This window comes from Pinus tabuliformis, chromosome 7, assembly GCF_031772625.1.
Source record: "Pinus tabuliformis cultivar Carrire ecotype Pingquan chromosome 7, CPIR1, whole genome shotgun sequence".
NCBI lineage: Eukaryota > Viridiplantae > Streptophyta > Pinopsida > Pinales > Pinaceae > Pinus > Pinus tabuliformis.
Window position 1 is genome coordinate 1,650,446,708 of NC_142293.1, and position 72,089 is coordinate 1,650,518,796.

The 72,089-nt window shown below is 35.9% G+C and overlaps 3 protein-coding genes and 2 pseudogenes across 3 annotated transcripts; 2 read left to right on the plus strand and 3 right to left on the minus strand.

Annotated features, from left to right (window-relative positions):
• Positions 1-3,128: 3,128 nt before the first annotated feature.
• On the plus strand, positions 3,129-4,364 carry LOC149254738 (uncharacterized; annotated as a pseudogene).
• A 20,719-nt stretch (positions 4,365-25,083) lies between these two features.
• LOC149254739 (uncharacterized) lies at positions 25,084-25,773 on the minus strand. The gene is made up of 3 exons (XM_089454830.1): positions 25,679-25,773; positions 25,271-25,457; positions 25,084-25,179 (listed from the first exon to the last, which is right to left on the minus strand). Exons 1-3 carry the CDS (start codon positions 25,771-25,773, stop codon positions 25,084-25,086), a joined length of 378 nt encoding a protein of 125 aa, XP_089310956.1.
• Positions 25,774-26,184: 411 nt separating this feature from the next.
• Positions 26,185-26,611, plus strand: LOC149254740 (uncharacterized). The gene has a single exon (XM_089457075.1). The coding sequence runs from the start codon at positions 26,322-26,324 to the stop codon at positions 26,553-26,555; it is 234 nt and encodes a 77-aa protein (XP_089313201.1). The 5' UTR covers positions 26,185-26,321; the 3' UTR covers positions 26,556-26,611.
• A 3,112-nt stretch (positions 26,612-29,723) lies between these two features.
• Positions 29,724-30,393, minus strand: LOC149254741 (uncharacterized). The gene has a single exon (XM_089457076.1). The coding sequence runs from the start codon at positions 30,180-30,182 to the stop codon at positions 29,949-29,951; it is 234 nt and encodes a 77-aa protein (XP_089313202.1). The 5' UTR covers positions 30,183-30,393; the 3' UTR covers positions 29,724-29,948.
• A 2,153-nt stretch (positions 30,394-32,546) lies between these two features.
• LOC149254742 (auxin transporter-like protein 4) lies at positions 32,547-37,761 on the minus strand (annotated as a pseudogene).
• Positions 37,762-72,089: the final 34,328 nt, after the last annotated feature.

Below are 72,089 nucleotides of genomic sequence, written 5' to 3' on the forward strand. Positions count from 1 at the left end.
TGGATTTTCTCCCGTGTTCTCCGCGGTTGATCACCTGGAGCTGCATACGAACCCACATCAATTCAATGTTTTGCGTGGAGTAAAAGGTTTATGGTTGACCGCCGTAGGTAAAAGAATTTAATGATTGGTACAAGATTTTGGTGAGGCTCTTTTAATATGAGCATGGGCATGTTATAATATATGTTTTTATATATATTTATATACGGCATGTATTAAATAGGAAATCGTATGTAATAAGTTTAATGTTTTTTGTTTTGACTTTTAAAAAAAAATGTTATGTATTGCACACGGGAGGAACAAAAAAAATTATTCTTCACAGCAGTGAAAAAGAATGACGGAGCAGTAAAAGAAAATCACACAGCAGTGTGTAAAATGAGAAGAACCAGGTGATGTAATTTTTGGAATAGCAAAAACCATGTGTGGTTTTGCACAGCAGTGCAGAAAGGAAATGGTGGAGCGATTTTTGTAACTCTGTGTAAATTTCTTTTCACAGCAGTAAACTTATGTAAATCTTTTTATTACAGCAGTAAGTTGTTTTTCACACCAGTGAATATAAAAAGGGATTTTACAGTGGTAAATCTTTGCATCAGGTTTTAATGAATAGAATGCTTTAATGGTGGTGAAATACTCTGTCTCTCAGTGAAATTTCTTTTAAGTCTTCTGTGTGCACAAAAGATCTTGGAGCAAAAGAAACAGAGCATTGTCTCTGTGTGTTTGTTTATTTGGTTTTTGGTATTTTCCCCATCAAAAATACCCAACAAGGTTTACTAGGAAAATTTGAAGATGGTTTTCCATATAGACTTCAGTAATGATGATTTGAAAACAATAGTAGCGAGTAAAGAGGAGTGTAGGAAAGGAATGCATGGTGAGATGACGAATTTGTGGAAAAATGAGTCGCTATGGTTCAATAATGGAAAGCTCATGGATTGCGTTCGACCTACCTTTGCTATGTTCGGTACTAGGTTCAAAGTTGCAGGCGATAACAGAAAATTTGCATGTGGAAAGTCTTAAATACTTTTCTTATTGCATTTTTGTAAGTCACCGAGTTTTTTTTATGACAATCAATACTAAATTTGATGATCCATATCTTTGTTTACAGATTGGTATATAGCTGCAACATTCAATACCATACACTCTGTAGCAAAATGGAGTAGGCAAACGAAAGAATATATCCCTAAAAGAGATGACCACTTACATGTTGCATGCAAGGTCTCTTCCTTCAAAGCTATGGGATGAGGCACATAACTGTGCTAACTACATTCCTCACAAATCTTTCAGGGATTAGACTCCCTTTGATGCATGGAGTAGCAACAAGTCAGAAGTCACTCACTTCTAAATATTTGGATCACATGCATGGCCCACATACCTCAAAACAGAAAAAAATAGTGGATCCTCAAAGCATCATATGCATCTTAATGGGATATCCCAAAGGTGTGAAGGGTTTTAGATTGAGTGGATCCTCAAAGCATCATATGCATCTTAATGGGATATCCCAATGGTGTGAAGGGTTTTAGATTGATTGATCTCTCAAGGGTGAAAACATAAAATTGGGTTACATTTTTCTGAGAAACGCCTCTCAAAATTTAAAATTTGCAGTTTTTTGGCTAAACAATTTTTTATTTTCAACTGAAATATTTTACTAATGTTCCGCCGAACTTTTTGTCGTTTAGACTAACACCTCCCATTAAACGGAATTTTTGCCAGAATTGAAAAAATCGGTAAGAAAATAGTTCGACCAAACCAATAATTCGGTGGAATAACTGATTTAGCTGAAAAAACGTTTTATATATACAACGTTCACCCGAATTATTTATTCAGCCGAAAAAACGTTTTATATATACAATGCGTCAGATCATGCCGCGGAGTTATCAATACTGTTGATTTGTCATGCGCTGTGAGGTATATTGATTTTTAATTCTGTTGTCCAACGCTATGAGGCCTGTTGATATAAGCTGAAGCCCTGTTGATTTAAACTGAAGCCCTGTTGAGAGTTGTGAGCTTGGTTTGAGCTGAAGCCTCGCTGAGGTAAATTGGTTCTAGTTTTTTGTAATTTAAATTTTATATTTACAGGTTTTATTGAAATTTTTAATGACATTTTTAGTTTTTTTTCATCTCGGCTCAAGAGGAATTGGTTGGTTGTACTCATCGCTAGCAACTTTCCCAACCTCCTCGTCCAGCCTCCTCATCTGAACCAAGTAAGCCTCTCATACCAGTTTAGACTATTCTTTGTTTAACGTATAACCAGTTTAGACTGTTCTCTGTTTAATGTGGAAACAATTTAGATTGTTTTCTATTTTTTGAAAAGCATTCAACCTCCCTCGGGAATTTCATTGAGTTTTTTTATTATTCTTGGCCCAGTGTCTCTAGCCCAAATGACGTCTCTGCCATTATTTTCATTATTTCTGATTATGTTTAGGCAGATAGGCTTTCCTATTCATCAACAATCGTATCGTCTAGCCCAAATGACGTCTCTGCCATTATTTTCATTATTTCTGATTATGTTTAGGCCGATAGGCCTTCCTATTCATCAACAATCGTCAACACTTTTACCCTGCTCCGTTGGATCAGGTGAGACACTTTCAATCATTGTTTTTTAGGCCGTTAGGCTTTCCTATTCATCAACAATCGTCAACACTTCTACCCTGCTCCGTTGGATCAGGTGAGACACTTTCAATCGTTGATTTGAAGTGTGACTGCTTTTTCCAAATATAGGTTGATTTGAAGTGTGACTGCTTTTTCCAAATATAGGTTGATTTGAAGTGTGACTGTTTTTTCCAAATATCGGTTGAGTTGTCTTTTTTTCACCTTGAGTTCTAATGTGCCCTCCGTGGCATGGCAAGATATTTTTACTGCTTTTTCCCATTCTTTTATGTCACTCTTGACCTGAGAGTTAATCGTTTCTTTGGTTTACCAGTGGTTGTTGATGTTCTTCTTCCATGGCTTTTAGCAATCACTGATTAGTATTAAGCATTCTAAAACACAGAAATGTTAGTTTGTTACTGGTTATGTTCTTTTGATCTAATTCCATGAATTTGTCGACATAACAAATGTGATTGCGGTGGATATTTGTGGAGGATAGAAGTTTTGTATTTCTTTGCCAATTGAACCAGACATAATGTCCGGGGTTGATGGAGAAATTAAAGATTTTTACTCAGGTTAAATCGGACTATACTTCTTCAGAACTTATGGCTGATTACAAGAAGCTCGCAATGGTGTCCTTCATAACTCTGTCAATGGCTTTTTGGCCCTTTTTGCATCTAATGTCTTCTTTCTTTTGTAGAATTTGTCTCAGGATTGAATATCTCTGTCTGCTGTGATTATCAACAAGATTTCTCATTGTAAAACAGCTCGGATTTGACAGAGATCTTTGATTTTGTGCTTCTTTATTTTGGAGGATTCATGAATATGCCGAGTATAAGCCATGGATATAACTAATTCCATGGATTGATTGATTAGAACTAATTCTAAGGCTCTTTTAGTAGTTATTAGAAGATTTAGATTGATTGATTTAAGTTATTACTATTGAATTTCTGATTGGGAAATCGTCTAAGACTAGTCATGTTGCAGAGATGGCACCCGGACAGGTGGTCTGCCTCAGGGAATGCAAAGGTAGCAGAGAAGTCTAAGAAGAAGTTTCAAGCGATCCAGGGGGCTTATTCAGGTTCAGTAACTCTTCATATCTTTGCATGGCTCAATTAAACAGGGAATAATGATATCGTTGTAGAAAAAGTTTGCTACCCAGGGCTAATCGGGATGGAATGGATTGGATTCTCAGTTTTGTCAGATGAAAACAAGAGGTTCCTGTACGATGTAGGAGTTTATGAAGACGATGATGATGATGCGAGTAGTGATCCCACTCATTTGTATCACAGCTTCGAGTATTGTTGTTATTATTGTTCAAAGACAAATAAATGGCGCCTCTGACAATTCATTGGAAAAAGAATATATGTACAGGAAATGGGAGAATTTTTGGATGAAATGGCAGTAATGATGAATGAGAATAAGGGGTAGGTGAGTCATAAGAGCACTCAGGATCTTAAACTTATCAATGGCTGAATCCTAACAGTAGACTTGCTATCCTAGAAAAGATCTGTTTGTGTGCTTATTGTGTTAATCTTTTCCCTTTTCAAGTGAGTGGATCAGAGAGCTTTGAGCAGTTACAAGATCTGTTCATGGAGATGTTTGAGAGCGATCTCAATAGCTTTCATACACCTGCGAAGCCTTCCAGCAATAAGAGGAATCGATCCGATTTCCACAGGGGCGGATCCGTGAGAAAAGAGGAGATTGCAGAGCCGAGCTTCATGAGTTCGAGTCCCTTCCAGACACAATCTTTTAGCGAGTCCCTTCCAGACACAATCTTTTAGCGGGGGTGTAAGTTTGCATGTCTGTTCTATTTTATTTCTTTGAGGCGAAGATCCGCTCATAGTTAAGATCCGTTTGAAGTGGTGGTGGGATGGGTTAGCAGCTAACTTAGACTTAGTCTTTAAGATTAAGAACGAAAAGTCTTATCTTAATTAAAGATTAGGAATGAAAAACGATATTAAGTTGAGTTTTGGTTATTAATGTTTTCAATTAATTAATATTTATTTATATTATTTTATTTCTGAAATATGTATTTATGGGAAACTCCCTTTACATTTCAGTATGTTTATATTGATGAATTGGTATTGCGTTGAACTTGAATCACACTTCTTCCATCAATGAATTTAAATGATAATTAATATTTCATTAATTAATTTGTAATATTTTATAATTAATTGGTATATAATATATTGATTGTTTATATTTAGTTATGAGAAAAAATTTCGGCCCAAATCACAGTATGATATATTTGTGAACGTTTTTTGAACAAGAAAGTGTGGTTCATCGTAAAGACAAGTTGAAGAATCACACCATGACGATGAACCACACTTGGTCTCAGAGTTAATCGTCAACACTTTTTTACCCTGCTTCGTTGGATCAGGTGAGACACTTTCAGCGATTGATTTGAAGTGTCACTGTAATTGCACAATGATCCAGTGCAAGAGAACAAGGTTTTTCACAAACCAATTAACTCTTCTAGAAAAATTCAACAATTCCAATTTAATAATCCTATCGGCCTCTCTTTGTACCCTTTGGAACAATTGCTAGTTATATTAACTATTTTACTAAATGGATATTACTAAGATATTTTTGGTGCATGGAACTTACTAAGGCTAATAATAGTCTATCCTTATGCTTGTCGTCATTATCCTAGCCTATGAGATACTACATTATCGACCCCTTTTTTCAATATCATTTGGAGGATGGTTGTGAATTATTATAGACTATCCAAACTGGGAACATTAGTGAATGTTAGTGTTTTTGTTGGCATTTCAATTTTCTGTAATTCCTTGTTCATATTGATTTTGTTTGCAGTATCCTTATTATGGATCTATGTGACTATGGTTGATTCATCGTCAACCAATTCACTAAACAATTTAATTATGTGAATTCAAATTTTGACCAATCCACCATACAATTAGGTTACAATTAGGTTTTGTGAATGCAATTTTTGTGTATTGAGGGATCGTTCTTGACTAATGGTTTGTTGACTTTTGCCATGTTAAGTACAAATTGTTTACTAGTTGCGGTACTAGTTTGAAAAAGTCCACATCTAAAAAGGTGAGGACTTCATTGCTTCAAGATGCGGCCCTTAATGTCTTGTGAATTGAAGTATATTCTTCCAATCTGAAAATATATTTTTGAAAGTACAGGTGAAAAACCAATTAACAATATCAAAAGAAATTCTCACTCAGTAGTCCATCTGTTTGACCACGAGAATTTCTTGGAATAATATGTTTATTTCCGAGTTAATCTGTTTGACCACGAGAATTTCTTGGAATAATATGTTTATTTCCGAGTTCTACACACAATCTGAATGCCTTGATTTTTATTCTATTTTTATATTAAAAACACATTTTAAATAATAAAAAATACAAATTAACCAAAATTGATTTAACCCAATTCCAATGAAAAACTCTAAAAGGTAGAATAATTAAACGTTGTCAATAATCCAAAATTGTTGTCAAAGATTCTGAATAACCAAAAAATGATCATAATGCATAGAATGTTCGTATGTAGACCCATTACATTGTTCAACAATGGTATCTAGTACATGTCTTTCCATGACCAACCTGATGGAAAAATTGTTTATTGTACTATATTCATTATATGTATCGTTCATCCATAACATGCCACTAATTAAGTGGTGATTGTCCACATTTAGTATGAGATAATATGTACCATACATGTCTATATGTACCATAATTGTATTTTTTTAATGAAATTAGACACCTGAAAAGCTAGGTGTGAACTCATTTCAAGAAGCCCCATTCCAAGAAAAATATGTTGAACAAAAAATTCAAAAACTTATAATGGATAGACTATGAGTAATTGTGTTGATGTGTATTAAGAGTCTTAGTAATAAATTTCCACCTAGTTTGAAAATCATTAAACCACCCTCGATTGAGGCACCACCCGAATTTGGGTTGGTAACCGTAGAAGGTAAACCCAGTAAAGACTTGCATAGACCACTGTAAAGTGCCATGTTAAGCGAGAGGAAGAGAGAACTTGACCAAAAGTGGTACCTGGTTATTAGTCTCAAGAATCGAACGCGTAATTGATCTCACTAATTGAAACTGAAACTGATAAATTTCTTGCATATCTAAATCAAGTATTTAAACCCTGTTTAAATTAATTTTTTACAAAATTGTGATTAAAAATTTGCTGCACTTATTGTTGGGTGCATAATATTGAAGCTAATTAGAGTTTTGGCATTGCTTTGTCATTTATTTTTGGTGTTTTAATTTTAATGTTATTGGTTTGACTTGTTCTACATTGATTTATCTCGTAGAACAACCTTGATGCTTATTGGTAACATATTTTCTTTGCTTTTGTTGTTATATGTTCATTTATGTTTCCTTTTTAGGTATGTGTAATTCACTTCAAGCTTCCCTATTTGCTTGGCACATGGGTCTTATTAGCTTTCTAAGATGAGGCAGAATACTCTTAATTGAAGGTTCTCGTTCTTGCTCTTTTCAAGTAGTAGTTTATTTTTGAGATATATCTTTTTCATTTCTAGTTTTTTGGGTGCATGAGATTGAAGCTACTATAATAGAGGTCACTAGATGAGGGAGAGTATAACTCCAAAATGGAAGTTTTTAGAAAGTCTTGAGTGTTCCACAACCCTTTGTGAATCTACTCTCTGTTTATCAAATATCACACTCAGGCACAATAAAATTAAGAGTAGGATTCACGCCTAATTCTATAACCATATATGACATACATGAAAACTCCAAGATTGTTGTTGGTGAGGAAAATCATCAGTCTTGTTTGTATATGTTTAGTAAGTTTATTGCTAAATATTATTCTTTCTACTACTAAAACATGTTGTTGATGATAGTAGACTCCGGCACGAGGGGTTTGGTCATTTAAACTTCAAATACATGAAACAACTCTGCAAGCAAGGAATGGTCACTATCTTACCCAACATACAATTTTCAAAAGGAGTTTTTCAAGGATGTGTTCTTGGAAAACATCCTAAAGAGAAGTTGTCATAAGGAAAGGCTTGGAGGGCCTCCTCTCCCTTGGAGCTCATCCATAGTGATCTCATGGGACCCTTATCTAATCCATGTATTAGCAAGGCAAGGTGTGTGCTTACATTCATTGATGATTTCCCACGATACACTCGTGTATTTTCTCAAGAAGAAGTCTGAAGTTTTTTAGCATCTCATAGACTTCAAAGCTTTTGTACAAACTCAATTTGGGAGGAAGATGAAGATACTCCACACATAAAATGGGGGGAATATGTGATTTGAAATGTTCAACATCTTTTTTTAGAGGTTGGTATACAACTACAACATTCAATATCATACAGTTTGTAGCAGAACGAAGTAGCCAAGTGAAAGAATAGATCCCTAAAAGCAATGACCACTTGCATGTTGCATGCAAGGTATCTTCCTTCCAAGCTATGGTATGAGGTCCATAACTATGCTAACTACATTCAAAATGGATATCCTCACAAGTATTTCAATGATTAGACTCCCTTTGATGCATGGAACAACAACAAGCCAGAAGGCACCCACTTCTAAATATTTGGATCACACACATGGACCTACATACCCTCTAAAAAGAGGAAATCAATAGATCCTCAAAGCATAATGTGCATCTTAGTGGGATATCCTAATGGTTTGAAGGGTTATAGATTGATTGATCCCTCAACTAATAGGACTTTTATTTAGTGAAGAGTCAAATTTGAGGAAAGTTTGTTGCATGCGCCATTGGAAACACTTGTAGGGATCTTTATTCCTCTCACTCCACCATAAATCAATGATGATGGGTCCAACCATTCATATCAGATTTCAAAATCTGGTTCTAAAGAACATAAGCATAATTCGCATTCAAGCCCAATTTGGCTTCCAACAATGACTCATTAGCCCTTGTGAGAAATCAAAGAATAAGGAGCTTAATAAATATATATGCATAAGAACACCGAGCTACACACAATAATCTTTTAGGGGAACTAGCAGATCTGAGGACCACAAGGTCCTATTTTGAGGAGCTTCCTCTTACTTACTGATCTTAGTTTTATATGTTTATGACCTCCTAATCACAGGAAGTCTGGCTTCAACAATTGCTATGGTCAAAGACATCATACATGATAGGTTATCTATGATAGACTTAGGTCTACTACATTATTTTCATAGTCCCGAGATCAATCAGGATGCTTCCGACTTCAAGTTATCTCATACTAAGTATGTTAGGGATTTCTTTGTTAGATTTTGGATGATCGACTGCAAGTCAAAAATAACACCATTTTTTCTAGGGTACATCTTGAGGATGGTGGCAATACACTATTGGTGGACAACACCTTGTATTGATATCTTATGGGGAGCCTTTTGTATCTTACCCACACTCAATTGGAACTCTCATATGTAGTCGAGGTAGTTTCTAGGTACATGCCAGAGCCACATAAGTTACACTAAAAAGTTTCCAAGTGCATCCTAAGATATTTTCAGGGAAGCACTAGTTATGGGATCCACTATGCAACAAGATGTGTATTGGATCTCATGGGCTTCAAAAATTCTGATTGGGCTGGTAACAACATTGATTGTAATTCCACTTTTAGGTACAAACCTAATTTGGTTTCTGATCCCATCTATGGTCAAGTAAAAGGGAATCAACAATTTCTTTAACATAAGAAAAGGCTCAGTACTAAGGATTAATCAACATCTCTATTAAAAAAAATTGGCCTTCGAACTTTCTCATTGTGTTTGGCATCTAGTTCCATCATTTGACTATTATTTGGTGTGATAATAAGAGTACTCTAAAGTTTTGCAGAGACCCATTGCAATGACAATGGACCGTGACACATCGAGATCCACATGCATTTGATCAGAGAGTTGGTTCATCACCATATCAACAATTTACGACATTGCCCATTTGCTGACCAAACTGCAGACATTTTCACCAAGACATTTACTCAGTAGAAGTTTCACTATTTGTGTGATCACCTTGGAGTGAAAGACACAGTTACTTAGTACCTGCCTTGTATTTCTTCTTCTTTGGTACATCATACATTGAGGGGGGGGGGGGGGGGCAAGGGGTTCCCCATGAGGTTTTCCCTCTTTCCTATTGTTTTAGTTGTTCCATGTTACTTAGATTCATTGTAAAATGGGCACCTAACATGGATTCTTACCATGACCCATTCATTGTGTTCTCCCTAGTAGTGCTTCAGGCGGGGACATTGGAGATGTTTCCTTAAACATTGATGTTTCCTCAGTTGCATGGACACTTCCATAAACATGGATATTTCTGCACATCTCTTTAGACTCACTACTATGGCTCATTAGTTCAACCATATAAAGTATATTATGTAACTTTTTACTCATTCTAATTAATTTTTTCTTTATCTCTAGCTTGTCTCTATTCTCTTTTTTCCCTTGCAAGCTTTGTGTCTTTTTTTGTTAGTTAGGTTCACTGTGAAACTTTTACACTATAAAGGTTTGATTTGAAGATGTTTTTCCATATACACTTTAGCAATGGTGATTTTGAAAACAATAGCAGTGAGTAAAGGGGTGTGTATGGAAGGAATGCCTGGAGAGATGATGACCTTAATGCAAAAAACAACTCGCTATGGAAAAAGAGAGAAATCTCAAGAATGGAAAGCTCGTGGATTGCATTCAACCTACTTTTCCTATGCTTGGTACTAGGTACAAAGCTGCAGGTGATAATGGAAAATTTGTATGTGAAAAGTCTTGAATGCTTTTCTTATTTCATTTATGTAAGTCATTGAGTTTTTCTATGACAATCAATACCAAATTTGATGATCCATAAGTTTGTTTGACATCATTGTTTTGAGGTTGGTATATAGCTACAAAATTCAATACCATACTCTTTGTAGCAAAATGAAATAGCGGAGCTAGAGAATAGATCCCTAAAAGAGATGACCACTTGCATGTTGCATGTAAGGTCTCTTCCTTCCAAGCTTTGGGATGAGGCACATAACTGTGCTAACTACATTCAAAATGGATATCCTCACAGATGTTTCAAGGATTAGACTCCCATTTATGCATGGAGTAATGACAAGCCAGAAGTCACCCACTTCTAAATATTTGGATCACGTGCATGGGCCCACATACCCTCTAAAAGGAGGAAAGCATTAGATACTGAAACCATCACATGCATCTTAGTGGGATATCCCAATGGTGTGGAGGGTTATAGATTGATTGATCCCTTAATTGAAAAACTCTTTATTAAGTGAAGGGTCCAATTTGAGGAAATTTAATTGCATGCGCCATTGGAACCACTTGTAGATATCTCTATTCCTCTCCCTCCACCAAAAATCAATGGTGATGGGTCTAGCCATTCATATCAGATTTCAAAATATGATTCTAAAGAACATGAGCGTAATCCACATTCAAGCCCAGTTGGGCTTCCAACAATGACTCATTATCCCTTGTAAGAAATCAAAAAATAAGGATCTTAAGAAAGATATATGCACAAGACCACCCAGATACACGCAATGATATTTTAGGGGATCTAGCGGATCCAAGGAGGACAAGGTCCTAGTTTGAGGAGATTCCTCTTGCTTACTGATCTTAGTTTTATATGTTGATGACCTCCTGATCATAGGAAGTTCGGCTTCAACAATTTCTATGGTCAAAGACATTATACATGATAGGTTATCTATGACTGACTTAGGTCTACTGCACTATTTTCATAGTCATGGGATCAATCAAGTTGCTTATGACATCAAGCTATCTCTTACTAAGTATGCCACGAATCTCTTAGTTAGATTTCACATAATCGACTGCAAGTCAAAATGCACACCATTTTTGTTTGGGGTACATCTTGACGATGGCGATGACACATTATTGGTGGACAACACCTTGTATTGACAACTTGTCGTGAGCCTTTTGTATCTTACCACTTGAGCTCTCATATGTAGTCAAGGTAGTTTCTAGTTACATGCAGGAGCTGCATGAGTTACACTAGAAAGTTGCCAAATGTATCCTTAGATATGTTCAGGGAACCACTAGTTATGGGATCCACTATGCAACAGGTTGTGTATTGGATCTCATGGGCTTCACAAATTTATATTGGGCTGGTAACAACATTGATTGCAACTCCACCTTTGGGTACAAACCTAGTTTGGGTTCTGGTCGCATCTATGATCAGGTAAAAATCAATTAACAATTTCTTTATCATAAGCAAAGGCTGAGTATTGAGGAGTAGTTAACATCACTATTCAAAAAAATTGGCCTCAGAACTTTCTCATTGAGTTGGCCATCTAGTTGGGTTGGCCGCCGTCTTCTCACAAACAGCTTCCGCGGAGTGTCGATTTCCATGCACTGCATATCAGCTTTTGCCGTCTTGGGAATCCCCATTAATCGGCCAAAAACTATCTTGAAATGAAAATCCCCACAAATCCAAAGGAAAACTCTTGGCAAACTGCAATACTAAGCTAACTGGATTGCGTTTAATAAGCACGAATACTTATTGCAGAGCACACCATTCAGAAAATTTATATCTCAAAGGAAATTTCGAGTATGATTTCACTACGGCCTATGTTGGATGTGCCGTCAATTTAAAGGTGTCGCAGTGTAACTTTCATTTAACGCGTGAAGCAAAGAGAAGGAAACTTGGTGTGTTCATTCGCCGAACCTCCCTAATTTGACAGCACAACGCCTCTCTCGAATCTTCTAATGACATGTGTACAAGAAAAAATTGCTGAAGTCATGATTTCCTGAATGTGAATTTGAAGTGACGGTGAGTTTCATTTAACGCGTCATTGCTGTGAATGTGAATTTGAAGTGATGGTGAGTTTCATTTAACTCGTCATTGCTGTGAATGTGAATTTGAAGTGAGAGGTGAGTAACTTTCATTTAACGCGCCATTGGAAAGGAAGGCAACGGGATTATAGTTATCTGTAAGATCGCTGAAACTACTTAATTAATGTGAATACGCGGAAACAGTTAGCACCACGACCCTCCCTTGAATGTAAAATAAAAACATAAAAAACAAAGAGATACTTTTATTTAAACAATCTCCTTCCTATAACGTAATACGCTTCAACATGCCTTAATATTTTTATGTAATTTAAAATAGAGTTTAAGCTTTTCCTTTTTTGTTCAATTAATATGTGTCATATGGCAGTTAAATTTAGTTAATGTTACTCAAATTAAAAATTAGGTTTTTGGGAAAAATTATAATTTACATCCGAAGAAACTAATGAATTAATACGTGATAAACATTAAAATCATGTATGAATATTGTAACTATATTGATAAATTATGGTGTAACATATGTGAGAAAATTATCTATACTATTATATTGTGCAAACATTACAATAAAATTTTCAAATTATAATCTGATGTGGTATTTATAAAATATTTTTTTATTATATTGAAAAATAAATATTTATTTTTCAAAATTAAATTACCATGAATTAATTACTAACAATAATATTAAAATATTATATTAATATTGCTGATATACCAATAAAGCTTTATTTGTATCTACCATTCATAAATATATATTAATAAAATTATTATTATTATTATGATAATAATAATAAAGTTATATTTTTTTCTCGGCAACACTAACTAATCTATATTATTATATACAGGTAAACATTACATCCAAAAAAGACTGGCTGCCCAGGACCAACTGTGGCTCCTTGGGCGGCTCTATCAGACTCATAATTCTGCCTCGCAGGGCGATATTTCCAGTTTAGAACGATACACATGACACGGTGATATTCCAATGTAGCACCAAAACGGCCCACGCAGGGGCATCCCACAAAAGACTCATGACCCAGAAAGACTATAATAGCCGCGAGCATAACCCAGAGCAGAAAGACTAGAGTAGCCGCTAACATGACTCAGAACAGAAAGGAAACAAACAAAGACATAAGACGTAAACCAGATATCAACCGAGACCCCGTACCCGACCTGAGAGAAGGAAGCAAATGCGTGGGAGTGCCGCTGGGGGTTACTCCTCTGGTTTCTCTTCAAGTATTCTGCACCATCCTTGTCCCTCTGGGATACCATCCCATACTGCCATGGGATCTTGCGCGGGGGCTGGCAGCTCTTGTTCTCGAGTTCGGGAGGGGGCTTGCTGAGGCTCCCTCTCTGAATTACCCTCTGCATTCGATGGCTCCCCCATTGGGCGCTTCCCCCTATTGTCCTCTGGACGTTCCTCAGCAGGGACCATTGACGATCCTTCCTCATTCTCCTCAGGAATTTTGGTGAAAAGCACTGAGATATGTGCATTAATTCCAGCATTGTCCCTGGAGCTGCCCAGTGTAAAAATGACAGAGCCAAACGCTGGGAGCATGGGCGCTCCATCATTGGAGCTACCAGCCTCCAGAAGCTGACTGGCTGGAATTGGGGTAGCTCCCGCCCTTCTGTAACAATAGCAGCAGCAGCAGTGATGGTGAACATCCGCTGCAGGGGGACGTGAGGATTCACCACGCCCTGAACCTCTTCTGCAAGGCATCCTTTCACGCGGCCGCGCCATGGTATCCGCAAATTCCTTATCCTGTTCCAGAGCAGAGGAGGGCCTACTGTTACTGCGTTCCTTACCAGCTGCTTGCTGTCTCCAAATTGGGTCGAGGCTGAGCACAACTGAGCATAGACAAAGACCAGAAAAAACAAGCATGGAGCGGACCTCGTCCGAGCTCTCAGCAATGAAATCGCAGCATCTTCGCTCAGAGTTCTGAGTAGCCTTCTCGTCGCACTGAGCTCCGCACCCCAACAATCCATCATTCTTAAACCCATTAACATTCCCTCGGTACTTGCCCGCATTGAATACTCTCTGCAGGCTTGCCATCGCCTCCAGCGCCTTCATTAAGGCTACCCTTATGCTTCTCCCGACTTGAAGTCTCGGCGGCGAGAGGCATTAAAGGCCCTTGATCCTCACGTGGCAGCCCATGCTGGGCATGTGGCTCTCCCTGTCCAGACTTGATGACACCCGCATCCGGGGCGACAACCTCTTCTTGGATCAGGCTTTGACATTCCTGGAGCTGTTGCCTGTTGGGAATGATATCTGTGCCTCCAAATAGAAGGGGGAGATCAGTCTCTGCTCCAATGTTGGCTAGGAGGTCCGCTATTTTGTTGCCTTCCCTTTTAGTGTGTATGAAGGAGATGGCTCTAGAATCGCTGAGTTTTTGTGCTATGTCATTAATAATAAAGTTATATTAATTAATATCTAATATTTAATTTTATAATATTTAATAATAATATTAATTGATAGTAATAATAATATTAATTAACAATAATAGTCATATCATAAATTGTTGGTCGTTTCTGGATCATAAACATCTAAAATCAAGCAATAATAGTCTTAATTATTTTAGTAAATGTAATTGATATAGGCACAAATCATTAATAAATATATAATAAAAATTATTAATAATAATAAAATTGATTTATAAATGATAATTATTAATAAATCACTCCTTCTCTACTTGTCATGAACTAATAATAAGAAGCATCAAAGCCATAGAAACCAAACAACACTTTTTGACTCTTGTGATTGACTAATAAGTTCTACTCAATACTGCCTTGGCAGAGACTAATATTAAGGAGCATCGCAATACATGCCTGGGCAGAGTTATAATAATAAGTATTCAGTTATAGAAATTAAAGGTGTTAGCACTATAATTTCTTCCTGAAAGTAAATTTTAAAAGTCATTTAAAAAAAAAAATCTGATTATAATGTTAAATTTGTTTTTCAAGAGTGGAAATAGATTCAGCTTTTAAAACACTCAAAATACTAAAATTTGACTACTATAATACAGATTTCTCAACTCCTTTTTTTAATAACAGAAATAGATTCAGTCTCTACACCCAGAATACTAAAATTTTGCTACTAGGGGAGAGATTCCTATTCTTGTGCAGGGACCAGTAGTTGATATAATACTGGTCCCACCAAACCACCAGTGATTAAGACTTTTGAAACCAATATTTAAACAGAAATAAATAACATTATGTTTAAATAAGTTTTAAATTATGTCCAAAAATCACCCATATATTGACTGGGCCCACAACTGTCCATAAATAGTATTTAACTATTTAATATTGCAAAACATATTGACCCAAGTAGAAAACAGCTAGAGCCATAAAGGCTTCCAAACTGGTCTATTCCAGAAGTACAAAACAGCAGTCACTTCAACCCCCACTCATCAGAACTGCAACTTTGCATCCCAAATAAATATGCCTACCTGCACATAACAAAAGGAATGTATGTCAGCCATAACTGTTGTGTTGTTCAACAACTAAACACCCTATGTTCAATAAATGACACCCAACCCAACAACAATTAAATCCAATTTGTTCAATAAATGACACCCAACCCAATAACAATTAAATCCACTTTGTTCAATAAATGACACCCAGACCCAATAACTGCAATAAATGACACCCAACTCACTCTATTTCTCATTAAAACAGATCAAAGCACATGGATCAACAAATAAACAATTCCCAACCATTAGATCACAGCAAATTAAATCCATACCACACATTCAAAATGAAGCCATTGCAATCCATGTGCATCCATGTCCACCAATTAAAATCAAGTCCCCAAAACTATAAAAGAAGTCCACCCACTGTTGAAGTTGCATCTTATGCTTTCAAACTATTCAGCAAACTTCAAGACAACATCACAGAACAGTAGCCAATATATTCAAGTCAGTTATATGAATTACAACTCATTCTTCTTACAGTTCTGTTTTTATTGTTTTCATTTATCAAATTTCTTACATTACAGTTCTTTCCATTCATTTATCAGATTTCTTACATTACAGTTCTGTCCATAGGGTGGTGACAGTTAACCTATACAGTTACAGTTAACTTTTTTTATACAGAGTTTATGTATGTGTTCTAGCTTATAGAGTTAAGCTATCGAATACAGTCGTATCCATCTAATCAATGTCACAGGTTGCTTACCTTACAGGAATTGAAGGTTAGCTTACACGAATTATTCGATCATCAACTTCATAGGGATTACAACTTACATATCACAAATGTTACGTATGTCCAAATGTTACGTATGTCGTGCTAGTACTGTAGTCATAGCTTGTTTACCTAACAGGAATTGAACCTTCAACCTTAGCTTACAGGAATTGAACCTTGAACCTTAGCTTACAGGAATTTAGCGATAGCTTGTTTACCTAACAGGAATTGAACCTTGAACCTTAGCTTACAGGAATTGAACCTTTATTATGGCTTGGGTTCTATGGTTCCTCCATAAGAACACTGAACGCCTAGCTTCGCAGAGCAGCTCTCCCCCAGCCCACAACATAGTGTGGAATCTGGATCGTTTCATCGAGCACCATTTCTTTTAGATATAAAGGTGTTCTGACTCTATTGGATCAAGTCATAATCTACGCCTTTTACTAGTATACTACTATGGGGAGAGACTAAGCTCTATTTCAGAGATTGGACTCTCTTATTTTGATTAGCCCCTACTAGTAAGAAGCTGTTCCCGAGCCAGGTTCCCTGGATCCACTCCTAGTCGGGCCTAAATGAATGAATGAAGAAGGGGGCGGGCAGCACTCTAAAGAAAGAAGCCTTTGCTCGTTGGACAGCTACCGAACTGGCTTGCTTGACTTACTTTACTGGTCGACAACTATATTATTATAAGACCTCCTGTCAGAAAGAAGGAAAGGTTATTGTAAAAGAAAGAATGCCAGCCGATGTCAAACTGTACTCCTAGTGTGAACCATCCGATTTTGGGCAATTCAGAAGTGACAAGATCCGAGTGAACAAGGATGAGTTAAAACATAGAACATAAACGAATTGTAACTTTAATGACTCTGATAAACTTAGTAATTTTTCACATATTTTTCACATATTTTCAGAAGCATGAAGCTATTGAGAAAGAAAACATTTTGATATTGAGTCGAAAGACTGCAAATAAGTGAATTTATACTACTGATGAATGGACCATAGAACTGGGGAATGGTATCTTAGAATGGAAACCCGAGCAGATGACCATTTCTCTTTATTGGATTAGATGACTGTAAGATTTTAGATAATGAGAAAACACAATTATAAGTAACATATCAGATGACAGTCTTATTGGCCTTCATATCTTTTCACCTCGTTGAGCTCGAGACCTTAGGGTATGGAGAGCCAGAGCCATACGGAGTTGTAAAAGTTGGACCAAAGGAATGGGGATTTACATAATTCAGCACTGTAAATTAAGTCACAGATAATGGAGAGAAATCTTGGAGCAGAGATTGTTCTTCACAATATTCAAAATAAGTAAATAAATTATATGAAAAAATATAAAAAAATAAATGACTGCAATGAAACTCAATTAAACTGAAGTAAAACCATTTGTCTATGACACCTGGGAGACCATAGAATCATAATGTAACAAGCTCTGTATCCAAAATGTTTTGTCCTTACTGAAAAAATGAAAAATGTGGGTAACATAATTTTCAATTGGTAATAGAATTTGATCATGGGTAAACAAGTAGAAGGAATCAAAGACCAAGATTTTTTAATTCCAAAAATGTAGAGAAAATTAGGAATAGCATTAAATATCCTCAAATTGTTAGCAACTATAGAATAATATTTGTTCTGAAATATTTCATCTCTTATCAAATTGAAATTCAACACACAATCTCAGTGAAATATTCATGGCCAAAAAAGTTACAAATTCGATCCTTGTTAAATATCAAAAAACTGAGTCTTTCTTTGACAGCTGAAAACAAATGCTCTATCAGGACAAAATCAACAAATTGAGTCTTTCTTTGACAACGTTGAAAAAAAATGCTTTGTTAGGACAAATTGTTGCATGAATCTGTGACCTAAAGGCCTAAGCTCATTGTGTCCATGGGAAAATTTGCACTTCAACCCATTTGAATAGGTTCCCTTTTTCTCATAATGCATGGACAACTTGATTTTATAATTATTTACCTCGTCATAAATGTTGGAACTTATTGCATTGCCATAAATTGTTTCTAGTTTCTTACCAAAAATAGAAAGTTCGAGCTGACCCTTTTGAAGTTCTTCTTCTGAGTGAGCAAACTGACAATCAGTTCCCCACCCACACTTCTTTTTAGCCTAATAAAAATGGAAAATAACATATTTGTATGGAGGAAGTGTAACTATTTTAGTAGCACGTATCTCCTTCACATTTGATAATTTCCTGTAACAAGCTCTGTATCCAAAATGTTTTGATAATTTCCTGTAATAGAGGAAAAGTAATTTTTGCAGAAGTAATAAAGCATAATTTAACATATATTCTAATGTCTAAATGCATGCAATAATTTTACAGGTTGTTGCATCTATGGCAAAAGGAAGTTACTCTGCTCGTACAAGGAGAAGTGGCAGGAGAGTGACAAGGGGTGCGCAGCTGCGATGCACATCGTCTGATGATGACAGGCCAGCTGATGTCGATGCCAGCAATGCACCAGGGAACATTGTTGAAGATGACCATGTGACAGCCGCTGATGTTAACACACCATCAGCCACAGAACCACCATCAACAACAGTCCAAGGGGCAAGCTCAACTAAAAAGATCAGTGCTATAAGAGGATGGACAAAAGAACAAATGTTAGTTGCAATTGACGACATAGAGTTTAATGGATACTCAGTTCGGGCATCTGCAAAAAAACATGGTATTCCTCCCTCGTCAATACATTATTGGATAAATGGACTGACTCATACAAAACGTAGAGGGCCTCTTACAGTTATGACTGAGGATGAGGAGGCCGAGGTGGTTGAGTGGTGTAAAGAGATGGCCCAACTGGGACATGGGCTAGAGTTGATACAACTCAAATCAACAGTTGCTCAAATCTGTCAAGGGAGGCCAAACCCATTCAAAGATGGGTTTCCTGGTAAATCATGGTGGTTTGGGTTTAAAACAAGGCATCCAGAACTTGTATTGCGTACTGCTGAGGGCCTTGACAGAGACAGAGCATTAAATTTGCGCCCTGCAGTTGTGCAAAAATTCTATGACACACTTTCTAGTGCTTATGATAAACATTCTTATGGAGCAGACCATATATGGAACTGTGATGAAACAGGTTTACAGGCAGGGAGGAATTGTGGCATGCGGGTAATTGCCAAGAGAGGGAGCCGAAATGTGCCAAAGATTTTGCCCAAGAGCAGGGAGTGGATAACTATTTTATGTTGTGTTAATGCAATTGGTACTTCAATCCCAGGATTTTATCTATTCAAAGGTAAAAATCAACTGAAAAACTATATACAGAACTGTGAACCAGGTGCATGCATGGCTGCACATCCCCATGCATGGATGACTAAAGAACTGTTTCTAAGTTGGCTTTTTCACTTTGCTGCATCGGTACCAGGTGGCGTCTCGCCTAATAACAGACACCTTTTGATATTAGATGGCCATGGGAGCCACATGGCTGTACAAACAATTGAGGAAGCAAACAATTTAGGCATCGACCTGTTGACATTGCCCGCTCATACCACTCATAGGCTGCAACCCCTTGATGTTAGTGTGTTTGGCCCTTTCAAGAACTATTTCAGGTCGGAGCGTGCTGCATGGATGGCAAAGAATCCAGGGGTTGAGGTGAAAAGGTTTGAGCTAGCAGAGCTTGCAAGTAAAGCTTTTAAAAGGGCTTTGACACCATCAAATATCAAGGCTGGCTTTAGGAGGACAGGAATCTGGCCACTGAACTATGATGCTCTTATGCATGACACTGGTTGTAGCCAAGCGTTTCATGTGGATGGTCAGGAAGAAGGGAATGTCCAAACATGTGTTGAAGTGCAAGAAGTAGATGACCAAGATGATGTTGTTGCAGCTGGTAATATGATTTCCCTGTCTCAAGGACAGTTATATGCTGAAGATGATGAAACTGTGTGTGAAACACAATATAACAATGAACAAATTCCTAGTAACATGGAGATTGTTCCACCAACTCAAGAACATCAAATTCCTGTCGCTGATATTACTAATGATATTGTTGAACATGCAGTTGACAATGACCAATTGACATTGCCAAGCCAAGTAACCCCACCTTCATGGCTAGCAGAAGCAATGATCAATTTGAATGCACATAGTGTCTCAGCAACCAATGAAGAAAGCATGAACATGCCCTCACAACCAGCAGAATTGAACAGTGAAATTGTTCATTTTTTTGTGGACAATAGATCAATGGAAGAAGATGAAGGACATAATGAGGCATCAAATGAAGATAATGATATGGTTCAATCAGTTCCAACAGATACTGAAAGGGAAGTACCAAGCAATGACATGCAGGTGGAAGGGGTGGAGAAGACACTTGGACGGTTCCTAAAGCTACCAGTAGAGAGAGTATCAATGAGAAAAACGCAAGGTGCACCGGGTAGTCTTCGTCTGGGCCGAAGCTCACAGCTACTCACCTCAGAGGACTATATAAACCTGTTAGTTGAGTCAGAAAAAAAGAAACTTGAAATGCAAGAATTAAAACAGAAAAAGAAGGATATGGTCAAGGAGAAGAAGGCAGCAAGGATTGTTGCAGCACAACAACGAGCAGAAGAAAGGATTGAAAGAGATAAAGCAAGGCAAGTTAAGGACCAACAAAAGCAAATGGCAAGACAGGAAAAGGAAAAACGAAAGGCACAACAAATGCTTGAAAAGGAACAAGGGATGATCAACGATACAAGAATAGCTGATGAAACTAGGATTATTTCAAACTCATTGGACTCCATTGCAGATAATACACCATTATTCCAAGATCTCATAAACATTCAAGTGCCCCACTATCAAACCGAGGGTTTACCCACTTGCCTTGTTCCTACCAGAGCTGGTGTCAATTCTCTGTATGCTCATTACACACCTCCACTTAATGCAGGGGTCAGTAGTGCAAATGTGAGGTATGGGTACTCAATACCTCCATGGTTGGAAGCTGCAAATTGGAATCAATCATATGGCAACAATTGACCATTTCCTAATCAGCCCTTGACTGGTAGGCCAACCTACCTGGCTCAAGAAGGTAACTCAGGGAGTTTTGGCACTCAAGATTCTCAGGGCCATAAAGAATAGGGGTGTCATATGTTTTCGGTTCTAACCACATTATGATGTGGATTTTGGATGGATTGTATCTTTTTCTTGGCACAGCAACATTTTGGCTTACAACCTAGTAGTGATTTCTTGTGGCAACCTAACTGTGTGTTGATAAGAAATTTTCAATGGAATATGTCTTTCTGTAAAATATTAATTATGATAAAACTATTTCTATAAGTTATTCTGTGCGCACTGTACAAAGCTCTAAACTCACTTATGGCTCCAATAAGTGGACCGTTATAATGTGATGACAGTGCTAGGCAAGTTTACAATCACTTAACACTGAATAGAAGTCTACACTCACAATTAGAAACACCTCCTGCTCGCTTCTAATGTACGAGGCACTAGTAGTAAGGAACTCTATACTTAGCATGTTATTGATTGAATTAGAATGAATAAGAACTTTACATTGCTGGAAACTAGAAATACAATAAAGAACATAGTTATGATTTTTATCAATCACCTAGGGGAGGGTCGCCAATACATGTGCGCCCTCCCCGCCACGTCATAATACCACGCGTCAACCCACATGGCTCCGGTACGACACCTGTCCACCGTGGAGTATGCCCAACTTATAAAGAGCATGTGTTTTTATATGTGTCAGTAAAAATGATGGAAGTATCTAAATTAATCAAATCAGTTGATGAACAACTATGAGAATCATATTGTTCCATCTTGTTACATCAACTTTCCAAAAGCAATTGAGAAATTTGGGTGCACAGTAACCTAATCAGCTATATGACGAATTGTGGCTTAGTCATTAATTCTTTTCTAAGCACCTATTCACCTTTTTCATTTTCCTTCATGAGTAGATCAATTGTTTGACAATTACAATAATTTATAAATCTACAAAATATAAACTAGCGTAGACCCATCTTAAGATGGGATCTTTTAAGCATCAAGAGAATCATGTCTCTGTTTCTTTAGATCCCTTTTTACACTTATGAGTTCTGGGGTTAATATTGATCTATAACAGTGTATTACGGTACAGAAAAATTATGAATTGCCTCTAATACATGTAAGAAGGAAATTCCAAAGCAGTAGGTATACAAAAATCCCACAAAATTGCTTCAGAGCTCAAAATCTACAGCATGTTAAGCTTTCCTGTAATTTAAACTTCCCTGCACAAAACTAGGCATTGCAAAAATAAGAGAGATTCAAAGGAAATCAGTGTACCGAAAGGAAATCCAGGGTAACTGCAATTGTGGGTCTTGTCATCAACGCTGGAGATAAATAATGTTTAAAATTTGAATGAACCTTAGGAAAGATCAACAATCAGGCAGAAGCACATGCCATTCTTAAAGGGATTGAATTGGCTCTTGATAAGAGTGTTCACAGTATCTAATGCATGGCAACTAAGCAACAATAATTATGTTTTTTGGAATAGAGATTATACCGACTCCATAAATTTAAAATTTCAGTAGGTCATGTGCTATATACGGGTCAAGGAGGGTTTTGATTCAATATTCTTTTCACATATTACAAGAAATTTACATTCAGAGGTACACAATCTAGACAATTCAACAGCTACAATGGACACCAGCACCCTACAAATATATCACTATTATCAACACATTCTCCTCTCCCGATAGCTCTGCACTCCTTATATCCCTGTTCCCCAAGCAACTAGGAAGAAAAGTTTCAAAAGTGCATAGAAATCTGTTTGCAGAATCAAATATTCCAACTTAGCACAATTCCTACACATCCCTTGGAAGTACAAAGGTTGTCTCCAACACAAATGGTAGACCACCAAAGAAATGGACTCTCCTATAATTGTGATGAAAAATATGCTCCAGGTCATAGGTGTAAAAAACAGAAATTGTTCCAAATTGATATGCCCACTCAAGACCTGACCGAAGACATAACTACTGAGAGACACTGGAGTTACAGGTTGAAAACACCAACACTCTGACTCAAGCAGATATCGAACTTATTTCTTCATGAAGAACGGTCAATCTCTCTGCATGCATTATCGGGCATTTCAACTCTAACAAAACCCTGACAAGGAAACTCTAACAAAACCCTGACAAAACTCTAACAAAACCCTGACAAGGATTTAATCCTATAAAGTTTGCTAGTAAAAGCTGAGCGATATTAAAAGGAAATAAAAGAGTAGAAGCTTTGTTCATAAAACAGTAAACCCTACCCATTTCTGGACTATATAAACTCATCAGCTGTAAAAACAAAATAACCTTCAAATAGAGATGCACCGTCACAAGTGAAAACGATCTCAAAAGCTTAGCACTATGCAAGGTTTTACAGCATAAGGAAATCATAATATTCTACAATGAGTAAATCAAGAATAGTAGCGTTCAAACAGTATCCAGAGAAGTCAATTTAAATAATAGAGAATGCAACTTGTGTGTAAAATTCGGAATAAGACTTTCATAGAAGGAAACAAACTAACAGTTATGACTTCAAGAAACCATAAATAAATTAACAGTATAACTGTGATTAAGGTCGTAAAATGTCCACGGCTTCCATACAAATGTCCATACAAATGTCCACGGCTTCCATACAACACTGTAGCCCAAGTCAATTTAAATAATAGAGAATGCAACTTGTGTGTAAAATTCGGAATAAGACTTTCATAGAAGGAAACAAGATAACAATTATGACTTCAAGAAACCATAAATAAATTAACAGTATAACTGTGATTAAGGTCGTAAAATGTCCACGGCTTCCATACAAAGTCCATACAAATGGCCACGGCTTCCATACAACACTGTAGCCCAAGTCAATTTAAATAATAGAGAATGCAACTTGTGTGTAAAATTCGGAATAAGACTTTCATAGAAGGAAACAAGATAACAGTTATGACTTCAAGAAACCATAAATAAATTAACAGTATAACTGTGATTAAGGTCATAAAATGTCCACGACTTCCATACAAAGTCCATACAAATGTCCACGGCTTCCATACAACACTGTAGCCCAGAGAGCAACCTGAGTAGCAAGTCTGCGAAGAAGCTTCATAAGGGTTTAGTGAGGCTTTAGAAGAGCCTTCCCCTCCGAGCAGTCGAATATAAAACAAACAATAGCACGAAGCAGAGCACTCAGAACTCTATGAAAGAAAAGAGAAACCCTCATATCCCAAATGAAAAAGATAAAATAGCAGGGACAATAAAAATGCAGCGTTTTTATCTATAAAGCAAACACAGTAACAAGGCAATTGAGAGCAGCTACAGAGAGTTTCGAAAGTTGGTCTGGGCTCATTTCCGCGATGTTCCATTTTCCCTTTGTCTTTCTGCTCGAGGCCGGCTATGCAAGTCAGGGGAGAGCAGCTACAGAGCGTTTTGAGGGCTAAAACAGGCTAAAATAGCCAAAACAGACAGAATGCCATAGAATGCCTAAAACCCTAAACCCTAAAACAACAAAAATGCCATAGAATGCCTAAAACCCTAAACCCTCAAAAAATTGCTCAAAATACTGCCATAAAATGCCATAGAAAGTTCACAAAATATCCTGTTAGAGATGCTTGTGTTGAAAAACACAGAGTAAAGCTGGTAGGATTAAAAATCCTACTGGTTACAGGCCATGGATGGTCGCCGACCTCCCCCACCTTCCCCACAGCTCGCCAGACCTTCTCCACACCTGCAACGTCCTTTTCCACACCTGCAACACCTGCAACAGGAAGAAAAAAGCCATTAGAAGCCATTAGAGATCACAAAAACAACAAAAACAGCAGAGCTAAACCCTAAAAATGTTATGTTACCTCAAGCTCAGTAGAATGGCGACCGACTCCTCCCCAAACAACAAAATCGCCGAATAAGACCACCACCAGAGAAATGCTAAACAACCGGCATTCCATGTTAAACAACTTGCATTCCAGAACGACCAAGAAATCCAGGCGGAAAAGCACAAGAAAAGCAGAACCGCTGTCCCAGCGAGAAACCCAGAAACTCCATCAAACCTTCGCACCAGCACACGAATAAACGACTCTGCGCGCAACAATACAAACCCTGTCAACCGAACACAGCGTTCCCCCAACACAGGTTCTAACCACCATGCGCGCAGGTTACAGGGCCGTCCCGCGCCATCTTCGGCGGGGGGCTTCGCCCAACTACCGGCCCCGAGCAGAAAGACAAAGGGAAAATGGAACATGGTCGAAATGAGCCCAGACCAACCATGTAAATGGCGCCAAGTTCGTGTTTTAATGTTGGAGGTGATAGCCCACACGGCCAGCTCCACGGTGGACAGGTGTCGTACCGGAGCCATGTGGGTTGATGCGTGGTATTACGACGTGGCGGGGAAGGCGCACATGTATTGGCGACCCTCCCCTATAACGCAAATTTACCGAAATTTTTACAAATTTTTTACCAAAATTTGGCATAAAGTATCACTATCGGAAACGAAACAGCGTTCAAAAAAGTACTTATTCACTGTTCTGCTTGACTATCTTGAAGCGAAATATTCCAAAGATTCATAAGACAGAAAATTGCCCCCATCTCGAAGCGAAATATTTCTCACTTAGAAACTTCCATATGCACTCTACCCGTCAATGCAAAAAGATACAGCGATATTATCGGAGTAAGTTTGATTTCTCTAGAATGAATGCGACCACGCCCCCTTTAAATTCACAGCACACCCATCGCAAGGAGTCGCGGAAATCTCAGTTGAAGGATTCATCTTACCAAATTACAGTTTACATCTGCGTTATTTGGAAGATATTTTCTCCAATTTAACCCAATTTTGCGTCGCCTCTGCAGAGTAGTACACCGTAAGGGTTTGATCGGAAGATTGTTTTCTCCAGGAAGACTTCAGTAATGGCGATTCCGAAAACGGCCGCGGCGGGCAAAGTGCAGTGGATGGAAATTGCTCTTTACCGGAAGGAATACGTGGTAAGACGGCGACCTTCTGGCAAAAAATTGCCCGCTATCGCAGAAGAGAGGAGTCTCAGCAATGGCGAACTCATGGATGGCCTTCAACCAGCTTTTCCTGCGTTCTGTGGCTTCAAAGCTGAGGGCGATGATGGAAGATCTGCGTCTGAAACGTCTTGACTTTTTTTCTTAACTGTACTTTTGCTAGTGGCCGAGGTGTTTTTTTTTTCTTTTCTTTTTTAGATCGTTACGGAATTGAATGGTCCATATCTGGGAAAACCTAGCATCGTACCCAATTATAGCATGGGGATATGAACTTGTATCATGTTAAATTTTTTTGCAAGAACACTGAAAACAAAACAAAATAATTTCTCTTGTTATTCATGCTCAAGTTCCTCTGGTAAAAGTGTGTAATTATGTGCATCGGGAAGTGATAATTTTTTTTAGAGATCGATATCGAATTAAGGAACCTCTTCATTTTGGAAGAGGAAGTGTATGTAATTAATTAATAGCAACAACATCAATATGTGAACAGCGCACACATGCATAACAATACACCTCTTCCTTTTTTTTTTTATGGTATCCGATGGAGTTTTTTTTGATGGAGCAGCTCAAAGGGGTTCTTGTGCATGTGGTGTTTGGATTACTATATCAGTTGAATTATCTTATAGGATTTTCTGGAATGGAGGTTATGGCACTAACAACAAGACGGAGGCAATAGCTCTATGGGGCCTCTTGTGTTTCGGCAACTTTCTTAATATTCCTTACTTGCACATATACGAAGACTCGAAGATCATTATAGACCATGTATTGGGTAAAGCCTCCATCAACACTCTTATGCTACAAGGATTGTTGAAGAGGATAGAGCTCCTTTGGCAGCGTCAGGAAAGTTCCATAATCCAGCATATTGATAGGTCCCAAAACATGGAAGCAGAAACTTTATCAAAAAAAAGATTGCTTGGAATGTATGGTAAATGGTATTTAGAGATCACCCTGTAGCACAATACATATGACATGGGGGACTTCCTATTTCTGGGTTAAATCTAAACCTCCATTTTTCTCTGCAAAGTTTGTATATATCTCTTTTTGTTTCTGTATATATCACTTTTTGGTTTGCTGCTCTAAACAATATATGCAATTTTGTCTTAGAAATGGGGTTGCTCGTTCTGCCCCTGGATACTAAAGAATATTACATTTAGGGTGATATGATCTTTTTGATGGTCAATATATATCTCAGTTTGATAGCTCACCCCTTCTCCTCTTGTGAGAGATGGAGTACAAGGTTCCAGTCATCTTAAGAATAATATGCATGGTATGTATTCTGTACAGCGTTTTTCTTCCTTAAAAAAACAACATCAATATGTGAAATTGTGAATGAACTGAGAAGGTTTAATATATGATATTATAGATCTATTGAATTTAATATATGATATTATAGAAATATAGTTTAAAGAGATTTCAAATTTGTCTAGAGAATTATGGAAATTCTTGCTCGATTTAAAAAATATTGGCAGATATTTTTGTAAATCCACGGCATGGGTTTTCATGGTACTAAAGCCATTTCCAAAATGAAAAATAGGATTTGAATATTTTTACCATCAATTTTTTTTAAAATTGCCCTAGTCCAGTTATTTAAAAAAAAAACCTTTTAGTATATTTTTAATATTCTCAAATAAATTAATTTTCTATATTTAAAAAAAAAAAAATTTAATATAAAAATATTTTACTTTAAAATTTTAAAATTTCATAAAAATTATTTATAAATTATTATAAATTTGAATATTTTTATAAAATTTAGATATATAAATTATTAAATTTTTCAAAATTCTGTAGGAAATTGATAATAACATATCCGTAAAACAATTGATATTAGCACGTGCCTAAATGTGCAACCTGCATGATCATCCGCTTCACATAATTGAGTTTTTCCGTTATATATCATCAAAATTTCATGAAATTGCATACCTTTTTCTCCATTGCAATGAAATGGAACAAATGTAGTTAGAAATGGAAAATTATGGAGTTAGATTGATATCTTCATGAACTTACAATTTATTAATGATTTATAGGTTGGAAGTTTCAATAATACATGATTTTGCTACATTAGTTTTATATAATGCAATCTGTTTCCAAAGATAGCTTGATTGGAAATGACGTGATCTGAATTTTGTTGTGAAATATGTTATTAGAGATTTCAAATCCCTGATCAACCGTATGGGCACGTCTTTGTAAAATATCCCTCGAGTCCTCGCTCGTGCAAAATGCAGTTTGGGGAAGGAAGATTCCACAGCCTTTAGGGTGAGTCTTTTTTCGAAAGTGAGAAAAAGGTTTCGATGATGTTGTAAGTTATGGGTCTACGTTATATTTCAATTTGTTAAGTTATAATTAATTGTAGTAATCATTTTGTTATTGATATTATTAGTTATTTAATTTATAAGGTTATATTAAAATAGTTAGAATTTATATAATAGATTTAATATATGTTTTTAGTTTTAAGAACAATAAATTTATTTAACTTATATAAATATATATTTATTTTCTAAAATTTAATGTTTTATGTATTTCCCACCCAAATTACTAAGTCTATGATTCCAAACATATATTTAAAACAACCAAATCACAGTGCACATAAGCTTCCCACCAAGAAAAATAAATAAATTTTAAAGAAACATGTGCACATTCCTAACATGTATGTATTCTCAGTATAAAAATGGCATGTGTGTTCTTTGCACCAAAAACATATGTGTGTTTCTAATGCTAAAAATGTGCAATGTGCACATATTCCTGTAGCTAAAAGCCTTAACACAAGAAATGGTTGAGGCAGGTTTGGCCGAGTAAAGATGTTGAGAAAAAGAAGGATAAAAGAACTAAAGTAGATAAAGAGAGAGACGGTGGAGAAGAAATATTCAAATTCTCTCAAATTGCTTCACCTACGGCCTCACTTTGACTTAATCAATGCATGGTATACGGGACGGTTCTGTTATATTGCTTCACCTTTGGCTCTCTCTCCTGAAATTTGGTGAATTTAAAATCGTTGGAAACGTGTAGTTGATCGTTGAAATTTTAAATCTCATTCACTGGAATTGTGAGATATAAATAGATTTAGTTATCCATAAATTAAATTAGACAATTTAATATAGAATTCCAGTTTTAGATATTAAATTACTTTTTCATTAAATTCTTACCATTTTTATAGCAAAAGATATAAATTACAGTTTTAGATGGAAATTGTGAGGTTACAGTTTGAGATCAAAAGATTTCTGAGACGTTGAACAGGGAAGGGAAAATGCCTCCCGAAGAATATGTTACGGGTTTCAGAACATATTCCAATCCACTCATTTTTCCACGTTTTCTTTCCTGTGAAATCCAATTTCATTACGAAATATTAAAACATGTATATCTGAACTTTGCAGCGCACATGACGAATAAAAGAATAATTTTCAGAGGAGAAATAATTTTTCCTCTATACAATACAAATTGAAATCAATATGACATACGGACCATCCGAATCCCGTATCGATTCCCAGAAATAACTTCGTGATCTGAAGATTTCAGAATACGCGAACAAAAATTTCAACACTCTGCCGACACCAATCTTATATTATCCGTCTCTGATTTGAAGGTACAGACCGCAGGAAAAGCAGAGCGAAGGCCATCCATGAGCTCGCCGTTGCTGAGACTGCGCTCTTCCGCAATCGGCAGAAGCTTTTTCTCGAAAGGCCGCCGTCCCCTCACACACAGCTTCTGCGGAGGGGCATCTTCCATCCACTGCATATCACATGTCGCCGTCATCTTGGTAATCGCCATTTGACAGAATGGATCGAAAACAATATTGAAATGAGAATCCCAATCTGCACCAAACCCTGAGTGAAACTCTTAGCAAACTACAATAATAGGCAATCTAGAGTGCGTTTAATAAACAAGAATGCTTGCAGAGCGCGCATTCAGAAAATTTATCTCTCGCACTAAATGTCCAGGTATGATTTCTACAACGCCTTATGTTAACTGTGCTGTGAATTTAAAGGTGCTGCAGTGTAACATTCATTTAACACGTAAAGCTAAGAGAATAAACTTGGTGTGTTCATTCGCCGAACCTCCCAAAAATTGACAGCACAACCCCTCTCTCGAAGCTTCTAACGATATATTTAGGATAAAAATTTGGTGGAGTCGTGATTTCCACGATGCCCGATGTTGGCTGCCATGCTCTATGCCGTGAATTTGAAAGGGGTGGGACGTGGCTTTCATTTACCGCGCCATTAGAAGCGCGTGAGTTCGTTCAGCGAAACTACGTAACTAATGTGAGTACGCGGAAAACGTTAGCCCACGACCTACACATAATCGTACAGAAATAATTAATCAATCCGAATCTTACATAATTAATGTGAATACGCGGTAAGAGATAGCACCACGACCAACACTTATGCTTTAAAAATAATTAATCAAACGGAAATTACATCATTAACGTAATTACGCAGAAACAGGTAACGTTATAAATTAATTACTCATTCTAATTAAATGGAGAACTGTACTAATTACTGTTATTATTTGTTAAATGCTATTTGTTTTTCGTGACTTCATTTGAATACTTTCTAATATTCATTCAAGAAAGCTTAAACTCTATTTTAGACCATGTAACTTTTTTAATTTTTATTTTTTACCGTGTTATGGTTAATACTTTAAAAATGTTGATTAAGATTTAAAAATGTTGATTAAGATTTGGGTTAATGTGTCAAAATATATTAGCTCGAGTAGTTTAGTGAATTGTTCGTTTCTTTAGTTATGTGAGTTCAAATCTCTATAACTAGCATTTGTACCAAATGTTGCAAAGGAAATGACTTAAGGCGTAAATTGAGGAATAATCTTGATATGTAAATGCTCATTTAAAATAAGAATTAATAAAGAAAATTGCATGCAAAGGTGGAAGATACATAAATTGAGGAACACTCTTGACACGTAAATGATTATTTAAAATAAGAATTAATAAAAAAACTTGCATGCAAAAGTGGAAGATAAAGCTAAATTATTTTACATAATCTGAAGTTTATAGATAGTATAATGCTTGTAATAAAGATTGGCTCTTGATCTTCTAAGATGTGAAAAACATGATGGTAGTATTTCCACATTTAAAATTGCATCACAACTTTAAGAATGATTCTTTATACATAGATTGGACACTTGCATCTATATCCCATGAGTTCATTTATATGGTGAGTTCTAGGAAGAGTAATCCATTAAAATTGACCAATATAGTCCAATCAATACTCATAATACATAATACTCATAAAAAAATAGGAAGAGTAGTCCATTCAAATTGACCAATATAGGCCGATCAATCTTCATAATACATAATACTCATAAAAACATATATTCCTCTTTAATTAACATTGTTGAAAAATATAATCATTAAATTAAAGGATATATTCATCTATTATGTATATTTATTTACTATGTGGTTTATAATCATTAAATTAAAGGATATATTCATCTATTATGTATATTTATTTATATGTGGTTTTTGGAAAATATAATTTTATTTAAATTAAGTTAAATCCAACATCAATATTATATGGAAAAACTATGTATTCGCTCAAAAATGTTGTGGCCAAAACTAAAAAGTGATTAACATTTACCATTATCTACTATTTCCATTTCTTTCTTTAAAAATGCAAACAACATAATAAATCCAAACTTGTTAGTGCACTTGATAAATCCAATTGCACAACATTTAAATTTTAAGAAAAACTATTGTAAACAATTTTGATAGCTGAACACTCTTTTCCATTGATCATTCATATAACCAGAAAATCATAAGTTGGCAACAACATACATTATGGTGATACAAAATAATTGGGGAGAACAACAAAGGGTGAATAAGTATAACGGCATAGCAGTGGTAGTAAGCTTAAGTAGTTTTTCAGTGTCCATTAACAAGATAAATGGAGTACTACATTACAATTACAATTACAATGCAATTCCGTTTATAAACTCATTTGTTGCCTGAAAAATAATTGTAAGCATGTAAGCTTTCAAGTAGTTTCAAATATGGTATATGTGCAGAGTATGAATTTTGTGACCCTCCCTCAGGCTTGACAACTCCATCCTCCATTGTTACTCATTGCCTTCTAGGTCAAAGAATAAGCCCCATGCTCAAAACATATTCTATATATGTCATATTGTTCCCCTCTTAAATTCAGAGAATTTCCATTCGAATTTTCAAGTTTTGTGAGGAGGAGGAAGATGTGATTTTGGAGCAGCTGGTGCATGGGGAGAACATTAATAACACTTTGCAAAGAGACCGAATGAGTCAACCTGATGCAAGAAATTCGTCACGCTCGCCGAACCGCCAAATGCAAAACCCTACTATCAACACCCAAATCACCACAAATATGTTTATCCGCCAAATGCAAACCCTACTATCAAAGAAGGGTTGTTAGGGTGGTTTTTCCACAGCATTCTGAAAATCAGCCATCAAGGTATAATCAATTATTTTTTGAGATATGTTAATGTGAAAATAAAAAAAAGGATAGTGAGTGAGTAAGATGTTTATTTTAAAACACTTTTATTATAGATTTTAAGAATATTCTAAAATTTGATAGATAATTGATCTAATTAAGCAAAGTTTTCTAGTAGATAGTGAGTGAGTCAGATATTTATTTAAAATTTTTTTATTATATATTTTGAGAATATTCTAAAATTTGATAGGTAATTGATCTAATTAAGCAAAGTCTTTCAGTAGAAATCACATAAGAGAAATTTTTGGATGATACATTTTGAACCAACAAGTGTGGTCAAGTGCCAACAAGTATGATAAAAAACAAGTGTGGTCAAATGTGGTCAAGTGCCAACAAGTGTGGTCAAGTGCCGACAAATGTGGTAAGTGTGGTTCATCAATTTAGGATGGGTGAGATTTTATATAAACACTATTATAAATCCATGTTAATCTTAAATTTCTTATTCAGATTGAACCAGCAAGTGTGGTCAAGTGCCTGTGGTTCATCAATTTAGGATGGGTGAGATTTATATAAACATTATTATAAATCCATGTTGATCTTAAATTTACGATAGATTAATCTCAAATTCAAATGTGGTAAGCGTGGTTCATCAATTTAGGATGGGTGAGATTTTATATAAACACTATTATAAATCCATGTTAATCTTAAATCTCCGATTCCTTAATCTTAAATTTCAGATTTATTTTAGATTGAACAAAAAGTGTGGTCAAGTGCCAACAAGTGTGGTCAATTGTTGTTCATTAATTTAGGATGGGTGAGATTTTATATAAACACTTTTCAGATTTACTTCAGATTGAACCAACAAGTGTGGTCAAGTGCCAACAAGTGTGGTATATAAACACTATTATAAATCGATGTTAATCTTAAACTTCAGATTTATTTCAGATTGAACAACAAGTGTGGTCAAGTGTCCGGTTCATTAATTTAGGATGATCAAGTGCCAAAATGTGTGGTCAAGTGTGGTATATAAACACTATTATAAATCCATGTTAATCTTGAATTTCAGATTGAACAACAAGTGTGGTCAAGTGTCGGGTTCATTAATTTAAGATGGGTGAGATTTTATATAAACATTAATTAATTTAGGATGGGTGAGATTTTATATAAACACTTAAATTTCATATTTATTTCAGATTGAACCAACAAGTGTGGTCAAGTGCCGACAAGTGTGGGTCATTAATTTAGGATGTGTGAGATTTTATATAAATACTACTATAAATCCATGTTAATCTTAAATTTCTTATTGGTTAATCTTAAATTTCAATTAATTTAAGATGGGTGAGATTTTATATAAACACTATTATAAATCCATGTTAATCTTAAATTTCAATTAATTTAGGATGGGTGAGATTTTATATAAACATTATTATAAATCCATGTTAATCTTAAATTTCTTATTGGTTAATCTTAAATTTCAGATTTATTAAATTATACAATTAGGCTAAATAAAAAGGATATAACACTTAAATTAGTACAAATGCAAATTGATTCTAAATTCCAAATCTACTATTTAAATAAAAATACCCAATTTACATTCCAATTTTATGATGGGTGAAATTTTATATTCACCTCCAATTTAGGATGGGTGAGATTTTATATAAACACTTCATAAATCCATGTTAATCTTAAATTTCTGATTGGTAGAATATAACAGTTAAATTAGTATAAATGCAACTTGATTCTAAATTCCAAATCTTTTATTTAAATAAAAATACCTAATTTACATTCCAATTTTATGATGGGTGAAATTTTATATTCACTTCCAATTTAGAATGGGTGAGATTTTATATAAACACTTCATAAATCCATGTTAATCTTAAATTTCTGATTGGTAGAATATAACACTTAAATTAGTATAAATGCAACTTGATTCTAAATTCCAAATTTGTTATTTGAATAAAAATACCTAATTTACACTCCAATTTTATGATGAGTGAAATTTTATATTCACTTTCAATTTAAGATGAGTGAGATTTTATATAAATACTATTCTAAATCCATGTTAATCTTAAATTTCCGATTGGTTAATCTTAAATCCATGTTAATCTTAAATTTCCGATTGGTTAATCTTAAATTATGATGAGTGAAATTTTATATTCACCTCCAATTTAGGATGGGCCAGATTTTATATAAGCACTATTATAAATCCATGTTAATCTTAAATTAAATTAGTATGAATGCAAATTGATTCTAAATTTCAAATTTGTTATTTAAATAAAAATACCTAATTTACAATCCAATTTTATGATGAGTAAAATTTTATATTCACCTACAATTTAGAATGGGTGAGATTTTATATAAACACTATTATAAATCGATGTTAATCTTAAATTTCCGATTGGTTAATCTTAAATTATGATGAGTGAAATTTTATATTCACCTCCAATTTAGGATGGGTGAGATTTTATATAAGTACTATTATAAATGCATGTTAATCTTAAATTTAGGATACCAATCTTAAATTTCAGAATTATTAAATTGTACAACTAGGCTAAATAAAAATCAATATAACACTTAAATTAGTAGAAATGCATGTTGATTGTAAGTTCCAAATTTGTTATTTAAATAAAAATACCTAATTTACACTCCAATTTTATGATGAGTGAAATTTTATATTCACCTTCAATTTAGGATGGGTGAGATTTTATATAAACAATATTATAAATCCATGTTAACTTTAAATTTCAATTGGTTCATCTTAAATTTCAGATTTATTAAATTGTAGAGCTAGGCTAAATAAAAATGGATATGACACTTAAATTAGTATAAATGCAAGGCGTGATATCTATTTTCTTTAAAAATATCTAGAACTAAATTCCAAATTTGTGAGGATCTATTTGCTTTAAAAAAAATCTAGAATTAAATTCCAAATTTGTGAGGTTCCAGCATGATATTTATTTGTTAAAAAAATATAGAATTAAAATGGATTAAATTATGTCTTAATATTAAGATATTTTACTAAGAAGAAATAATTATTTAAATTTTTTTTTTGAATTTATTTGTTAAAAAAAATATAGAATTAAAATGGGTTAAGTTATGTCTTAATATTAAGATATTTTACTAAGAAGAACTAATTATTTAAAAAAAATGTTTGAATTTTTTATTATTCAAATTGATTTTAAGTGATATGTTAATTATTTTAATTGAATGGAACATCCAATTTAGGATGGGTGAGATTTTATATAAACATTATTATAAATCCATGTTAATCTTAAATTTTTGATTGGTTAATCTTAAATTTTAGATTTATTAAATTGTACAACTAGGTTAAATTAAAATGGATATAACACTTAAATTAGTAAACTTAAATTTCAGATTTATTAAATTGTACAACTAGGCTAAATAAAAATGGATATAACACTTAAATTAGTATAAATGCAAGTTGATTCTAAATTCCAAATTTGTAAGTGAAAATACCTAATTTACACTCCAATTTTATGATGAGTGAAATTTTATATTTACCTCCAATTTAGGATGGGTGAGATTTTATATAAACACTATTATAAATCCATGTTAATCTTAAATTTCCTATTGGTTAATCTTAAATTATGATGAGTGAAATTTTATATGCACCTCCAATTTAGGACGGGTGAGATTTTATATAATCACTATTATAAATCCATGTTAATCTTAAATTAAATTAGTATAAATGCAAGTTGATTCTAAATTCCAAATTTGTTATTTAAATAAAAATACCTAATTTACACTCAAATTTTATGATGAGGTTGCAGCATGATATTTATTTGTTAAAAAATATACAGAATTAAAATGGATTAAGTTATGTCTTTATATTAAGATATTTCACTAAGAAGAATTAATTATTAAAAAAAAATGTTTGAATTTATTTGCTAAAAAAATATAGAATTAAAATGGATTAAGTTATGTCTTAATATTAAGATATTTTACTAAGAAGAATTAATTATTTAAAAAAACTAGTTAGCAAAAAAATGATCCCTCTCATGACTAGATAAATCCAGAGTCAAACTGCATCTAAGTTGGTCATATATAAATGCAACACTTATAAAAAAAATTAAATTATCAATATATAGATATCATTAAATGTTTCACTTTAAAGAAATTATTACTGAGTATATAAAATGTGTAAATATTCATACCTTTCTAGCCAAAGTTGTCCTGTAAGTTAAAATGTGAGCCATGGCAGGTATAATGTAGATTGTAAATTTCAGTCAGAGAGCGCCTCCTGCACAGTTGATAAGCCTGGAGAAGGGGAAAATGATTGCAAGAAACCATATGGGAATCACCACAGGCAACCTAGCAAGTGCATGCTTCACAATGCTCTTTGTATCGTGCATTCTGATAACCTTTTCCCACACAAAGTATAAGGGGGTGCATGTGAACCCGAAGGTAATGAACTGCAACCATTTCAAATTTCGAGACTCTCATTTATGCTTAGCACACTGCAACAACAAAAAAAATATAATGGAAATTGTTCTTTCAGGCCTTATGAATGAGCATTAGAACGACCTACCAGGTTGCGAAAGCCCAACTTGGGAAGCAAGGAAAGGGAATTTGCATCTGAAAGCCCAGTAAACCGATATTGCAGAGGGTAGAGCTAGAGTAAAGACATACAAAGTTGTCAACATGTAAATTGCCTTAAATTTTTTAGGTTTCCACATGGCATGCATTATTTCCCTGTTACCAAAATTGAAGGTTTGTTAAAAGTGACAAACTTTTAATTTTCAGTAGAAACACATGAAAGCGAAGAAAAAAATATTGGGAACGTACACTGTCACGGCATTGCCACTGAAAGTGTAGAGTATATTGGTGGCCCCAGTGAGGTAGAGGACCAGCTTTGTTGGTGCGGAATTCTTTACATCTTCTATCTGCACATTGTGTATCAGGAAAGAAGTCATTGTTCAATCACCACACTAATCTTCAAAGAGCGGTTTTGCGCTGAAAGCTGGAATTAGATCTTTGTTGATGATTTGGTGAGCAGTAACAAACATTGAAAATTCATTTTCAGGCCTTGAAAGATGTAATCAAATTCTACCTTACATTCTTTAACTCGCTTCAAGAGTCTCCGAGGCCGAAAATTGACACAGTCGAGACGCCGTTGTTTTTGTGATGGGTTGTAGCGATGGAGTATGTGATTGATGTTTGCAAGGAAATTATGCAGTAGCTGCAACCAATTTATATTTGATTCGAACACACAAAAATGAAGGGGGAGAATGAGCAATAATAATGAAGCGAGGGTAGTTAGGACGCAACTAAAAAGGAGTCGGTTATGAGATCAACGAAGGGTAAGGAGTTGGTTATGAGATCAACGTAGGGTAAGGAGTTGGATAAGGAGAAGTTAGTTATGAGATAAATGGATGGCAACATTTTAATAATCTAACACTTAATCCGATGGTGTATAACAACGACAACAAGGCTCAAAGAAGAGTTCATTTCAAAGGGAAATGCCTTACGGTGTAAATATGTTATAAATTAATTACTCATTCTAATTAATTTTTTCTTTATCTCAAGCTTGTCTCTTTTCTCTTTTTTCCCTTGCAAGATTTGTGTTTTTTTTTTGTTAGTTAGGTTCACTGTGAAAATTTTGCATCATAAAATTTTGATTTGAAGATGTTTTTCCATATAGACTTCAGTAATGGTGATTTGAAAACAATAGCAATGAGTAAAGGGGAGTCTATGGAAGGAATGCATGGTGAGATGATGACCTTGTGGAAAAAATGACTCGCTATGGGAAAAGAGAGAAATCTCAGTAATGGAAAGCTCATGGATTGTGTTCAACCTACCTTTACTATGTTCGGTACTAGGTTCAAAGTTGCAGGTGATAATGGAAACTTTGTATGTGAAAAGCCTTGAATACTTTTCTTATTGCATTTTTATAAGTCATTGAGTTTTTCTATGACAGTCAATACTAAATTTGGTGATCCATATCTTTGTTTAGAGGTTGGTATATAGCTACAACATTCAATACCATACACTCTATAGCATAATGGAGTAGCCAAACAAAAGAATAGATCCCTAAAAGAGATGACCAGTTACATGTTGCATGCAAGGTCTATTCCTTCGAAGCTATGGGATGAGGCACATAATTGTGCTAACTACATTCAAAATGGAAGTCCTTACAAATATTTCAAGGATCAAACTCCCTTTGATGCATGGAGTAGCAACAAGCTAGAAGTCACCCACTTCTAAATATTTGGATCACATGCATGGGCCCACATACCTCTAAAAAGAGGAGAGCAGTAGATCCTCAAAGCATCATATGCATCTTAATGGGATATCCCAATTGTGTGAAGTGTTTTAGATTGATTGATCCATTAAGGATGGAAACATGAAGTTAGTTTACACTTTTCTCAAAAACGCCTTCGAAAAATTCAAATTCACAATTTTTCGGCCAAACAGTTTATTTTTTTCAGTCGAACTATTTACTAACGTTCCACTCAACTTTTTGTCATTTAGACTAACATCGACCATTAAATATAATTTTTTCCAGAGTTGAAAAAATCGGAAAAAAAATAGTTCTGTCGAATCAATAATTCGACCGAATAACTAATTCGAATGAACTATTTGTTCGGCCGACTTATTTATTCAGCTAAAAAAACCTTTTATATATACGATGGCCCAGACACTGCCATGGAGTTATCGACACTGTTGATTTGTCATGAACTGTGAGGTCTGTTGATTTTTAGTTGTGTTGTCCAACGCTATGAGGTTTGTTGATTTGAGCTGAAGCCCTACTGAGCGTTATAAGCTTGGTTTGAGCTGAAGCCCTACTGAGCACTGTGAGCTAAGTTAATTCAAGTTTTTTGTAATTAAATTTTTTTATTTACAAGTTTTATTGGAATTTTTAATGACATTTTTAGTTTTTTTGTAGCTTGGCACGAGAGGAATTCGTTGGTTTTACTCGTCGTTGGCAACGTTCCCAGTCTCCTTGTCCTAACCAGGTAAGTCTCTCGGACCAATTTAGATTGTTCTATGTTTAACGTGTAACAAGTTTAGACTATTCTCTGTTTAACATGTAACCAGTTTAAACCGTTCTCTGTTTCTTGAAAAACATTAAACCCCCTGGGGAATCCACTGAGTTCTTTTATTGTTCTTGGCCCAGTGTCTCTAGCCCAAATGACGTCTCTGCTATGATTTACATTATTTCTGGTTATGTTTCTATTAACTATTTTACTAAATGGACATTACTAAAATATATATGGTGCTTGAAGCTTACTAAGGCTAATAATATTATATCCTTATGCTTGTGGTCGTTATCCCAACCTATGAGATACTGCACTATTGGCCCTTTTTTCAATATCATTTGGAGGATGGCTGTGAATTTATTATAGACTTTCTGAACTGGGAACATTAGTGAATGCTAGTGTCATTGTTGTTGGCATTTCAATCTTATACAATTCCTTGTTCATATTGAGTTTGTCTGCAGTATCCCTATTATGGATCTATGTGACTATCGTTGATTCATCTTCAACCAATTCACCATGAAATTTAATTATGTGAATTCAAATTTCGACCAATCCACCATACAATCAGGTTCTATGAATGCAATTTTTATTTATGGAGGGATCACTCTTCACTAATTTTTTGTTGACTTTTTCCATGTTACCTTACAATAAATATTTTATATTTAGCAGAAAGTACAAATCGTTTACCAGTTGCGGTACTAGTTCGAAAAAGTCCACATCTAAAAAGGCGAGGACTTCATTACTTCAAGATACATCCCTTAATGTCCCATGGATTGAATTATATTCTTCCAATCTGAAAGATAAATAACTACTCCGAGTAAACCACAAATATATTATTGATAGTATAGGTGAAAACCCAATTAACAATATCAAAAGCAATTGTCACACAGTAGTCCAACTGTTTGAACACAAGAATTTGTTGGAATAATCAGTTTATTTGTGAGTTCTACGCAATCTGAATGCCTTGAGAGATATTCTATTTTTATATTAAAATCACATTTTAAATAATAAAAAATGCAAACTAACCAAAATTTATTTAACCCAATTCCAATCAAAAACTCTGAAAGGTAGAATAATTAAACGTTGCCAGTAATCCAAAATTATTGTCAAATATTTTGAATAACCAAAAAATGATTATAATCCATATAATGTTCCTATGTAGACCCATTGTATTGTTCAAAAATGGTAGGTAATACATGTCTTTCCATGACCAACCTGATGGAACAATTATTTATTGTACTATATTCATTTTATGTATTGTTCATCCACAACATGCCACTGATTAGATGGTGATTGTCCACATTTAGTATGAGATAATATGTACCATACATGTCTACATGTACCGTAATTGTATTTTTTTTTATGAATTTAGACACCTGAAAAGATAGGAATGTGAACTCATTTCAAGAAATCTGATTCCAAAGAAAAATATGTTGAAAAACTTTCCAAAACTTATAATGGATAGACTATCAGTAATTGTGTTGATGTGTATTAAGAGTCTTAGTAATAAATTTCCACTTAGTTTGGAAAACATTAACCCCCCCGGTTGAGGCACCACCTGAATTTGGGTTGGTAATCGTAGAAGGTAAACCCAGTAAAGACTTGCATAGACCACCGTAAGGTGCCATGTTGAACCAGAGGAAAAGAGAACCTAACCAAAAGTGGTACCTGGTTAATAGTCTCAAGAATCGAACTCGTAATTGATCTCACTAAATGAAATTGAAATTGATAAATGAATAAATGAAATTGAAACTGATAAATTTCTTGCATATCTAAATCAAGTATTTAAACCTTGTTTAAATTATTTTTTTACCAAATTGTGATTAAAAACTTGCTGCACTTATTGTTGGGTGCATAATATTGAAGCTAATTAGAGTGTTGGCATTGCTTTGTCATCTATTTTTGGTGTTTAATTTTAATGTTATTGGGTTGCCTTGTTCTACATTGATTTATCTCATAGAAAAACCTTGATGCTTCTTGGTAACATATTTTCTTTGCTTTTTTTGTTATATGTTCATTTATGTTTCCTTTCTCATTATGTGTAATTCAGTTCAAGCTTCCCTATTTGCTTGGAACATGGGTCTTATTAGCTTTCTAATATGAGGCAGAATACACTTAATTAAAGGTTCTTCTACTTACTCTTTTCAAGTAGTAGTTTCCTTTCGAGACACATCTTTTTCATTTCTAGTTTGTTGGGTGCATGAGATTGAAGCTACTCTAATAGAGGTCACTAAATGAGGGAGAGTATAACTCCAACATGGAAGCTTTTAGAAATTATTGAGAGTTACACAACCCTTTGTGAATCTACTCTCTGTTTATCAGATATGAACTTAGGCACAATAAAATTAAGAGTAGAATTCACACCTAATTATATAACCTTATATGACATACATGACAACTCCAAGATTGTTGTTGGTGAGGAAAATCATCAGTCTTGTATAGTAAATTTATTGCTAAATATTATTCTTTTCTACTACTAAAACATGTTGTTGATGATAGTATACTTTGGCACGAGGGATTTGGTCATTTAAACTTCAAATACATGCAACAACTCTGGAAGTAGGGAATGGTCACTGGTTTACCCAACATACACTTTTCAAAAGGAGTTTTTCAAGGATGTGTTCTTGTAAAACATCCTAAAGAGAAGTTTTCGAAAGGAAAGGCTTGGAGGGCCTCCTCTCCCTTAGAGCTCATCCATAGTGATCTCATGGGGCCCTTTCCTAATCCATCTATTAACAAGGAAAGACGTGTGCTTACATTCATTGATGATTTCCCACGATACACTGGTTTATTTTCTCAGGAAAAGTTTGAAGTTTTTGAGCATCTCAAAGACTTCAAAGCTCTTGTACAGACTCAATTTGGGAGGAAGATGAAGATCCTCCACACATAAAATGGGGGGGATATGTGAATTTAAATGCTCAACATCATTTTGTAGAGGCTGGTATACAACTACAACATTCAATATCATACACTTTGTAGCCAAGTGAAAGAATAGATCCCTAAAAGCGATTACCACTTGCATGTTGCATGCAAGATCTCTTCCTTCCAAGCTATGGTATGAGGTCCATAACTATGCTAACTACATTCAAAATGGATATCCTCACAAATATTTCAATGATCAGACTCCCTTTGATGCATGGAACAACAACAAGCCAGAAAGCACCCATTTCTAAATATTTGGATCACACACATGGGCCTACATACTCTATAAAAAGAGGAAAGCAATAGATCCTCAAATAATAACATGCATCTTAGTTGGATATCCTAATGGTGTGAAGGATTATAGATTGATTGATCCCTCAACTAATCAGCTCTTTATTTAATGAAGAGTCTAGTTTGAAGAAAATTTGTTGCATGTGCCACTGGAACCACTTGTAGGGATATTTATTCCTCTCACTCCACCAAAAATCAATGATGATGGGTCCAGCCATTCATATCACATTTCAAAATCTGATTCTAAACGACGTAAGCATAATTCACATTCAAGCCCAGTTTTTCTTCCAACAATGACTCATTAGCCATTATGAGAAATCAAAGAATAAGGAGCTTAAGAAATATATATGCATAACACAACCCAACTACACATAATGATATTTTAGGGTAACTAGCGGATCCAAGGACCACAAGGTCCTAGTTTGAGGAGCCTCCTCTTGCTTAATGATCTTAGTTCTATATGTTGATGACCTCCTGATCACAGGTTGTTTGGCTTCAATGATTTCTATGGTCAAAGACATCATACATGATAGGTTATCTATGACAGACTTAGGTCTACTTCATTATTTTCATAGTCCTGAGATCAATCATGATTCTTCTGACATCAAGTTATCTCATACTAAGAATGTCAGAGATCTCTTTGTTATATTTCGGACGACTGACTGCAAGTCAAAAAGAACACCATTTTTGTCTAGGGTAGATCTTGAGGATGGTGGCAATACACTATTGGTGGACAACACCTTGTATTGATATCTTATGGGGAGCATTTTGTATCTTACCCACACTCAATCAGACCTCTCATATGTAGTCGAGGTAGTTTCTAGGTACATGCAGGAGTCACATGAGTTACACTAGAAAGTTTCCAAGTGCATCCTTAGATATGTTCAGGGAATCACTAGCTATGGGATCCACTATGCAACAAGATGTGTATTGGATCTCATGGGCTTCACAAATTCTGATTGGGCTGGTAACAACATTGCTTATAAGTCCACTTTTAGGTATAATCCTAGTTTGGTTTCTAATCCCATCTATGGTCAAGTAAAAAGAAATCAACCATTTCTTTATCATAAGCAAAGGCTCAATACTAAGGAGTAGTCAACATCACTATTCAAAAAAATTGGCCTTCGAACTTTCTCATTGAGTTGGGCATCTAGTTCCATCATTTGACTATTATTTGGTGTGATAATCGAAGTACTCACAAGTTTTGTAGAGACCCATTGCAATGACAATGAACCGTGACACATCGAGATCCACATTCATTTCATCAGAGAGTTGATTCATGATCTAGGTCCGGGTGTGACAAAGGACCCTTCCAAGACCTTTTACTTTCGTGATGTGTTAAATTGCATTTTTAAAAGAACATAAATGAATACATCTGCATGCTGTAAAGAAGAAGAACATGAAAATCATCAACACATGAAAACATAAACCATTGATAATGAAGTTCGTCCAGGAGGGACTACGTCTCTGGGCCCCGATGTTAAGATGGTGTAGGTTGCTGCATTAAGTGTTGTCAATAGTGATGATGTACATAAGAGGTGATGTCACTATCGTACAAGGAAAATGCCCTCACGTAGGAGTGGCGCCAAGAGATGTTCCGCTATAGGAACTCTCAGTCAAAAAGGACTCCTATCAGTATGAAATAAACTCATGCATGATGAACATCTCGCCAACATGGCATAAAAGTGATCTCAAGGCAAACATACATGGCGACACATGAGTATCCCATCAACATGCAACAAAGGGATCTCAAATGAAACATGATGAATCATGACAACAAGTACATCTCACAAATGATTCCGCATCACATCAAGCAGGAATCATGAAAAAAAGTAAGAAACAAGATCCCACATCAAACATCAAATAGGGATCTGTGTAGCACAATGCATAGCAAAAGAAGTACATGAACACACTTCTTATTCCTCACATCTTGGGGCCATCTGAAGAAAAGGGTGCCACGCTGCTGAAGTTGTTTGTACCATCGATCGCACGGCGTTGAATCTCATGGAAATGGATGATCGCACATGAATGCTGACACCTGCACTCCACTTAGAAAAGTGGATGAAAAATTAAATGAGAAAATGGAAAATTTGAATGCACCATCAAATTTGTGGTGTCAAATAGTGCAAAATCGACTATCAAATTTCTGAATTCTGAGAAAATGAAAATTTGGAGCTCAAGGAATCTTTTAGATTACCCCTAGATTCCTTAAAGATTCCCTCCTCCGGGTCCTCTACAAATCCACTGCTCAGATCAGGAAACTGACTGTGCCATCGGGTTCGTGTTGCCGAGAGGTGTAAGATTGACATAAAGTTTGTCCAATTTGGACACTGCAAAAATTTCACCCTCTTGGAAATTTCGCTCAGTCATGGTTCCCCCTGCAATAAATTAATTAAAAAAAATAATGTCATCTCAATTTCCATGCCTGCTCCTGGTTCCTCCATGCTTCCTCGGCGCACTGTGAAAATGAGTGTTTATATAAACTTGTGGGCGGATTAACCAACAAGTCAGTTTAGGTGGATTGGTTTAAGGTGAAATTAGTTGAGGAGGGGTCGAGTGGTCAAACCCCGCCCCTCCCATTTTAACACATTACAATTTTTTTTTTAGAAAAATAAATCCACATGTTTCGGGGTCGGGTTTGCATTAAGCAACCTTCCCCTTACCTCTGTAATTCCTCATTGAGTGTTGGCGCGTAAATGGTACGAGGGCATATGTATTTAATTGGTTTTGGAGGCACCTTGTTTTGGATGGAACATGGTACGTTGCATTGTTTGTTATACATGGCGTTCAAATGTGGGGCCACCGTGTGGGCGGCGTCGACTCTCTCGTCGGCCATGGGTTCAACTCCCACGGGACCCGTTTAATATGGCAGCATATGTATGGTGGAGGTTGGGTGTGGGCCAAGTCTACCGGAGGCAGCCCGTGCCCACCCCATATATATAAAATATATGCAGTTTTGGGGTGCAGTTGGACCGACGGGGTCATGGTTGTAGGTCCTTCTAATTATTAATTTGTTTTGTTATATGGTTTTTGGGGTGGCGGGGCTGGTCGCTCGCCACCACATTCATATTTTTTTTCAAATATTAAAATGGGGCATTTTTAAAATTTTGTCTAACATAAGGGTTATTAGAAAAATTAAAGAGGCCACAATTTCTCCCACTTTCGGGAGCTAATTTTCATGCCCCGGAGTCGGTCAAATTGTAGGACACTTAAACCTAGCCCATAGTCCAACTTTGACCATAACTTTGACTAACGCGTTCTCCCTCATACGAGCTCGGATTAACAAACTGTTTGCACCACCGCGATCAGGACAACGAGATATATGCTCTGGTCCTAGTTTAAAAGCATTATGATCACTTTTATTTTCGAGCTTCCATAAGCCCTCTTTGTCCTGTGTGTGTCCCTAGAGCCACCTGGATCAATCCTCCCCACTGAGGAGCTTTTGGTCCTCCAAAAGAATAACAAATAATCTGCAACTTCTTTGTACCTTATCTACATCACAAGTGTCCTGAAAAGTCTCGCTTCCATCTCCTTCACCTTTTTTCTTCGGAGCCTTAAGCAATGAGTCGACACCTGCAACCTCTGAACCTGTAGTACATTGTTTTGAAAATTACATGCTTGTCTCACATGACCAATTAATGACCCAAGCATCCCACACTTGCCACGATTTTATCACATACTCGGTGGTCAAGTTTACATCAAGATGGACGCAATACCCCAGCTATGAAAACAAGGCCAACATATCATTGTTGCTTCAACAAGTGATGGCAAACACATCATCACTGCAACACATGATTTACAAAAGTAAGGCCAAACATTATTTTTTCTTTGACAAATGATGGAAACACGACATCACTTTCACAGTTTATCATGTAACTCAAAATAAGACTAGACATCATTGTTGCTTAACAAGTGATGGAAAACACATCATCACTTTTACATTTTAAAATGCAACAAATGATTTACAAAAGCATGACCATGACAACCTAACATATCGAGAAACCATTTTTCACTTATCAAGGTGAATGGGTCGCCTCCTTGTGGTGATTTTGCTTGTCAAACAATTGTTTCTTCTAGTTCATGCACCAACACTTTGTTTTTAAGGCGCTGCTCTGGATGGAGCCTCCAACAAGTGGCTCTTTGATGGCCACTTATGTCGCAGTGACTGCAATAGGTTTTCTTCCTCCAAATTTTCTTAACATGTTTCTTTCCCTGCTGTCGAGAGGGTCTTTCACACCTCATCCTTTTGTGTGCTGCCATTCTTTTCCAACACTTAGAAAATGTATGGTTATGTAATCCACAAAAGGTACATGTTTTTCGATGCCATGTTTTATGTTCATCATTAAAAACATGATTATAGTCGAAATGAACATTCGAATGTCAAGAGTGGTTATACCTTTCCCTGTTGTCTCTGGTGTAAGTATGGCGATGAGAGATTGCCTCAACTCTTTCCCTACCATGGGCACTGCCATGGGATGCTGGGGATGTGTTCCCATCATTCTCTTTCCTTGACGATTTCAACGATGTCTTGGAAGAATCTAACACCTTCGAGCATTCTCCCTTTATGTATCTTAAGCTTGCAAATTGAGGTCTCTGCACAACCTCCAATGGTTGAGTTATGCCTTGGTTATTAACACCAAGTTATTTTTCCTCCTCGTGCCTCGTCCTGGTAAGGAGCCTCATGTTTGTCCCTGTAATTTGGATCTCCAAATCTCCAATAGAAATAATACTATGTGAAGACAAAATCGAAAGGAAATCAACATCTTTTACCTCCTCTGTCGATTTGGAAAGAACTGATGAGGGCTTCTCATCATTTGTTATTGGTGGTTTGCTAGCTGTCTCGACGCATTCCCCAACTTCCTTTCTGACATACCCAAGTCCTGCTTGACAGGGTGATTCTTCTACTTTGATGGGGTTGACAATGCCTTGACCATTAACGCCCAAGCCTTTTCGTTCATACCCCATTCTCTTCAACAGTTTGGAGCCAATTCCTTTGGTATGATTTTCAAAAATAGCGAAATCATCATCAAGACACATACATGAATTTAGAGAATTACTTTTTACTTCACATGGGTCACGCTGCAGCTTTTCCAAGGCCTCGTCCTTAGCTTGCAGCTGTTGTAGCAAACTTTGTTTTTCCTCTTTCTCTTCATGTAGAAGCATCTTCAATTCAGCGTTCTTTGTTTGAAGATTCTGTTTGTTGTGCTTCAGTTCTTCCAGGGCCTCTTCTATGGCTTTCAACTGAAGCTGCAATCGCTCCTTTTCCTCTGTCTCTTTCTGTAGAATTTCATACATTATTTCCACCCTTTTGGAAATTTTGAGCATGGTTTCGTACATCTCCTTTTCATCCTCTATTGCTGCATGTTCCATTGTTCATGCTTGCAATTCACATTCACGCAAAGACTGCTCTGATACCACTTGATCCGAGTCCGGGTGTGACAAAGGACCCTTCCAAGACCTTTTACTTTCGTGATGTGTTACATTTCATTTTTAAAAGAACATAAATGAATACATCTTCATGCCATAAAGAAGAGGAACATGACAATCATCAACACATGAAAACATAAACTGTTGATAACGGAGTTCGTCCAGGAGGGGCTATGTCTCTAGGCCCTGATGTCAAGATGGTGTAGGCTGTTGCATTAAGTGTTGTCAATAGTGATGATGTACATAAGAGGTGATGTCTCTATAATACAAGGAAAATGCCCTCACACAAGAGTGGCACCAAGAGATGTTCCGCTACAGGGACTCTTAGTAAAAAAGGACTCCTATCAATATGACATACACTCATGCATGATGAGCATCCCGCCAACATGGCATAAAAGGGATCTCAATGCAAACATACATGGCGACACATGAGTATCCCATCAACATGCAACAAAGGGATCTCAAATGAAACATGACGAATCATGACAACAAGTACATCTCACAAATTATTTTGCATCACGTCAAGCAAGAACCATGAAAACAAGTAAGAAACAAGATCCCACATCAAACATCAAATAGGTATCTATGCAGCACAATGCATAGCAAAAGAAGTACATGAACACATTGCATATACCTCACATCCTGGGGCCATCTGAAGAAAAGGGTGCCAATCTGCTGAAGCTGTTCGTACCATCGATCTCACAGCGTCGAATCTCATGGAAATGGTTACTTGCACATGAATGCTGAGACCTGCACTCCACTTAGAAAAGTGGCCGAAAAATGAAATGGTCGAATGGAAAATCTGAATGCACCATCAGATTTATGGCGTCGAATAGTGCAAAATTGACTGTCAAATTTCTGAATTTTGAGAAAATAAAAATCTGGGGTTCAAGGAATCTTTTAGATTCCTTAAAGATTCCCTCCTCCGGGGCCTCTGCATATCTGTTGCTCAGATCAAGAAAATAACTATGCCATTGGGTTCGTGTCGCCGAGAGGTGTAATATCGACATAAAGTTTGTCCAATTTGGACACTGCGAAAGTTTCACCCTCCTGGGATTTTCACTCAATCATGGTTCCACCTGCAATAAATTAATTAAAAAAAGCAATGTCGTCTCGATTTCCATGCCCACTCCTGGTTCCTCCATGCTTCCTCAGTGCACTGTGCAAATGAGTGTTTATATAAAATTGTGGGTAGATTAACCAACTGGTCAGTTTAGGTGGATTGGTTTAAGGTGAAATTAGTTGAGGAGGGGTCGAGTGGTCAAACCCCGCCCCTCCCATTTTAACACATTACATTTTTTTTAGAAAAATAAATCTGCATGTTTCGAGGTCTGGTCCGCATTAGGCGGTCCGCCCCTTGCCTCCGTAATTCCGCATCGTGTGTTGGTGCGTAAATGGTATGAGCGTGCATGCATTTAATTAGTTTGGGAGGCGCCTTGTTTTGGACGGAACATGGTACATTGCATTGTTTGTTGTACATGGCATTCAAACGTGGGGCCGTCGCGTGGGCGGCGACGGCCCTCCCGCCAGCCGTGGGTTCAAATCCCACTGGCCCCGTTTAATATGGCGGCATATGTATGGTGGTGGTTGGGTGTGGGTTGGGTCCACTGGAGGTGGCCCGTGCCCACCCCATATATATAAAATATATGCATTTTTGGGGTGTGGTTGCACTGGGGGGTCATGGCCATCAATACTTCTAATTATTAATTTTTTTTGTTATATGGTTTTGGGGGTGGCAGGGGTGGTGGCCCGCCACCACATTCATATTTTTTTATTTTTTTTTAATGTTAAAATGGGGCATTTTTAAAATTTTATCTAACATAAGGGTTATTAGACAAATTAAAGAGACCACAATTTCACCCTCTTTCATGAGCTAAGTTTCATGCCACAGGGTCAGTCAAATTGTAGGACACTTAAACCTAGCCCACAGTCCAACTTTGACCATAACTTTCACTAGCTCGTTCTCCCTCATACGAGCTCGAATTGACAAACCATTCACACCGCCATGATTAGGACAACGAGATCTATGCTCTGGTCCTAGTTCGAAAGCATTCTAACCACTTTGATTTTTGAGCTTACATAAGCCCTCTTTGTCCTGTGTGTGTCCCTAGAGCCACATGGATTAGTTCATCATGAGATCATCAATTTACAACATTGTCCATTTGCTAACCAAACTATAGACATCTTCACCAATACATTTACTACGTATAAGTTTCACTTTTTGTGTGATCATCTTGGAGTGAAGGACACAGTTGCTTACTACCCACCTTTTATTTCTTCTTCTTTGGTACATCGTACATGAGAAGCGGGGGGGGTGGGGTGTTCCCATGGGTTTTTCCCTCTTTCCTCTTCTTTTAGTTGTTCTATGTTACTTAGATGCATTGTAAAATGGGCACCTAACATGGATTCTTACCAGGACCCATTCATTGTGTTCTCCCTAGTAATGCTTCAGGTGGGGAAATTGGAGATGTTTCCTTAAACATTGATGTTTCCTGAGTTGCATGGACACTTCCATAAACATGGATATTTCTGCACATCTCTTTAGACTCACTACTATGGCTCATTAGCTCAACCGTATAGAGTATATTGTGTAATTTTTCACTGATTTTAATTAATTTTTTCTTTATCTCAAGCTTGTCTCTATTCTCTTTTTCCCTTGCAAGCTTTGTGTGTTTTATTTGTTAGTTAGGTTCACTGTGAAACTTTTGCACTGTAAAGGTTTGATTTGAAGATGTTTTTCCATATAGACTTTAGCAATGTTGATTCTGAAAACAACAACAGTGAATAAAGGGGAGTGTATGGAAGGAATGCATGGAGAGATGACGAACTTAATGCAAAAAACAACTTGCTATCGAAAAAGAGAGAAATATTGATAATGTCAAGCTCATGGATTGCATTCAACCTACTTTTCCTATGCTCGGTACTAGGTACAAAGCTGCAGGAAATAATGGAAAATTTGTATGTGAATAGTCTTAAATTTTTTTTCTTATTTCATTTTTGTAAGTCAGTGAGTTTTTCTATGACAATCAATACTAAATTTGATGATCCATATGTTTTTTTAACATTGTTGTTTAGAGGTTGGTATAAAGCTACAACATCCAATACGATACTCTTTGTAGCAGAATGGAATAGCCAAGCTAAAGAATATATCCCTAAAAGAGATGTCCACTTGCATGTTGCATGTAAGGTCTCTTCCATCCAAGCTATGGGAAGAGGCACATAACTGTGCTAACTACAGTAAAAAATGATATCCTCACAAAAATTTCAAGGATCAGACTCCCATTGATGCATGGAGTAACAACAAGCGAGAAGTCACCCACTTCTAAATATTTGGATCATGCACATGGACCCACATACCCTTTGAAAAGAGGGAAGCATTAGATATTGAGAGCATCACATGCATCTTAGTGGGATATCCCAATGGTGTGAAGGGTTATAGATTGTTTGATCCCTTAACTGAAAAGCTCTTTATTAAGTGAAGGGTCCAGTTTGAGGAAAGTTTGTTGCATGCACCATTGGAACCACTTGTAGAGATCTCTATTCTTCTCCCTCCACTAGAAATCATCGACGATGGGTCTAACCATTCAGATCAGATTTCAAAATATGATTCTAAAGAACATGAGCATAATCCACATTCAAGCCAAATTAGGATTCCAGCACTGACTCATTATCCCTTGTAAGAAATCAAAAAATAAGGAGCTTAAGAAATATATATGCATAAGACCACCGAGCTACATGCAGTGATGTTTTATGGGATCTAGCGGATTCGAGGTGGACAAGGTCCCAGTTTGAGGAGATTCCTCTTGCTTATTGATCTTAGTTCTATATGTTGATGACCTCCTGATCATAGGAAGTTCATCTTAAACACTTTCTATGGTCAAAGACATGATACATGATAGGTTATCTATGACAGACTTAGGTCTACTGCACTATTTTCATAGTCCTGAGATCAATCAGGATACTTATGACATCAAGCTATCTCTTACTAAGTATGTCACAGATCTCTTGGTTAGATTTCACATAAGTGATTGCAAGTCAAAAGGCACGCCATTTTTGTTTGGGTTACATCTTGAGTGTGGCAGCAATACACTATTGGAGGAAAACACCTTGCGTTGACAACTTGTCGTGAGCCTTTTGTATCTTACCCACACTCAATTGGAGCTCTCATATATAGTCAAGGTAGTTTCTAGGTACATGCAGGAGTTGGATGAGTTACACTGGAATTTTGCCAAGTGTATCCTTAGATATGCTCACAAAACCACTAATTATGGGAACCACTATGCAACAGGTTGTGTATTGGATCTCATGGGCTTCAAAAATTTATATTGGGTTGGTGACAACATTGATTGCAACTCCACTTTTGGGTACAAGCCTAGTTTGGGTTCTGGTCCCATCTATGGTCAGGTATCAATTAACGATTTCTTTATCATAAGCAAAGGTTGAGTATTGAGTAGTCAACATCACTATTCAAAAAAATTGGCCTCAAAACTTTCTCATTGAGTTGGCCATCTAGTTCCATCATCTGACTATCATTTGGTGTGACAATCATAGTATTCTCAATTTTTGTAGAGATCCAATGCAATAAAAATGGACCGTGACACATCGAGATCCCTATGAATTTCATTAGAGAGTTGGTTCATCACTAGATCATAAATTTGTAGCATTTTCCATTTGCTAACCAAACTGCAAACATCTTCACCAAGACATTTACTACATAGAAGTTTCACTTGAGGGTTTATAATGTTCATTTACGGGTTTATAATATTCACCTTCGAGTTTATATACCTTGGGTTTATAATTTTTGTCCCTTAGGTTTATTATTATTCACTTGGGTTTTTAATGTTATATTAGTAATACCTTTACCACATATTTACTAACCCAATTGATTGATAATGTAAAGCCAAGGGGTTTTTACCAACCCCTTGGGTTTATATTTCCCTTTCGATTATAATCCGTTGGGTTTATAATTCCTTCGGTTTTTAGTATTAAATTTCCAAAGTATTATAAACCCAACTTTTGTTATTGTGAGGATTGTCTCTTTGTACAATTTGACATTCTCAACAATGGTGAACCATGGTTCAATGTCCCATTATGACAAAGATTATCTCAATAGCAAATTCAACAATGGTCAACCATTGCTTTATTTTGCATTCTGACAAAACTTGTCCCAAAGGTTGTCAACCATAGTCAACCATAGTCGACCTTGGCATTGTAAAAAGGTTTCTGTTGTCCAAAATGTGTTGTGGTGAACTCTGGTCAAACCTATTTATTTAAGGCTTTATATATTTATGTCTTTGGTTTATAAGACAAATCCATTGGGTTTAATATTATTTTCTTGGGTTTATCATTCACTTGGGTTTAGTATTATTCACTTAAATTTATACTAAAACCCCAAGGGATTATAAACTCAAGGGAATAATATTAACCGAAGGGATTATTACTAAAAACCCTAGGGTTTATATTCCCTTGGGTTTTTAGTACTAATCCATTGGGTTTATAATATCAATCTCTTATGTATATTAATCTAAGTGTTCATATTCGTAGGGTATAATATTATTCGTAGGTTTATAATATTAATCCCTTAGGTCCAACATAAATCATGGTCAACGAAGGGTTTATATACCTTGCATTTATAATATTAGTTCATTGGGTTTAACAATATTAGTCCCTTGGGTTTATAATATCTTGGGGTTATAGTATTGACCCTAGGGTTTATTATTCCCTAGGGTTTTTAATATCAATCACTTGGGTTTACTAATGTAAGGGTTCATATTCGTAGGGTTTAATACTAAAATCCCAAGGGATTATAAACCAAAGGCAATATATTAACCCGAGGAATAATAAAGCCAAGAAATTAATACTAAAAACCCAAGGGAATAATATTAAACCCTAGGGATTAATATTATAAACCCAAGGTATATAAACCCTAACAAATACATTATAGACCCTAAAATAAACATGGTTGACAATGGTTGATTTTCATTTTCAGACAATCCTTGTCACAATGTGACGTTGGACCATGGTTGACCATGGTCAACCATCTTAATTCTAGGGTTTATAATATTTATCTTAGGGTTTATATACATTGGTTTTATAATATTATTTTATTTGAGTTTATAATCTCTTACGTTTAATACTAAAAATGTAAAGAATTATAAATTCTAGGGAATAATATTTAACCGTAGGGATAAATATTAATTAAAAACCCTATAAATAATATTATACTCTCTAAATATCAACCCTTAGATTAATGAACTCAAGGATTTCATATAATAAACCCAAGAGAATTGTAAAACTAAGGGGTTGATACTAAAACCCCAAGGAATTATAAAATCCATGGAAATAATATTATCCCAAGGGATTAATACTAAAAACCCCAGGGTTTATATTCCCTTGGGTTTTTATTATTAATCCCTTGGGTTTATAAACCCTATATTATTCACATTGTTTATAAATCCAAGGGAATATAGACTCTAGGCTTTCAATATTAATTCCTTGGGTTAATATTATTCCCTCGGGTTTATAATATCAATCCCTTGGGTTAATATTCCCAGGGTATAATGTTGTTCATAGGGTTTGTTATTAATATTAATTCTCAGGGTTTAATATCATTCCCTAGGGTTTCTAATAGCTTAGGTTTTTAGTATTATAGACCAAAGAGAATAATAAACCTAAGCGGTTAATACTAAAACCCCGAGGGATTAAAAACCGAAGGGAAAAATATTTAAGGGTTTATAATGTTTTTTTGGGTTTTATATACCTTGGGTTTATAATATTTGTCCCTTTGGTTTATTATTATTCACTTGGGCTTATAATGCTATTAACCCCTTGTCCATTGGGTTTTTAATGCTAGGCATTGAGAAACACCTATGGTTTATATTTCACTTCGTATTATAATTAGTTGGCTTTGTGGTAAAAAAAAACCCAAAAAATAATGTTATAAACTCAAGGGAGAAAGATGTGATTCATATAATTGTATAAGTTCATATACAATATTCTATATTGATGTGTGTTTATAAATGTGGTTGATATAAACCTATCAACCTTTATCAACCACATTTATTAATGTGATTGTGCTAGTATATATTACTTTCTCAGATCATGTAAGCTCTAGAATTCTTACTATTTTCATAGCAACATATATAAATTACAGTTTTAGATATACAAATTACGAGGTTACAGTTTCAGATCAAAAGAAACGCAGAATGAATTCTTCTATCCCATGCCGCCATCCCAATCTATGAATATTTCTGAGGCTTTGAACAAGAAGGGAAAATACCTCCCAAAGAATATATTACAGGTTTCAGAATATCTATGAAAGGTAGACCCAAAATCCATCATTTTATGGAAAAGGAGGAAAGAACTCGAAAGACAAAAATGAAAAATGTCAATCCACTTCTTTTTCCATATTTTCTTTCCTGTAAAATAAAATTTCATTACGAAATGTTATAACATATAACTTGCAGCGCCTATGATGAATAAAAGAATGATTTTGAGAGGAGAAATTCATTCTCCTTTATATCATACAAACTGAAACCTGTACAACATATGGACTGTCCAAATTGTGTATCGATTCCCATAAATAACTTCGTGATCTGAATATTTCAGAATGCGCAAACAAAAATTTCAACACTCTACCGACACTGTTGAAATACTAATTTCACCTGTAGCATTTAATTCAGGAAAACCACTAGTTTTTATCACACCGCTTTTCACCGAGCAGTGGTATTTTCCCGAGGGGCAACGATAACACCCAATAGCAGACACGTGGACAGCAGTTTTGCCAAAGCAGTTTTCCCCGGAGCATAAAGATCGGCAAGAAGGTCCGCGCGATATGGTTTCACATCCGTCCGATTTTTGAGGGCAAGATCAACCATTGATGTACAGGCCTGCAACATATTAATTGATGTGAAGTAATTAATGAATATTTACTGCTTTTGGTAAATGTTTAAATCCAACCGTGGTACAACAAGCGTATGGGCTATCTTCTGTCATCGCCTTAATTGTAATTGCATGTAAAATATGGATAGAGATTTGGTCAAAAGTTTCGATGTATTATGTTTGTTTTTGTTGTTGGTATGCAACGCGCAAAAGTGTGTATGTAACAAAAAAATTATGCCCTGTTTTTTTTTTTGAAATGAAAAAGGGTAATACGCAGGCCCAAATGAAGATGATGCATAGTTGCGCTAGGGTAATGTTTTGTTTTGAATTGGCAATGTAAGGGAATGCGCAACAGTGCGAGTGAATGTTTTGTGGTTGTTCGTTGAGAGAAAACGAAAGGGGAATGAGCAGCAGCGCAAAAGTTATCCTTCTTTGTTGTTGAACTTGTAATGTGTGAAAAAATGTAGTAGCGTGAGTCTTTGTTGTTTTGTTGAGAAAACAAAGGCAATACGCAACAGTGCGTATGTGCTAAGTGAATCTAATGTTTTGTTGAAAGACAGAGTTTGTAATGCACAGCAGTGCAGAGATATTATAGCCTGAGCACCATTGTGAAGAGCAGCGCGAATGAAGAGATTTTTACACACAACAGTGTAAAAATTTACAAACAAAGACAAAGTATTTTTCAAGAGAAGATAGAGTAAATTTTTGTGGAACTGAAGTGTTCCTGGTGTAATCCCTCTATGAGAGGAAGGTCTTCTCTATAATAGTTGATTTTTGTTAATGAATACAAATTTGTTTACGTGTGTAAGAAACTTTGTTCTTCAGAAAACAATTTTAGCGTCCCTATGTTAAGATCATGTATTAAGAAACAGAGCATTTTTCCTCTGTTCAGTTATTTTGTTTTGGAATTAAACAGAAAATTCCCAACATGGTATCAGAGCTTGTCCAGGCTCTTTGAAGTTGTCAAAGAAGCTGAAGGAAGGATTTCTCGCTGCAGCAACTTCTCCAGCAGAGTGAAGACTCAGTCAAGAAAAAAATCGAAGGTATTTCTCAAGTTAGTTTTTTATGTTACTGTTGAGGACAGTGAGCTATTTCAAATACACAGTCAAGTATTTTGAAGCACAGTTAAGAGTGCAAGAATGGCTGGAGCCCGGTTCCTTCATTCAAAGCTTAAAAGCTTGAAGGTCGAAATTTAGAACACAAATTGCGAGGTCAAGGAAGAAAGTCTCCAATCCTCCTAAGGATGTGTCTCCCTCTACTACTAAAATAGAGGACAATCAATTTGATGAGGCTCCAAGGCTCAATGGGAACTTTAATATATGGGAAGCAAGAATGAGCACTTTCTTACAGTATCAAGGGATTGAAATTTGGGAATTAGTGATTGATGATAGCAGGATGAATAGAAAATCCAAGGAATACAATGCAAAAGCAGCAAAGACAATCTTGAATGGGCTACCTGATTCTGTAAAGAAGAATCTAGGAAAACATTCATCAGCAAAGGATATATGGGACAAACTTCATGAACTTCACTCAAAAGGACCACTGACCATGACCATCAATCAAGAAGGAGATCCTAAACCCATCATAGAAGCTGAAAATGAGAATGATGACATCAAGGCTGAAGCAGACCTAGAAGATGAAAAGAATGAAAAGGACTTTGTAGAAGAACTCCTCGCTCAACCTATGACTGCCATGGAAGAGATTAACAATTTGAAAAAGGAAAATGAGCACTTAAAAAGATCGCTCCAGTTGGTAACCAGGATCAAAAAATGAAGAAAGTTGACCTCATTAAGCTTCAAGTACAAGAAAGGGATGAAGAGCTTGCCAAACTTAAGAAGGAATTTCTTCAAAGCAAAATGAAGCATCATGAAGAAGTCATATCCATGACAAATCAATTGAATAAAGTAAAGAAGCAAGAAAATACCTTGTCAAGTCAACTTGAACAAAGGCACAAGAGCGTGAACAAACGTGAAGAAGAGATTGGTCAGTACAAGGTAGAGGTCTCCTCCCTTAAGTCTCAATTACAAGAAGCCAGGAAACAGGCACAAGGAGCTGAGAAGAAAATGGAGAGCAGTCAAGCAAAGAATGAAGAAATCTTCAAAATGAAGTCAGATATCATCTCCCTTAAAATAGTAGCAGTTGAAGCTACTCGTAGCAAGGAAGAAACTAAGGAACAACTTGCAAAGAAGAATAATGAGTGTGAAATATTGGAAGAAGAGATTGTCCTCCTCAGAAAAAAGGTTGAAGGGATGAACAAAATCTTGAAGAGATCTCAAGCCTTGGATGACATGCTCAGCTATCACAGATGTCCATTTGATAAATCAAGACTCGGGTATGCAGGTGAAACCTCAAACAAGAATGAAAATGCTTTAAGCAAAAGAGATGTGAAGAAGCCAGAAAGAAATGGTGATGCTCCCAGTTCCAGCAAAGGCAAGGAGAAAAATAAAGGCTACAATAGAAGAAATCCTATTCCAAGAAGAAATCTTGCTCCAAGTAGAAAACCAGCTCCAAAAAGAAATGTAGATGATGTCAAAGAGGCAAGAGGCAATGATTATCATCAAAGGATCTCAAGGCAGAAAGGCTTCAGAAGTACATCAAGGAAACCTCCATCTCCCAGGTACCAAAGTTCATTTTTTGGTTATTGTTATTCTTGTTCAAACTTTGGTCATATGGCAAAAGACTGTAAAACATCTTATAGAGATAGATGTTATAGTCTCCGACAACCTCCAAGAAACAATTTTACAGGAAGAAATCATGAAATCTTATTCATGAACAATGTAGAATGCTTCAAGTGTCATAACATTAGTCATATGGCACGTGATTGTAACTTAACATGGGCTATTACACAAGCTAGAACCATGCAAAAGAAGAAAGTTACACAAGTATGGAGAAGGAAGGAAATACAGTCCGAAAGTCCCTTGAGCTCTCCAGCCAATCTAAGCTTTTTTTGAGAAGACTCTGCCAAAAGGAGACGATGCATATAGTTAGGGGGAGCCTGTGATTCTTGATCATTATCGCTGAAGCTATTAGTGAATGGGTCCTTATGAAATCCTTATTGAACTATATTAATAGTCATTCTTTGATGAAGATCATGTTTGAGGAGCCATTTCATGGGCTTATTAAAAAAACAGCCTATTGTAGCATTGTCTACAGTAGAAGCAGAATATGTGGCAACTACAACAGCAGCATGTCAAGCAATTTGGATGAGAAGGATGTTAAGGAGCTTATGCCAAGAGAAAGCAAAAGCAACTGTGATTTTTTGTGACAATAGTTCAGCTATTGCATTGTCCAAGAATGTTGTGTTTCATAAGAGAACGAAACACACTGACACAAAGTTTCATTACATCACGGAATTGGTAAACAGTGGAGAAATTGTTTTACAACACTGTAGAACTCAGGAGCAGGTTGCAGATATTCTGACCAAACCATTGGGACATAAAAGTTTTGAATTTTTGAGGAAATGTCTCGGTATGACTGATAACCCAACAGTTGAAATTAAAGGGGAGTGTTGAAATACTAATTTTACCTGCAACATTTAATTCAGGAAAACCGACAGTGTTTATCGCACTGCTTTTCACCGAGCGGTGGTATTTTCCGGAGGGGCAGCGATAACACTCAGCAGCGGACACGTGGACAACAGTTTTGCCAAAGCAGTTTTTCCCGGAGCATAAAGATCGGCAAGAAGGTCCGCGCGATATGGTTTCACAGCCATCCAATTTTTGAGGGCAAGATCAACTATTGATGTACAGGCTTGCACCATATTAATTGATGTGAAGTAATTAATGAATATTTACTCTGTTTGGTAAATGTTTAAATCTAGCCGTGGTACAACAAGCGTATGGGTTGTCTTCTATCATCGCCGTAATTGTAATTGCGTGTAAGATATGGATAGGGATTTGGTCAAAAGTTTCGATGTAGTATGTTTGTTTTTGTTGTTGGTATGCAACGCGCAAAAGTGTGTATGTAACAAAAGAATTATGGCCTGTTTTTTTTTTGAAATGAAAAAGGGTAATACGTAGGCCCAAATGAAGATGATGCGCAACAGGGCTAGGGTAATGTTTTGTTCTGAACTGGCAATAAAAGGGAATGCGCAGTAGCGCGAGTGAATGTTTTTTGGTTGTTCGTTGAGAGAAAACGAAAGGGGAATGTGTAGCAGCGCAAAAGTCATCCTTCTTTGTTGCTGAACTTGTAATGTGTGAAAAAACGCAACAGCACGAGTCTGTTGTTTTGTTAAGAAAACAAAAGGCAATACGCAGCAGCGCGTATGTGCTAAGTGAATGAAATGTTTTGTTGAAAGACAGAGTTTGTAATGCACAGCGGTGCAAAGATATTACAGCCTGAGCGCCATTGTAAAGAGCAACGCGAATGAAGAGATTTTTACACACAACGGTGTAAAAATTTACAAACAAAGTATTTTTAAGGAGAAGACAGAGTAAATTTTTGTGGAACTAAAGTGTTCCTGATGTAATCCCTCTGTGAGAGGAAGGTCTTTTCTGTAACAGTTGATTTTTGTTAATGAATACAAAGTTGTTTACGTGTGTAAGAAACTTTGTTCTTCAAAAAACAATTTTAGTTTCCCTGTGTTAAGATTGTGTGTTAAGAAACAAACATTTTTCTTCTATTCAGTTATTTTGTTTTGGAATTAAACAAAAAATTCCCAACAGACACCAATCTTATATTATCCATCTCTGATTTGAAGGTACAAAAGGCGGGAAAAGCAGAGAAAAGGCCATCCATGAGCTCGTAGTTGCTGAGACTACGCTCTTCTGCTATCGGCAGGAGCATTTTCTCGAAAGGCCGACGTCCCCTCACACACAGTTCTGCGGTGGCGCGACTTCCATCCACTGGATATTAGTTGTTCCGGTTATCGTCATCTTGGTAATCACCGTTTAACAAAATGGGTCGAAAACAATATTGAAATAAAAATCCCAATATGTACCAAATCCTAAGTGAAACTCTTGGAAAACTGCAATACTAGGTAATCTAGAGCGCGTTCAATAAACAAGAATGTTTGCAGAGCACACAATTTAGAAAATCATGTCTCAAAATAAAGGTCGAGGGAATGATTTCCATGACCTCGTGCGTTAGCTGTGCTGTGAATTTATAGGTGTTGCAATGTAACCTTCATTTAACACGTAAAGTTAAGAGAAGGAAACTCGGTGTGTTCATTCGCTGAACCTCCCCAAATTGACAACACAACCCGTCTCTCGAAGCTTCCAATGATATATTTACGATAAAAAATTCCTTGAGTCGTGATTTCCACGATGCCCAATGTTGGCTGTCATGCGTTGGGCTTCTAATTTGAAAGGGGTTGTGCGTACTTTCATTGTCACAATGATTTGTTTTTTCCCGAAAGTTATGGAAATTTCAATTTTATTTTTAAAAATTTTGTAAGATTTTTGTAAATTTAAATAAAAGTTATTAAACTTCATAATTTTAGTGTTTTAGAAGTTTTTGAAAGCAATGAATTTATTTCCACTATAAAAAAAATTCAAATAAAACCTTTACAAGATTTTTTGAAATATTTTACCTAAATTCCCAGCACTTTTAACCGTCCAATCAATTCTATGCCTCCATATACAATTCCGCTTTCGTTTATCCCGCCATTTAAAAAAGGCGAAAAAAACTTGGGCTATCTGTTCATTCAACGAAACTACGTACTTAATGTGAATACGTGGAAAAAGTTAGCCCATGACCTACGCTTAATAGTAAATAATTAATCAAATTTTGAAAAATAAAAATAAAAAAATACACACAAAAATAAAAAAAAATATTACTTTGTTAAGACATTTATTGGCTGCCCTTCAATTATTCCATGAAAGTCACAATTACCACATTTACATCTATAGCGACTTGAAACTTGAAGCCATTTATAACACGTCTGTTAAGATTTCCACTTTACATAATTGGGGAACAAACTATTAGAACTAAAGAAATTTAACACATTAAAACAAATTTTAATCAACATTTTTTTTTTAATATATATATATAGTTTAAAATCGAGTTTAAACTTTATTAATAATGAGTATCAAAGAATTAAAAAAGTTAGGAAAACTAAATGTCACTGAAACTAAAAAGTTTTATAGGGTAAGAGATTCAATCCCTTTTAGTTTTTGAGATAATTCCTTATAATTTTTTCTCTATAGATCATGTGTAATTTCTTATTGTTTACATTGTATTTTTGAATAATTTATTATTATTATTAAAATTTTATATTAAAAATTGAATGAGTTATGCGTTTTTCTCTTATTAAGAAGTAAGTTGCTTTTAATTACTTTTTATTTTTGAACATTGTTATATTTTACTAATGTAAACACCAACACAGATATACACATACATTAGAGAGAGATAAAGTGTTCATAATAAAATCTATGAGTCAATATGGATATTCATACAATTTATTTAAGTTCAATATTGAAAGATTTATAAGGGAAATATAAGTGTTTTTATACTTACTTTATATCCGTAAAGCTATATAAAATTATATTATTTAACAGAGACATCAGAGACATCGAAGTATTTTATCCATTACAGGAAGAGTGAAACTGAAATATCAACGAACCAAGTGACCATAATGAGAATGCAATTATTAATGTTTTATAATGATTTAAATAAAAACTAATCAAATATGTATAATCATTTATGTGTCGACCATGTTTCTTCATTTAAAGTATAGTATTTTTTTTAAGAGACACTGTCAACTCTAAGTTGAGCATGAACGAAATCACACATCTCCCTCATACTAGATTGTAGAATGAGCTTCCGAGCTCCACGGCTCAAAAATACTTTTTAAGTATTTAAAATCATTAATGTGGAATGATGACAAATATTAAGTACTTTGTAATAAACTAATGATTGTTTCACTATAATTTTGTTATATGGATGAGGATAAAGTGATATTTAATAGATAAGATGGAAAATCAAGAAACCAATCATTTACTTACTACGTACTTAACATTTGCTATTCAAAAAAATATAATTTTGATTAAAAATTGCTTAAACTATATCTTTTGAAAATAGTGTGATCTTTCTTTAATTACATCGATAGACATATATTCTTGAAAATGGTTAGGCCCACCTTTGTCTACCCTTTTGCTATTAGGTTGACATTTATCCCATTGTCGTTGTCTAAGAATCACATCTATCATTTATCAAGATCCCTCATGTTTCATTTCCTTTCTCCATGGGGTATCTATCGTCCCTCCACCCATTCACTTCCATGATGCATGATCAACTGTTTAGTGTCGGATCAGGAGTGAACATTGGGTTCCATGATTTTCCTTGGGTCTCTCCTGCATTTGCAATACATGAAACCCTGAGGTCTGCTCCAACAACACACCTGATCGATCCTCATCGTCTTCATTATCATCCGCAATCATTTCACCAAAGCGATATCCTCATCGGCTTCTTATTCATACTCAGTGCAACACAAGCATTATTTTGTATATAGTTTGGGTACTTGGGTTAATTTTTTTAATTTAAGATTTAAAGAAGTAGGGGATGGTGTCATTCCTGTTTAGATATTTACATGGTTTTGTGAGCACTCATATTGGCAGGATTGTGGTGAGAAAACTTCCATGTGTCGAGAAGAACTACTTACTTACCGGAGTAGAGTCCGGAAAAATAAAGACCAATGGTAGTGATAGAAACCATGAAAATCACAAAGCAATCTTTGATGAATCTCCGTAAAGGGTGATTAATGCAGGCCCTTCCTCCAAGGACAAGATCTGACACAAAAACATATAGGTCACTAAAAACATGTGAAAAAAGTAGATAAGTAGGAAAGAATAATAATACTATCCGGATGATGATTCTGAAATTTCATTGCCAACTCACAAACTTGTTTGTAGTTAGTGATACTACATATTATGAAAATGCACTTGTTTCATCACCTGAGGAAATATTCCAATAACAAAGGAGATTCTAGATAAAATATGCACATAATTGAAAAGAAGGAGTTGTAGCTCTCAGGGGAGTACTGCACCTGGAGACTACACTCAAACTGAGAGATCACTCTACATTCATGAATAAAAAATTACATCTTTAAGTACATTACTAGAATCGGGAAGTTGCAAACAGACTCCTAAATTCTAGGAACAAATCCTAAACTAAGGAGATACGTTACAACTTATGTAACCTTTTCTCCATTAATAAACAAATAATATAATTATTTTCAACTCCCCCCCTTAATGGAGAAAGGATTCTCCTTAACTCCTAGCATCCTTCTAAACAATTCAAACTTTACACGTGCAAGAGGCTTAGTAAAAATATCAGCCATATTGTCACAAGTTTTACAATATTCAACAAGGATTTCTTTTGACTGTAGTTTCTCTCTAACAAAATGGAACTGAGTGTCAATATGTTTGGTGTTTTTATGAAACACTGGATTGTATGCTAGTTTAATGGTGCTCTGGTTGTCACTTTTAATGGAGGTTGAGTTTTTCTGTTCTTCTCCTGCATCATTGAGAAGCCTTCTCAACCAGATCGCTTCGCACGTTGCTGCATGTAATGCTTGGTACTCAGCTTCACATGAAGATAATGCTATAATGCTATGACCCCATATCCTATGTTGAATGCGTAACCTGTGATAGACCTTCGATCATCCAAGTTACCTGCCCAGTCTGAATCTAAAAAACCTGCTAGAGTAACATCAAATGTGTAAGTGTATAAAATGCCATAATTAATAGTACCACAACGATACCTCAACACACTTTTTACTGCAACCCAATGACTTTCAAGTGGTGTTGACATGAATTGGCTCAACACACTAACAGAGTATGCCAAATCTGGTCTAGTAGTTGTGAGATATATCAAACTCCCAACTAGCTGTCTGTAAATAGTGGCATCCACCTCCTTAGTGCCATCATCACTGCATAACTTCAAATTCTGTTGTAATGGTGTTGATGCTGACCTACACTGATCCATGCCAAATTTTTCCAGCAGACTTCTGGCATACTTTCCTTGAGTAAGAAAAGTTTGTCCAGTATCTCTCCATACTTCCAATCCCAGATAATAATGGAGACTTACGAGATCTTTCATTTCAAAAACTTGTGCCATCAGCCGTTTGATTTCTTTGATTAAATTGTTTGCATTGCCTGTTATGATCATGCCATCCGCATACAAATAAATCAAAATAATCTGCCCCTGTTTATTGTACTTGGTATACAAATTTGGGTCATTCAAACTCCTATGAAAACCATGCTCTAAAAAGAAAGAATTAACCTTTTCGTACCAAGACCTGGGTGCTTGTTTTAAGCCATATAGAGCCTTTTTCAATCTGCAAACAAGATGTTCCTGCCCCTGCTTTACAAACCCTTCAGGCTGTACTAAGTAAATTTCTTCTTTTAATTCACCATTTAAAAATGCAGATTTAACATCAAGCTGGTGTAGCTCCCAATTGTGTTTAGTTGCTAGAGAAATAAGCATTCTGATAGTGTTTAACTTTGCTACAGGTGCAAAGGTATCATCAAAATCTATACCTTCTTGCTGTGAATACCCCTTTGCAACCAGCCTAGCTTTTAGTTTTTCTATACTTCCATCTGCATTCATTTTAGGTTTAAACAACCATTTACATCCTATGGGTGTTTTATCTTTAGGCAGTTCAACTAAATCCCAAGTGTTATTTCTAATGATAGATTCAATCTCTTCATTCATTGCAGCCCTCCATGCCTCAGATTGACTAGCTTCTTTGTAATTAGTGGGTTCTACAATGTTTAAAATATTTGACATCAAAGCATAGTCTTTCAATCTGGATGGTTTTTGAGTCTTCCTACCTGATCTCCTTGGTAGGGGACTTACCTTAAATTTGTTTTCTTCAGATTTATTTGGGCTTGCATTATCACCTTCTTCCTGTTCTTCTTTCTGCTCCTCTTTCTCTTTCTGCTCCTGCTCTCGTTCATCCTCGCTGCTTTCCTCCATCAACAATGGAATGTGCCAATCATCATCACTGTCATCTTTCCCTTCTTGAACCTGTTCATGAAACACTACATCCCTGCTTGCAAATATCTTATGAGACTCAGGATTGAACAACTTATATGCCTTAAATTCTGTGCCATATCCAACAAAGATGCATTTGATAGCTTTAGGGTCTAATTTCTTCCTATCAGCTTTGGGTATATGGGCAAATGCTTTTGACCCAAATACTCTTAAATGATTTACTGCTGGTTTGAGTCCATATAAAGCTTCAAAAGGGTTTTGAAGCCAAGATATCTGGTAGGACTTCTGTTCTTTAAATAGACAGCAGTATTAATAGCTTCTGCCCAAAAACTATTAGATAGACCCTTACCTTGTAACATGCTCCTTGCGCACTCCACTAAGGTTCTGTTCTTGCGCTCTGCCACTCCATTCTGTTGTGGTGTGTGTGGCACTGTAAACTGCTGAACAATCCCGTGAGATTTGCAGAATTTCATGAATTCCCCTGACCTGTATTCTCCCCCTTGATCAGAGCGGAGAATTTTTACACTTTTTCCAAACTGTTTTTCCACCAAGGTTTTAAATTCTATAAAATACTGGAAAGTCTGACTCTTTTTACTCAAAAAATAGACCCATGAATATCTAGTGCAATCATCAGTAAATAAAAGAAAGTAATATGCTCCACCTAGTGACCTCGTCTGCATAGGTCCGCATATGTCAGTATGCACTAATTCTAGGATATCTCTTTCCTTCCTTCTATCATGCACAGGAAACTCTTCTCTATGCATTTTACGTAAGGCATATCCATCACAATTTAACTGAGTACTGTGAAAGACAGGGAGTCCCTTGACCATACCTTTTCTCTGTAATAACATGAGGTCCTGCAAATTCAAATGATTGAATCTCTGGTGCCAGAGTTTTTCGGCTGTCGATCCACCTGCAACCATGGCTTGCTGTGGTATACTTTTTACATCTAGTTTGTATAGGCTTCCTACACGCACGCCTGTTGCAACAATTTCTTTCCTGCAATCCTTTATGACACAATGAGTCTTGAAGAATTCGACTTGCATATCTTGATCAGTTATCATGGATACAGATATCAAATTTTTCTTAATTGCGAGTACATATAAAACATTTTTAAGACGACTGATATCACCATTTGGTAACTTTACTGGAATATCCCCATAGCCTTTAATCTCGTATCCACTATCATCTCCTAAATAAATTTTTGATCCATATGTACTTTCTTCAAGAGTTTCAAAACATTCCTTCTTACCTGTCATGTGAGAGGATGCACCAGAATCGACATACCAAATGTCGTCCTCATTAGATGCTGAAAGGGCACAGTCAGCTGTGAACAGTCGAAATTCGTGACTGAGATCTTCATATTCTTCAACAAAGTATCCTCTGTGCTTCACCATTGCCAACTTTTTCTTTGCATCATCTGCCTGCTTCTTAAGGCATTCAATCTGTATATGACCCTTCTTTCCACAATAATAACATCTTTTTATAGGATTATTTACAGACATACCTCTGTACGGACTCTTTTGCGATGTACCTCCTCCTCTCTGCTGTTGTTGCTATTGTGACTGTGATTGTTGTTGTGGCAGCTTCCCTCTGAATGATCGTCGTTTCGCCATCAAAGCAAGATCATCGCTCTGGGGTTTCAAATTATACCACCGCTCCTCTTCTTGCAGCAAGATCCCTGTCAATTCATCAAATGTAGGAGCTTTCTCTCTTGCCGCCAATCTAGTGATGAACATTTGATATTCATCTCTCATCCAATTCAGCGTGATTGTGACGAGATCGGAATCAGACACCTTCTCACCGATGTCTCCCAATCTGTCTTTCAGATCTTTAACTAGTACGATGAATGCAACAGTAGTCTCATTTCCTCCATCTTCATTGAAAACAACTTGCCTTTGAGTGCCATAATTCGATTTGTATTCTGGGTCTGATATAAACTTTTGATGGTCGTCCAAATCTCACAGGACGTTTTACATTCTCTAATATGAGGGATAATGTTGTCCTTGACGGACATCTTCAGCAAAACTATGGCTTTGTTTTCTCTCTTATCCTGTTCTTTCTCCTACGTAGTCGCCCCTGTGATTGCATTCGGTCTCTGCTCATCTCCTATAACTATCGACCATACATTTTCACCCTTAAGAAAGGTCTGAATCTTAAACTTCCAATTCGTGAAGTTAGATCCATCGAGTTTTCCAGACTCGTGGAGATATGATTCCATAGTGTTACTCATTCTGAACTGATCTACAAGTAAATGAATCTACCAAATTGATTCAGAAAAGAAAAATCAATACCTGTCAGATCTTAACAACCGATCTGCCATTGCTCTGCTAATTCTCCTGATCCACCTATTGTACCTTCAATTCAGATCAAGCAATATCTAGCAAATCTGCAAAATAATCTTGCTCCAATGAGAAAATCCGTTGTTTCCCAATACAGCCACAAAACTGATCCAATTTTCCTTTCCCGGATAGATCCGCAACTTCTCCGATCTGCAACTTTACGCAGATCTTCCACCAAAGTGAGGCTTTTTGCAAATATTCCACTAAAGGTGAGGTGGCACCTTTCTAAGTGAAAAATCCGCTCCCAAAACGGAAAAATACGCAAGGCAAAATCTTGGCGCGGTTTTTCTGTGCACTTCCGCAACAATCCCGTATGGGCCGAACAGATGCACCAATTGCGCTTCTTGGCGTGACTGTCAGCGAAGAAAACACACCAACTCCCTTCTGCTCAGAGATTAAAAAATCATCTGAGTCTGTGAGCCAGGTGTTACTGCAGTCCACCTGCTCGATCAAGCACAAAGCTCTGTGAGCACACAGCTCTCGTGTACACGTGACCACAAAGGCACTTTTAGCCACGAAGGTGATTCAGCCAGAAAGGAAATAAAAGATCAGGCTCACCCAATCTGAGCTCTGATACCAAGATAAAATATGCACATAATTGAAATGAAGGAGTTGTAGCTCTGAGGTGAGTACTGCACCTGGAGACTACACTCAAATGGAGAGATCACTCTACATTCATGAATAAGAAATTACATCTTTAAGTACATTACTAGAATCAGGAAGTTGCAAACAAACACCTAAATTCTAGGAACAAATCCTAAACTAAGGAGATATGTTACAACTTATTTAACCTTTTCTCCATTAATAAACAAATAATATAATTATTTTCAACTATTCTTCGTGTGTAGTCCATAGGTGATTTAAAAATATTTTTAGTTTTCCATTTTATCCTTCATGAACTTCTTTACATAGTTGTTGAATTGCCTACTACCTATTATTGCACCGAGTTGATTCTCCTTCAGCAGTAACATATTTCAGAAAACTCATTCCAGCATCGATGCTTGTAGATTTCATTTCGGTTGATAAAGGAAGCACATTAATGAGGGTATTAATGAGGGTGCACTAAAAAGTGCAAAACACATTAGTTTGTATGCAGTAGTAGTTTATAAGGGCATAAATCCCAATGCTTCGAGGCACTTCACATCGCGAGATTTGTATTTCTAGGAGGCCAGGGATCTCAAGTTGAGTAAAACGCATGATTACAGAAAATTCATTTTACTAAAGTGTCATGCTAATCTGGAAAACTTATCCACATCCTTGCAGATTTCATTGTAGTTGATAATGGAAATGCATTAGGCATTAATGAGGGCGCGCTAAAATTTTCTCTACAAAGCACAGTAGTTTGTAGGTAGTAGTAATTTAGAAGGGCATAAATCCCAATGCTGGGAGGAACTTCCCATTACCACCACACAATTATAACTATTTTGATTGTATATAATTATTCAGGGCAACCATTTCTATTCAGACATTTTAACTTTATCTATAATTTGCAATGAGATATTTTGAAAAAATGGAAAAGTTTATAATGGATTTGGTGAAATGGGTTCACAATGCATCTTCTAGGACCAGGAAAATGTTTTAGATTCCTTAGTGTTTTATATTTATTTATTTATTGATTCGTGAGGTGATTATTAGGTCAGATGAAGTTTATAAAATTGTCACTTCTGGTAGTTATGGTAGTTATCACAGTTAACGATGGTTCTATGGTTTTTATAAATGTTTAACATTCATAATCAAGGCTTATTAATATAAGATAGAAATAAAAGAGACACCCAGTTGATAAAACCTCCATCCACACTAGTCTCCATGAAAGAAGTGAAGATGGAGTCTCGCAAAAAATATCTGGTGATATTCATGGTCTCATTTGCAACAATTGTGATGGATATGAGCCCATGATTAGTAGTACAACATTTTGTCAGAGACAATATAGGATGCGATCGATATTACTTAGATTTTCAAGGTTAGGCTTCTAGCAAAATATTTCAGGTTAGAGAACTGTAAGTACTAGGGTTTAGAAATATATATGCAATAGAGGTGTGGGATCATATTTAAAATTACAAAAAAAAAAATATTTCATTTAGATATTTGGAAGTTGTTTCACTTTCCATGAATAATATCTGGGCACTTCAGATATGATTACATTATTATAGATCATATATAATGATCCATAATTAAAATATAAAACTCACTAACTTTATTCATCTCTTTACTCAATTACATCATGCTTATATAGGAATAACACCTAACTAATTCCTAACTACTCACAACCGATTCCTGTTCAACTGCTCATAACTACTTCTATTTCAACTGCTTCATAACTAACCATTTCTGCATTAGCATTATTCTCACATCCTCCCTTAATGGAGAAATGGAACTTGTACTTTGAACATCTGCTGTATTCTCTAGATTGATCTAACTACTGCATTAACAGAGGGTAGTTGGAATTAATACCTTTCTACCACTCCCCCTTAATTCCAACTATATAACAAACTATATATTCTTAATGATGACGACTTAAACTTTAACTTGCCTGCTGGTCTAAGTCTCAGCTAGGCTTACAACAAAATATTTCATTTTTGTCTTCTTATTAAAAGGTCCATGCTTGTTCCTTTTCCATTGCTGGTGCAGTTTCATCTTCACCTTTTTGGGTTTCCTTATGAAATTCCTTTGCTCCTTGCGTACATACTTAACGTCAACAACCTCTTTTGGATTGAGAGGCAATGCAAGATCTCGAACGAGGTAATTTAATTCATGTTCTCCCCACTTTCCATGAGGAACCAACGAAGGAGTCACCAAATTGCATTCATCTTCGAACATGAGCGGCCTTCGAAGAACATCCATGGTAGTATCCTCCAATGTAGCAGTCATCTTGAAAGTAGATCCAATAAAACTTCTAACAACCGGGCAAGTTTTAATCTCAGTGATTTCTTCAACAGGGTGATCCTCAACAACATGAGTGATTTCTTCTTCAGGGACAGGATCGTCAACAACATGAAACTCTTTGTCAATGGACTCAAAAATACTGCTAATCCCAAATGGGTTCATGAGAAAAGGATCATTAAAAGATCATTGTCAAAAAAATCTAAAATAATAGACATATCAGTTAGCTTTATCACACTTCAATCAGCTTTATCACACGTCAAACAAAACGCCTTTTCTACTGCCTCTCTCTGCTCTCCTTGGCCCTCCGGCTCCTCCAATCAGACCAGCTGTCACAAACGGTGCTCACTAACAGCACTCTCTTGAACAAGACCCACTTACACGATTTTTGCAACAAAACAAAGAAAATAACCGGGCCGACTGAAAAAGAATATGACCACGGTAGTAGAAACGATTCTTGACAGTCTTCGACAGCACCAGGCAATGTTCTGGACAGGGACTCCACGCACGGCAGCACTCCACGCAATCTTAAACTACAGCACGACCCGACGGTTAACTAACCATTTCTGCATTAGCATTATT

Coding starts and splice junctions, on each gene's coding strand:
- LOC149254739 (XM_089454830.1), bottom strand. CDS start 25,773: ATGGCTCCGGTACGACACCTGTCCACCGTGGAGCTGGCCGTGTGGGCT. Junction 25,458..25,678: donor TGGCGCCATTTACATGGTTG/GTCTGGGCTCAT, acceptor GGTTTGATGGAG/TTTCTGGGTTTCTCGCTGGG. Junction 25,180..25,270: donor GCCATTCTACTGAGCTTGAG/GTAACATAACAT, acceptor TTCCTGTTGCAG/GTGTTGCAGGTGTGGAAAAG.
- LOC149254740 (XM_089457075.1), top strand. CDS start 26,322: ATGGCGATTCCGAAAACGGCCGCGGCGGGCAAAGTGCAGTGGATGGAA.
- LOC149254741 (XM_089457076.1), bottom strand. CDS start 30,182: ATGGCGATTACCAAGATGACGGCGACATGTGATATGCAGTGGATGGAA.